This window comes from Glycine soja, chromosome 11 (assembly GCF_004193775.1).
Source record: "Glycine soja cultivar W05 chromosome 11, ASM419377v2, whole genome shotgun sequence".
NCBI lineage: Eukaryota > Viridiplantae > Streptophyta > Magnoliopsida > Fabales > Fabaceae > Glycine > Glycine soja.
This window is the reverse complement of record NC_041012.1, coordinates 9,939,052-9,998,292: the sequence shown is the minus strand read 5'-3', so window position 1 is coordinate 9,998,292 and position 59,241 is coordinate 9,939,052. Positions and strand designations below refer to the sequence as shown.

At 31.9% G+C, this 59,241-nt stretch overlaps 5 protein-coding genes and 1 long non-coding RNA gene across 8 annotated transcripts; 2 read left to right on the top strand and 4 right to left on the bottom strand.

The window, feature by feature from the left end:
* Positions 1 to 9,885: 9,885 nt before the first annotated feature.
* On the top strand, positions 9,886 to 12,834 carry LOC114374563 (IRK-interacting protein-like). Its single transcript, XM_028332223.1, has 2 exons — positions 9,886 to 10,372; positions 11,176 to 12,834. Exons 1-2 carry the CDS (start codon positions 10,130 to 10,132, stop codon positions 12,697 to 12,699), a joined length of 1,767 nt encoding a protein of 588 aa, XP_028188024.1. The 5' UTR covers positions 9,886 to 10,129; the 3' UTR covers positions 12,700 to 12,834.
* Positions 12,835 to 14,131: 1,297 nt separating this feature from the next.
* On the bottom strand, positions 14,132 to 18,135 carry LOC114374564 (lysine-specific demethylase JMJ30-like). 2 transcript variants are annotated; one of them, XM_028332224.1, is made up of 6 exons: positions 17,490 to 18,135; positions 17,066 to 17,275; positions 15,761 to 15,907; positions 15,512 to 15,655; positions 15,145 to 15,237; positions 14,132 to 14,583 (listed from the first exon to the last, which is right to left on the bottom strand). In XM_028332224.1, exons 1-6 carry the CDS (start codon positions 17,958 to 17,960, stop codon positions 14,395 to 14,397), a joined length of 1,254 nt encoding a protein of 417 aa, XP_028188025.1. In that variant the 5' UTR covers positions 17,961 to 18,135; the 3' UTR covers positions 14,132 to 14,394. The 2 variants fall into 2 exon arrangements, with proteins under 2 accessions (XP_028188025.1, XP_028188026.1); XM_028332225.1 differs by having other exon boundaries at positions 15,761 to 15,895; positions 17,490 to 18,125.
* A 3,441-nt stretch (positions 18,136 to 21,576) lies between these two features.
* On the bottom strand, positions 21,577 to 22,539 carry LOC114373953. The gene is made up of 2 exons (XR_003658496.1): positions 22,072 to 22,539; positions 21,577 to 21,938 (listed from the first exon to the last, which is right to left on the bottom strand). It is a non-coding gene; the product is annotated as an uncharacterized LOC114373953 (long non-coding RNA).
* A 1,146-nt stretch (positions 22,540 to 23,685) lies between these two features.
* Positions 23,686 to 30,597, bottom strand: LOC114375665 (long-chain-fatty-acid--AMP ligase FadD28-like). The gene is made up of 4 exons (XM_028333515.1): positions 30,312 to 30,597; positions 29,491 to 29,693; positions 25,140 to 29,379; positions 23,686 to 24,714 (listed from the first exon to the last, which is right to left on the bottom strand). Exon 3 carries the CDS (start codon positions 27,525 to 27,527, stop codon positions 26,445 to 26,447), a length of 1,083 nt encoding a protein of 360 aa, XP_028189316.1. The 5' UTR covers positions 27,528 to 29,379; positions 29,491 to 29,693; positions 30,312 to 30,597; the 3' UTR covers positions 23,686 to 24,714; positions 25,140 to 26,444.
* A 3,965-nt stretch (positions 30,598 to 34,562) lies between these two features.
* Positions 34,563 to 37,550, bottom strand: LOC114373749 (FT-interacting protein 3). 2 transcript variants are annotated; one of them, XM_028331271.1, is made up of 2 exons: positions 37,405 to 37,550; positions 34,563 to 37,072 (listed from the first exon to the last, which is right to left on the bottom strand). In XM_028331271.1, exon 2 carries the CDS (start codon positions 37,041 to 37,043, stop codon positions 34,710 to 34,712), a length of 2,334 nt encoding a protein of 777 aa, XP_028187072.1. In that variant the 5' UTR covers positions 37,044 to 37,072; positions 37,405 to 37,550; the 3' UTR covers positions 34,563 to 34,709. The 2 variants fall into 2 exon arrangements, with proteins under 2 accessions (XP_028187072.1, XP_028187071.1); XM_028331270.1 differs by having other exon boundaries at positions 37,266 to 37,538.
* A 9,752-nt stretch (positions 37,551 to 47,302) lies between these two features.
* Positions 47,303 to 58,352, top strand: LOC114377380 (linoleate 13S-lipoxygenase 2-1, chloroplastic-like). The gene is made up of 8 exons (XM_028335857.1): positions 47,303 to 47,729; positions 51,765 to 52,033; positions 53,281 to 53,518; positions 54,930 to 55,241; positions 55,359 to 55,444; positions 55,832 to 55,942; positions 56,129 to 56,430; positions 57,175 to 58,352. The coding sequence occupies exons 1-8, from the start codon at positions 47,369 to 47,371 to the stop codon at positions 58,199 to 58,201; spliced, it is 2,706 nt and encodes a 901-aa protein (XP_028191658.1). The 5' UTR covers positions 47,303 to 47,368; the 3' UTR covers positions 58,202 to 58,352.
* Positions 58,353 to 59,241: the final 889 nt, after the last annotated feature.

Below are 59,241 nucleotides of genomic sequence, written 5' to 3'. Positions count from 1 at the left end.
AAGGTTGAATGTTATATTATTGGGACTAAAACTAACCTGGATAACATACTCATACTATAATATTGTCCAATCTACTCATGATATTCATGAAGGTATTATTACTTGGAATCACGTTCTATTCATGAGAAGCAAATCAAGTGACAGATAAGTTGGTTAAACATGCTTTGACAACACCTGAGTTACATGTTTATAATTTTGTGCTAGTTGAATTAGATTTGATTTTTCTTTTCAAGTCTTTTAGTTTCTTTAATAATATTCATTCACAAAAAATATATTTAAATAAGATTTAATTATTCATTTTGATCTTTACAAATATCATTTTTGTTTCTTTTATTCCCTATCATATAAATTTATAAGGCCTGAAAGGGATTAAAACTAGTATGTATAAAGGCTAAAATGGTTGATTTTTAAGTATAAGGACCAAAAGCTAAAGCTTGTATAATTACACAAGGTTCAGATGAGTCATTTAATTTAAATTTTAAATAATTGTGTTGTCTATTATTTTTAAATTATTACTAATATAACGTGATTAAATACGTATTATTTTATTATTAAATATTGATAAAATTAATTAAAAAATTTACGAAAATCAAAATTAATAATTTTTAAAACACATAAAACTAAATTTAATAAGATTTATTAGAAATAAAAAAATTGGATGTTAAATTAACATCAAATACTATATTTTAACAGTAGAGAGAGGTGCCAACCGATCTTGTTTTCCAACATGACATTATTCGGGGCTTTAATTTGATGTCACATAAGTCTTGTCATGACAGACATCTGAAATTCATCTTTTTTTCTATAATGGTTTTCAGCATCGCAGCATCAGAGAGACAAAAATGTCACAAATCTTTTTCAATCAATCATATATGACAGAATCGGCTAGAATACGCGGGCGGTAGGTAATACCACGTATCCATATAAAATACCATGTATCCTTCATATAATTTACGGAATGATGGTGTTGGTACCATTATTTTTAGGTCTGTTTTGACGGAGAGACAAGAGAAGGACTATAGAAAGGTTAAGTAATAAATTGGCTGACCCATCACTTGTGCTGTGCCTGTGCTTCCTGTCTCGTGTGAGTCATTCATACTAACTCAGCCCAATTTTAGATGCAAGTTGACGTAAACTCGTTTCTGTATGGATTTTCGACTTTAGAATAATCTATTAGGTCACATGATATTAACAGAAATTTAATGTAAACCTCATAATTATGGTAATGTACTACACGCATCAATTTACATAAAATTATTTTAATTTAATTAATAATCTTAACTTTGAGTTATGAATATGTAATTAATTACTCATAAAAGTTTTGTTATCCATGGGCAATCATACTTACTTTAAATATGATTGCTTCAAATGAAAAATATTTATGTGAGTTTGAAAATAAATCAAATTTGTGAATATTTTAAATTGTGATAACTAAAATTACAAAAAAATAGGGTGTAAAAATAGTAAATAATTAAAGAGAAATCAAGATTATAATTTAACCTAAAAATTAATATCAATAATGTAAGCATGTTATCCACTTGGGTTGGCCTAATGGTGGAGAGTTGGAATAATAGTTTCAAACAAAAATACAAGTAAAGTTGTCTTATAAATGAGTTAAAAGGTAAAGCTCAAACTTTATCATTTTTTTTTACTTAAATATCTTTGTTGTTCTTGTAATTTAGTGCTTTTTTAAAATTATTTTTGTATTTTTTTCATTTTAGTTCTTGCATGGTTTATTTGTTTTATTTTTTGTTCTTAAAGTGCTTTAATTTTCATCTTTTATTGTTCAAAGTGCTATCTAAAATGCTTTAATGATAAAAAATAAAATAAACACATTTTGCAAGATTAAAATGTTTTTCTAGGGATGAAAATAAAAAAGTATTAAATTATAAGAACAAAAAATATATTTAAACTTCACTTTTTAACAAGATAAATTTAAACTTATAGTTATACTCATAAAATAAATCAGTCCAAACAACCCATTTTTTTCTCAAATCAAACTTTAACTTGAAATGTTTACCTCAACTCAACTTATTAATACTCTTATAGTGTGTAATTAGTTGACAATGAAGAATCACATTTAAAATATAAAAATTATCGATCAATACTTATTTTAAGGTATAATATTATATTTCCAGAAATGACATTCTTAATAACATTATACCTAGAAATATTATTATTTCCATGAATATGTTTGGGTTAGTGTCCAGTAATTTCAGAAAATAATTAAATTTTAATTAATGAAAAATTGAAAAAAAAGAAAAAAATATGAAATAATGAATTGAATTAGGAAGAGATAATTACTTTAAAAAGTAACTTCTATTGCCATTAGAATACTTAAAGATACCCACTTTCATTATAGAAATGAGAAACAATAAATATGGAAGTTTTGAATTTTTGAAAATCAACAATTTTTTAGAATGGTTTTTAAAACTTCTATCAAACGTAGAGATGTGATATTCTCAAACTCACTTTCCTAAGATTTATCTGTGATACCTTGAAATAAACGTCTAACTTGTAAAAATCACATTTAAAACGTAAAAAAATACATCTTAAACATGCAACCGAACTCGTTAATAATAATGTGTTCCAAAAAGTTGATAAGAAGACGAAACATACTGCCTAGAAGTGAAACATGTTTTCACTGTGTGCCAGCAGCAATTGATGTCCCTTTTTATTTTAAACATCAACTGCTGCTGGACATGTGAGTTGCCTTGCAATACATGTTTGGTCTCTTACATAAGTGAAACATGGGTAGCGAATAATATTTTTTTCCTTTAAATTTTAGTGTGTTTTACATTTTTGACCGACTGAAATAAACGTGATAAATAATAAAATAATATTTTTTTATCAGTAAAAATAATAATAAAATAATATTGTGACATGTCATATGACTAATGACTAAAATCACTTCAAACTGATAGTTAATTTTTCTTTCGTTTTTTGATAAATAATTTCAAATTTATCCTAAATTTGTCAAGTCCTTCACCACATTATATATCATCATGCCTCTAATCGTCACCTTTGACTATCCCATACGAAGGTTAATTTCCTCCAAGCATTGCATCAATCAAGCCAAACACTTATTTATTTTGGAGTCATAAGAGCATTTTACATTCTTTTTGTGTGTGAGATTGGTTGTTACTCGTTGCAACGAGGGTGTCAATAACTTTATCAATCTCTCTACAACTGTCAAGTACTTTTCCGCAAAGTCGAACCTTTGATATTATAAATACTTCTTAACGGTTAATTCTTTTTGGATTGGCTTTTCTTAATTAGTCGTGTATTATATTACATTTGGTCATTCATCAACAATTACACCATACATTCTCCACACTCAAGCCACGAAAAATAAAGTATAAATAAACAATCAAATTAAACAACTAAGAAAGACAAGATGGACATATGTAAAAGCATATATACCACGTATAAAAAAAGTAAGGTGAGGTGGTATTGTCATTTTATATTATACTAAACAAACAGGACCACACTTTGTTGCTAGTACTTGGTTTAGTTTATTTCTTTACAATTTCCTCTTTTGTTCCCCGGAAGAGACGCGAAATTCCTATCACTTGTATCTTTCAGGCTAGGCTGTGACTATGAGTGTGAAAATGAAAGAGAAGTAATCCTCATCCTCATGCACACAAATCTAGAAACGAGGTACATGCCCATGTTCTCTATGGTTATGTGAGAAGAATTGTTCTACTGTAGTAGTGCTAAATGGCCTTTTCCTAGTGCAATGCGACATTTGTCTAATGGTTATGTGAGCCCGTGGCACATAAGACCACACCTTAGCGGTCCCACATTTCCTAGTCTGAGATTTTTCCAACTGGTGATTTCCTTTTTCTTTTCTTGTTACCAACTATATATAGATACCTACTTATCTTTTACCGAGAAACAATCTTAAATTGGGTAAAATAATTATAAGCGGTAAAACAAACTTTTAGTTTAAACATTTAATGTAATCACATATTTAGAACATTAACTTAAATCATTGGTTAAATTTGAATAATCTCACACTAGTTAGATTTATGGGATAACTAGTAAGGTTAATTTCTTTTTATAACCAAAGCATGCAAGTGATATGATGCCATGACAAAGTTGTCTGCATGATTTAAGTTATCAAGAGAAGTTAAAGGCTGTTTAAATTGATTAACGTGGATCTTAGGGCTTCCCTTATCTTAAGTCCTTTTTGGAGACCTTTGTTGTCCCCTACCTCCTTGCCAATGAAGTCAATTATTGACAGAACAGACAGAAAGATACCTATCCTAAGCAATATCTTACACCATGATTAATCCCAATTTACTCTGATATATCCTTATTGGGTCCCATTTGATAGAGAAAGAAATGTACAATTTCTTAATATTTGCTATCTATGCTCCTTTGCAGGTATGCCTGTATTAGCAATGCAATTTCTTAATATTGCTGAGGGAGACTTCTGACCTGTGTAAGTACTAAGTAGTGACTAAAAAGCATTTAAGATATGGGTTCACAAATATAATTAGACAAATAATGAAATGAGCACTTTGAGTACTTAAAGAAAGAAAAGGTTATGATATTGAAAGAATAAGTAAGCATTTGGCGTCTAGATAGTGTAAGGCACTATATGCTAAAGGATTACGTAGCTTTGTTCAATTGAATTTCTCTCTCTCTCTCTCTCTCTCTCTTTTGGCTATTTTCTGTTTTATTCTTTTGTTTAAGATGACTCTCTCTTTTCCTCTTTTCTCTTTGTAATTTTCTCTCTTCATCTTATTAAATTTTCTTCTGTTGTCAAAACCAATCACATCTATGTCATAATGAGTTGGCTAAACTACCTAATATGATTTAGTTATATTCTTTTGACACGCTTGAGCTTTATGCTCTCAATATAGATGATAATATCATAATTTAATTCAGGCATCGTGTGCCAACGCAATCAGTTAAATGAGAAGAGACATTTTTTCCTGTGGTGCTTTAGCTAATCTTACTAAATTTTATAGATGCTTCGTTTCCACAAAATTGTGACTTCTATATGAAGAAGATTGTAACCCAAACAAGGAACTTCTCATAAAAAAATAAAATAAAATCGTAGGTTCTGAACTTAATAATAACCTGACATAAATTTTAGATCTTAATCTCATGAAATTGGTATCCACCTTCATTTAGTCTATGCACTTATAAGGGGCATTATCCTGTTACCACGGACACTTAATTTACTCTTGAAGCAACCCTTAAACTGTTGCAATTTACCTAAATATAAAATTGTTGATACCAAAAGTAAAAGTAAAAGTAAAAGTAAAATAAAATAAAAAATAAACACAGCATAATCAACTATATTTACATACTATATTTAAATAGTTTTTTTTCAAACCATATAATATTAGGGTCAATATCCCCCAAAAGATTCCACTGTCCTATATGAAATTATAGTTGCAGTTGTGTAAAGGATTCCAGACTGAACAATAAAGATCCTTCGTTTTGAAAACTACCCTTGGGGACTAATATTCATATATGGCATGAGACGGGCTTTTCTGTCATTTAAAAATTGTTTCCCAATGCTCACTTGATCCCCACTGTGACACTCTGTCTCGAATATATGATTCAATGTCTGTGAAGTGTCAAGCTTTTGGAACGTTTTGGTTATTTTCCTTTCCCCTTTTTGCCAAAAGAAAGTGGACCTTTCACGCCTCATTATAATTGATCTTCAATTTTTTTATTTGAAGAATATGGACCTCAACCAACATAATTGCACGTTAGGGATTTGCAAAAGAAAAAAAAAAGTTACTTTTCCAGTTGGAGTAGGTAATAAGCGTTCAAAATGTCCAATTTGAGCATAAATCAATAAATTTATAGTGGGGATCTAATTCGGTTTGTTTAGTAGAATGCATAAATTTTTTTGATATTATTTTTTATTGTGACTGTAACACCTCATTTTTTTAAAAATAAATAAGAAGATTTTTATTTAAAAATTAATAGAGTTTTTATAAATTAAATTAATGAGAAGAAATGATTTTTGTTTATTAAAATAAGAGTTTCATAAATTAGAAAATAAATAGAATAAAATGATGTTTTAGAAAATAAATGAATGTTTTAATTGGTCATTTATTTAATCAAAGAGTAAAATAAATTTTATTTTTATAAAATGATAAAATAAAGAAAAAAATAGAATAAAAATATGCTTAGAATATCCTAACTATAAATAGATGTTCAATTTTTATCATTGTGATCTACATTTTTTTTTCTCCCAGAATTACGATTTCAGACTCGTTAACGGTTGGATCATCCTGAAATTTGGATACTAACTTTGAAACTCATTTTCACACATTCCCACCGTTGTGATTTGCGAAATAATGTCTTTAGAGAGAGAAATACCTCTCACACGGAGACAATGAAATTGAGGCTTCAATCTCTTTTCTTTCTCTCTAACACTTGAAAATTCTAGCAGAACAACTAGGGAAAAAACTTGAAGAATCTTAGGAAACCGCTAGACGCACCATTATCTCTACTGGACTACACATGTGAGCTTGCTTAAAGGTAATGGATGGATTTATCGTAATTAGGATTAGAGTGAACATGTGTAGAGATTCCTAGAGGATCAAATTGGGGTTAATTTTGGGGTATTTTATGTGCTTTAATTTGCTTGTACAATGACAACTACAAATTGTTCATGTTTGACGGGTCAATTAATGCCCTGATGCGAATTGGATGGTTAATTCAGTGTTTGGCTTTGAATGTTAGAAACCTAGAAATTTAGGAATTCTAATTGGGGTTAGTTTTGGGGTGTTTTATGCGTTTTAATTTTGCCTGTACAATGATAACTACAAATTGCTCATGTTTGATGAGTCAATTGATGCCCTGATGCAAATTGGATGGTTAATTCAGCGTTTGACTTTGAATGTTAGAAACTTAGAAATTTGGGAATTCTTAATTCTTGCATGTTTTCTTGAAATTGATTGAGAGGTTTTGTTCCTCATGATGTGATCACATGTTTTGTGTTATTCGTTTTGAATTTGAGTGTGTTTTGAGGTCTAAATTGTGTCTTTTTTGCTTATGAAATATAGGTTTTTAGTGAAGCATGATCGTGCTTGATGCGAGCACGCCAGTGTTGAGTGAAAATCAATTATTTTAAGTCTGTGTTATTTTCCTTACAATGTGAATTAACTTTTAGCCTAAAAATGACTAAGAAAATGATTGAATTAGGTTTTGTGGTCTTCATGAAAGTTGTATCCTTGGATGTTATCAAACAAATGTGTTTGTTCCACCCAATTCATAGTATGGCCCCCTAGAGAGTCAAATTACTGACCAAAGGTCGAGCTGTCAGGATTAAACAATGATCCAATGTTTACCTTAGGTTTAGACATAGTTAATGGTCAAACCAGATTTTGTGATCAACATAAGAGTTGTAAATAATTGTCTTAGCTTTCAAATAAGATAAGTATGAACTTAATAAGATTAGTACATCCCCTGTACTGGTAATTTTACTATACAAAGGTCGTATTAACTTAGGAGAAAATGTAAGGATATACTTGTTTACTGTACATGTACGTGTGGTTGCTATTAAATGAATGAATAAGTGAATGATTATATACCTTAAATATTGGAAGATTGCTATTGTATGATATATATATATATATATATATATATATATATAAATATATGTTTTGTGTCATGTAAATATTATTACTGTGTGATGAGTATATGAATCATGAGGCATAATGGCATGACATTTTGAGATTATGAAATTGTGATTGAGATTTAGTATAAGTGACAAGTTGAACATGTGTTAATTTGTGAGATATACGTGAACATGTGATGGTGGATGATGTTGAATTTTGGACATGAAATATGGTTGTGAATAAGTGTTTGGTTAATAATTGATGTGATAATACTTGTGTTGTAAATTGTGAATTATACAATAACCCAATTGGTGTTTACCTTGAGAAAGTGTAGGGTTCTAAATTAGGAACTTGAGGTGTTAAAAAGGAAAGTGTAGGGTTTCAAGTTAAGAACCTAAGGTGTTAAAAGAAAAGTGTAAAATTCCAAGTTAGGAACTTGAGGTATTAAATTGCAACACAATGTGTAAAACGTGTTTGAAAACAAGTGTGATGTCGCGTGTATTGTATAATTCATGAGCAGTGTCTGCGTGCAAAAATTATTTTAGGGGTTACACCTAAATCAGGAAGGTGAAACTCTAATAGGTTCTTTGAAGTCTAGGTTTTGGGGGTAAATACACTCGGTTTGAGTGCTCTTTTAAGCCTATGATGATCCTATACGGTTGAAGCATTTTCACAAAACAGAGTGATCCTGACTGATCACCTTATGATTTCACTTAGTGAGAGTGATTTGGCATACCAATTGTGTGGCTTGTCTTGTTATATACTCTTAAGCGCCCTAGTGTTATTTTTCACTGACATGGTTCCACATTGCATATATGATTAAGTCTTATTGTATCTGTTGCATAACACCTACGTGATGATCTTTGTGACTTGTTATGTGATGGTGTGTAATAAATTGTGTAAGTGTGAGATGCGATATTGTATTTGAGATGTGTTGTGTTGAATATGTGATTAATCGTGAAGGTGTGAAATGTGATTTGTGATTAAATTCTAGGACATAGGATGTTACGTGTCGAGTGTTGAAATAATGCAAACTATGCCAAAGTTAAGCCTTGTTATACCTATATTATTGTTATAATTATATTATTGTTATATTCATATCATACTTGTATACTTTTGTTTATCTCTATTTGTTGAGGAATGTGATGACTCGTTCTCTGTGTGATATTTGTGTTTGGATTCTATGATGATCTAGAATCTTGTGTTTGTGAGAGCAGATGACTAGGTGAATTGATTTAAGAAACCTCATGCTGGAGGACGTTGAAACACAATGCTCTGATATGACGTGACATATATTGGAGCATGAGTTTCTGTTTTAATTGCATGATATTCCGAATATGTTATTTTACTTTATGCTACTTAACTTGAGTTCTTTCGTAAATTTGAATGACCTTATTTTGAGTTGAAAATATTTCTGATAAATTTTATTTAGTAACAATGAAGCGAATATGAACCTTTTGCTCACTTAGATTTACTTATGATTTTATTGAATAAAATTGATTTAATTAGATTTCGTATTTTTTATGTTTTTCTCATTTATATGCTTGTTGAGGTACAAGGTGTCACACTTACGGATAAAAAAATCCCAATAAATTTAATAAGTGAGGCTTCCTCATGTGAATTTTCCCAATGACTTTACTCAGCATGACAAATTTAGCTCTTAAACTTCCATCAAGGGTAATGTTACAGTTTATGCATTAGGCATTCATTTGATTCAAGAGAAGGAACCTTCTCTAATAGGTCTTATACTCAAAGCAAAGTATGGCCAACCAAGTAAGGGAGAAATTGATAAGTAAGGACATATACATATGTAATAAAATGGGTAGATGAAAGTAACATAGTGGGATCTAAAATATAAAATGTTACCTTATCACATAAGAACATGTTCTCATCATGAAAATGAAAAAGCCACCAAGGTCAATTGATGCCTTTGTGAACGAAGTTACATAGTCGTGTCATTAACTGTGATGATTATACACGAAGTATGAATTAGCATTAAAGCAACATCTATAGTTCAAACTATCCCTAAGTTGAAAGCAGAAATGGTTGACCACATATATGAAAGTGGAAGAGAGTGGCATGGAACTTCTCATGTTCGTACTAAAAAGCAATTATGTGATATGAAACAGTGGTACCACCACTTAATGCTGAATTCTGGTAATTTTTGGAATATGTGGGCAAATTGGTAAATTAGCAACAAACTGCTGATGTTACAAACATGTAAGAGTTAAAACTCCTTCCCTCTTCCTCTCTTCTTTTTCACATCATCACATGCCCTCACCCCATTAAATTTTTCTTATGATAATAAAAACAGAATTAGTTGGACTTAGGGTGCCCCTCTCTATACCTCTTTCTATTTTCTGGCTCTCCAAGGTTCTACTTTAGATATAGCCTTTCAAATCAAATCCAACCATTAAATACCACTTGGTCACCCTCTTTGTTCTTCTCGCCCATATAAATAAAAGTTTCTTATTTCATCTAGTGCATATAATATTATCTTTTCAAAATTTACATGTTCCACTCTGTTCTGTTTCATGGCTGCAACAACAGCAACCTCGGCACAGGTTTTCAAAGACTACAAGGACAGCAACAATGGCAACCCTGAAATTACGAGGCATGAAATTCAAGCCGCCATAGCCAAAGCTGTGGAGCTAAGAGCTCTTCATGCGGCTTTAATGCGAGGAAATAGCCCTGCCAATGCTAGATTCCCATCCCCTTCCCCTGCTTCGCGCCCTGTTGCTCACTTCTCTGCTCAAGATTACCCTGTTTTCACTCCTGTGAGTATTTTAATTTTTTTTTTCCATTAATTTTGGATTGCAAATTTTGTTTTTTTAGTTCTTTTGATGAATTGGGTATCCTTAAATATGTCCAATTCGTATCAAAACAGCTATTCTGTTCTAAGAAACAGAGTACTTTTGCGGGATTATGTTTGAATTGACTGTTCCTGTTGATCATGATAGGGACCAAATTTAAGATACTGGAATTTGTGGAATATGCAAGCATTTGTTGCAGATAGATTGAACTATAGATGAAAACTCTACTTGAATTATGGTCCTTCAACTTGCATATTCCACAAATTCAAGTATCTTAAATTTGGTCCTTATCATGAAAGGAATAGATACTTGAATAAGGAATTATGAACGCTGTTATTTATTGCAGTTGAAATGAATTATGAAACTGCTGCTTTCTTTATAGGTGGTTTAGGTAGATATCATTATTATTGCGGTTACATCCTTAATCTTTGCTCCTTTTTTTTTATTTAATCTTGAGGAAACGCCGGCCGTGAATGAGAGTTTTGACTTTTTTGAACATTTTAGGATTTTGCTTTAAATTCTGCGTCATGGAACTCTTAAGGTTCATTAAGTCAACTGAACTGAATCCTGAGGAGAAGTCTGCAACTATGACATTTATTATCTGACTGATTCTTTAATTCGAAGAATAATTTAATGTTTTTTCATCACTTTTCATTATTTTCATTTTCTACCAATTTTTGTGGTTCTGTAAACAAAATGAAAACAAATTTTTGTGGCCGCAACTGCAAAATAATTAATAAGTTTCTAAATGTGAGAATTATTGACAGAGCTACGAAGATGATCCACTGGTGGGGTACAATCAAAATTCCATGAAAAGCCTAACAGTATCAGAAAGTTGGGATGGGAGTATGCTAGAAGGAGGAAACAACATAGATAACATCGTAGCAGATTACAAGGAGAGATCAAGTTCAAGGAAGGGACTATATGCTGGTTTTGCCAACCTTGAATCTCACATATGCCCCACGGAAGACACCAAATCTGTGACTGGCTCTAGCGCAAATCAAATTACCGTTCTTCAAACATCGCCACCAAAAGACTACTTCAAGTGTAGGAGGCGAAACAGTATGGAGGATTTCAAGTCTGTATCTTCCTGCAACAAATGTAACCCTGCCACCTTAACTAGTGAATTTGAGAATGCAAGGAACAGCAAGAGCTCCAACATTGTTGTCCAGGTCACAGATTCCCGCTCATCTCTTCAATCACAAACTAAAAACAAGGGGGTGATTTCTTGGTTGTTTCCAAGGTTAAAGAAGAAGCACAAGAATGAGAATTCCCCTAATAGAGCAGAATCTGAGGATGTCTCTCAGGTGCTTAAGGACTTGGGAATAATGTCAATTGAGACACTGAAGAAAGAGCTGGTGGAAGCAAACGAAAACCGAGACATGGCCTTAATGGAAGTTTCTGAGATGAGGAATTCATTGGGGGAACTGAAACAGAAGCTGGAGTACTTGGAGAGTTACTGCAAAGAGCTGAAGAAAGCTTTGAAGCAAGCCGTGCAGCCAAGGGATTTTCAACTTTGTGACCAACTAAGTAGTCTTCCTCAGAGTAGGAAATCATTTGAAGGGAATGGAGAAAATTTGATGCCCGTGAGTGAAGAAGTAATGGTTGAGGGATTCTTGCAGATAGTATCAGAGTCTAGATTATCAGTGAAGCAGTTCTGTAAGACCCTTATAAACCACATTGAAGAAACTGATCATTCTTTGACAGAAAACTTGAATTTTCTTCTCCAACCATATAAGCTGTCACTGAATTCCAAGTACTCAAAGGCAGTTCTATACCATTTTGAAGCTTTTATAAACCAGTCTCTCTACCAAGACTTTGAGAATTGTGTTTTCCAAAAGAACGGTTGCTCAAAATTCCTTAACCCGCAGCAGGATCGTCAAACACAATTCTCCTCATTCGTTGCCCTTAGGAATTTGAGCTGGAACGAGGTACTGAGAAAGGGAACAAAATATTACAGTGAAGAGTTTAGCAAGTTCTGTGACCAGAAAATGTATTGTATCAACACTAGTCTGAAATGGACAAGGCCTTGGCCTGAACAGCTCCTTCAAGCTTTCTTTGTGGCTGCAAAATGCATGTGGCTGCTACATTTGCTTGCGTTTTCTTTCAATCCACCGTTGGGAATTTTAAGGGTCGAAGAGAATAAAACCTTTGATCCTCAATACATGGAAGATATGTGTCCGAGGTCACAAGGTCCAAGAAGAGTTAAGATCATGGTGATGCCAGGGTTTTATGTTCAGGATAGGGTCTTGAGGTGTAAAGTTCTCTGCAGGTACAAATCTGCGGCCTAGGTAAGAGTTGGAATAAGTTTTATATGTACATTTTCTTTTACTTTTAGACTCACTCATCTTAAGTCTGTAACTAGCCAAATGTACGTGATAATTAATAATAGTTCAAAGTGATCTAATCTATTGCATGTTCAATTTTGGGTGCTTGTCATTGGATAGATAAAGATTGAGAAGTGCATAGGATTGTTAAATAAAATTATGCTAGCCACTCGTTCTGTCATTACGAATGCTCTCAATTTCATGTAGTTCAGAGCACAAAAAACGTATTAAGAGTGTACTTGAATAAATTTCTCTATAAACACTCATAGAAAAAATAAATAAGAAAAATAATAATAAAAAATTCGGGTAAGTTAAAATTGACTTATGCAAAGTATAAAAGAAGCTTTCAAAAGAACTGATATGAGAAAATTTCTACAACTTTTTTTTTTATTTTTTAAAAAACTAATTTAATTTTTTCTTTGATTTTCTTCTCTTATGTGTTAATGAAAAAAATTATCCAAACAAACTCTAAGAAACACATGTTTTCATCTTTGGCTAATCACTAGCCTATCCTTAAATTTCTCGTAGGACCCGCAGAAACCTGTACGGATAGTACCTCTTGCTTAATTTACTAACTATACGAATACAGATGAATGCTTAATAACTGCCGTGTTAATGAAGACTAAGACTAAATGAGGAAATATTTTTCCTAATTATTATAACCAGGCATTGTGAAAAGAAACCCGATGATTTAGTAGCAAACAACAATTATTGATGTTGAAGGGAACGTACCACCAATTTTCTTTCTTTATATTTGCAATGTGATGTTTATAAAATTTCTGAGATCAAAACGAGGGAGTACCATAGAGAACTCTAGAGGTAGAACTACATTCTCCTAGTAGAAACAGCCTTGCCAGATGAAACTTTGATACTCCAGCGGAACCTTTTATATATACTACGCAAAGTTCATTATATGATTATAGTATTGTAACTATACGGATACTACGCTCTTGCTTAATTTACTAGGAAAAGGAATGCCCGCAAAATCCTGCCAAAGCATCCTTGTGAAAAATACCTCATGCCCATAACTAGCAAGTCAATCCGCCACTGAGTTCCCCTCCCTATAGGTGTGAAAAATCCAAATGGTCCCAGGTATAACATACTATAAGAATTTTTAGTAATTGCCTTGTTTATGAAGCCAAGGAATGAACAGGACTAAGACTAAATGAGGGGATATGTTTCCTAATTACTACAAACAGGTATAGGGAAAAGAAATCCGTTGATAGTAGTTATTGATATTGAAGGGAACATATAGCATCGATTTTCTACCTATATGATGTTTATCAAATTTATGCGATCAAAACGAGGGAGTACATGGGAGAACCCTAGGGGTAGAGAAAAATTAATATCTATAGCTTGGTAGAAACAACCTTGTCAGATGAAACGTAGCCACTCATGCGGGATCTTGAATATTTTAGTATTATTTAATTCCAAAAAATAGAGTATTAGTAGTTTACTGTTCGGGACTGCGTTTCACAAACCCTTATGATCAGTAACTACAGGAAGTGCGCGTGTAGTGACAACGAGTGCCAAAAATGATGTTTATGCAGGGGAATTATACTGTCACTGGGTAGTAAAATGACCAGTCACATAGATATTAGCAATGCTACTTAGAACACGCTCAGTTCTCCAAAAGAAAGAATGAAAGATGATATAACATTAGGATGCATCCGAACTTTCACCCTCACTCCACCAAAAGCTAACTGAAAAACTGGTAGTCAAAGAGCGCACATAGTGCCACCATTTTGGCGGGATATATAACATTTCGCCTTCCTCTAAAATACAGTCTACAAATTCCAAGTCTTGCACCTTCGGAAACTTGTTTTCATCTATGTCATCTAAATCAACCTTCAGACAAAAGAAATCTCTAATCAACATGGAGATAGATTTCAAAATATCAAATGCAATAATAAATAAAACAAATAAGAGAATGGATGGCACAGTTTGTGTCGTATGAATGATCTTTTTGTAGGAAAGCTAAACCTGAATCAACACCCCCTATAATGTTTCCACTTTGCAAGCTAATCCATAAACCTATCACTTACTGTATGTAAACTGCAAAAAAATTGTATTTTATACTACAATCTTATTCTTCTGAATAGTTTCTGTTGGCAGCTAGTCTAGACAATAATAAGCATTGCACTTGCAGAAGAATCATCTTTGTCGCAACAGATCTAAGATGGAATCTTTTTAGATTAGTTATAAAAGCTTGGATACTTGTTCACTTGGCTGCCTGGGCAATCTGTGGCCGGTGAAAGAATAAAAAAGCCTAGACATACACCAAGTAACAGAGGGTATAACAATAAGACAGAAAAAAATGCTACATTAATGAAATACTTCTAGAGCTCATTGGCCACTTAGATGGGATGCAGTGTCAGTGTTCAATCAAACAATTCAAAAACTAATTACCTGGCTGGAATTGTGGAGCATGGTACCAGAGTGGGGGGAAAGTTCCTCAGACAAAGATGAAGAGTAAAGCCTAATGTATTTCTTTCCAACAACCTGGAAGTATGAAAATGGTTTCAGCCAAATAGATTATGCCATGGTGCACAATAATCCTTTGCATGATACAGCTATGGCTGTTAGTATGACATAATATAGACAGCTATTGGCTTGATAATAGTACTGCAAAATGTTGGAGTCACAGTACTCAAAAGATGAGGGCAATAACTAACAGCTAGTGGTACATAAAATGAATTCTTGGTATGTGTGCGTGGTGGGAGAGGGGGGTTGATTGTGGTTGTAAAAGACAGCCTGTTCAGTGCAGCTGAGTTACCTGAGCTAGTATGTTATGATGTGGATCATGGTGTAACGGTGTCACTGTTCCTGCTGGACCAAACCAAGCATTGAGAGATCGTAGCTCCCCTCCACCAGTAAAACAATAGTCAGGAATAAAGATATCTTTCCGAAGCTCATTTATCTGCCATTTCAATAATATCAGAAACTGAAAGCAGTACAAGTCCGGCACTTGCACGCTAAAAATGAAAAAAGTCGATTTGGAGACAACATTGAAATTTGTAAATACCTGATCAAATAATGGATGCTGAGCAAGATATGTAAGACCACCAGGAGAACAGCTATCGGACTTTATCCGCTGAAGAAACTCTGAAAATGTAATTAGCTCTTGCTTCCACTCAGTACATAAATAGTTTTTCCCAACCTGGAATGAAAGCTGCATTTACCCTTTTTTGCAATATTTTTCTAAAAATAAAAACACACACACACACACACACACACACATATATATATATATATATATAATACATACAAAAATCCACTCTACCTTGTTCTCCCTGTGTGTGTGTGTGTGTGTGTGTGTGAAGGGATTTCCTGTATACTGCTAAACAACTTCCAACAGCCATGCCATGACAGAAAAAGTCTACATAAGGTAAATGCAACATAAATACAAATGGTACTAGATGTAACATACATGTTACAATGTAAAGACATGAGGAACTGCAATGGACATTCACTTCACACAAATCATAAATTTCTACAACTTTGTCCCATTACCTATTATTCAGTTTTAACAACTTAGTGGGAAAAAAAAAATCTGCCATGGAACATCATAGTAAAAGGAGGAAGGGAGGGGAAGTGTTCACTCACAAACTGTTGCAACCAAAATAAAATTTATTCACTTGTTAGATGCATGACAGGTAAAAAGTTCTAGGATTTCTACATAGAGCATTTTTAGGCCTATAAAACCCCACAGATTTGAAAGGATTCATATGCAACGCAAAAATAGATTAACTGCATTAAACTATATTCCAGGAGAATGATTTCCTAGCTGATGAGTTGATGACCAACTTTGGTTGCCTGTAGACATAAATTCAGGAAATATAATTTACAAAGAGAGGACAAGATATAAGTTGCAATTAAAAGACAATTCCATCATCAGTGTAACTTAAGTGCATCAAGCTTGTGTTTGTCAATAACTATCCAAGGTGGACCCTTCTGTTTTGCTTAAATTTTACTCTAAAAAATTCTCAAAATTCTTCTCTCCATTCATACATCTTTCCCACTGACACTGCTCAATAAACTTCCCAAACTCCTGGTAAGAAAGTTGTTACAAAAATAATATTACTAGCAAACAACTTAAATTTCATAATTCAGCTGCTACTACACATATATTCCCCAGGAGTGAGTTAAGTCATAAGTTTTAATTAATGTGATTTAAGTTTATCACAAATAATGATAAAAAGAAGTTGTCAACCAGCCATCAACCTTTTCTCTGTAGAAGGAAGAAAATCAAACAAACATCCAATCTCAAAACCCTTATCTCGTGCCTTCCTTTACAATCACAGAAATATCAATCAATCAGACAAATTACCTCAACCGGAACCGTGCGGTCACCGGCAACTCTCAGTAAGTAATCTTCGTCATTCCATTTCATCTTGGCTGGCCAGTGAGCCATACAATCACTGATAATAACCGGGCAGCCAGACAGGTAATGATCCTTCAGGAATTTCTCCAGCGACAGTGCCGATTTCTTCGCCACAAGCTTATTTGAAAGAGACTTCACAGGTAAAAGTTGGAGCACCTACAATGTAAAAAGCTATAACATAAACGTTAGAGCAGAACAGCCATAAATATAAAAAATTCAAATGCAGCCATAACACAAATCAACAAATCTCCAAATTCCAACAATAATACTAACACTAGCATGAAAATATTTAGTTACTTACTGAACTTCACGATTGAGATTAATGCAGAATTAACGACGATAAAAGAAAACAGAGAGGAACGGACCTCACCTCTGCCATATCAAATTCGCGATCGACGAGTCGGTGCTCGGAGTTCCCCAAATCAGAAACCCTAACGGTCTTCCTCGTTTGTTCGGAAATTTTCTCGATGGCGGAGTCCAAATCCTTGCGGAGGAGCGTGCCTCCCATGATGATTCCCAAATCCAAAACCCTAAGCGCGTCCCTGAACTCGCCGTTGCGGTAGTGGTGGCGCGCCACGAGGAGGCACGCCATGGAGTAAGCGTCGCGCCACACCGGCAGCACCGAGTGCCACGGCCCCGAGTGCAGCTGCTCCCACGCCATCTCGCACGCCGCCTCCGCCGCGCGAATGTCGCCGTTTGCCGCCAGAGCCGCCATGCTCACGTACGCGTACCCGCCATGCTCGGAGATCGCGTGGAGCAGCGCCGCCGATTCAAGGTCCAGCGTCGGCGTATCAAAACCGCGAGAAGGAGCGTCACCGCCGGATGCGGAGTTCGTCAACATTGCTGCGGCGGCGCAAGGGGAGAACTCCGGCGACTCGACTAAAAACTGAAAAAAAAAGTGAAAGTAGTACTTCAAAAAAGTGCTTGATATTTGAAGCACGGTTCGAGTCTTGGAGATATTTCTAAAGTATCTTAGGACCCAAAGTTAAATAATCATTGCTAATCAATCAGATATTTTTCTCTTTCCCTTTGCACACGGGATATTCAGATATTTTTGTCTTTCTATTAAGTATGATATTTTTTTGTCTCCACATTATGGCGTTTTCGTGTTTTTGCTTTTATTTTTCTCTTACAAGTCTATGTTTTTTGAAGTTGCTTAATTGCGACGTGAGACCTGTTTGATCTGATTCCTCGTACACAGGTTCGTATGAAGCCACGTATTTTATTAAAAGTCACAAAAAATGCAAATTTTGCTTTTAAAATGAAGTGAAGCCACGTTTATTAGCAAACGTCACAGAAATTTGAAAAATTATGCTTTTAAAGAAAGTGAACTTCAACCGAAAAAAGAAAAAAAAAACTTTTTCATAACGGTAGGATGGATATATTAAGAATATTATATATCGTGGATTCGTGATACATGTCATAATTTGTTAATTGTATCAATAAAAAATTGAATAATCACAATTGTCAACATTTTCACAGTATTTTTTTTTATGTAAACTAGGGGAAGAGAGACCTCTAAACTATATAAATAAATAATAAATAAAAAACAAAAAAATAGAAGATAAATATAGAAGTAGTGAAAAGTTATTGTAGGTTAGAAAAAAAAATTTAAAAGTCTTAAAAATAATTTGAGTATAAAATTATTCAATAAAATATGTACATCGAGAATATTTTTTTTTATTAGTATAGACGACATATTGTAATGAGTATTGTAGTTTTTATTCTATAAGTTGCTGTAGAATGATAAGTTGATTACTAAGAGTAAAAGATATTTTGGATCTAGAACTACGGATATTTGAATGTTACAGTACACATTCGACTAATCAAATGTTTCAAAGAGATTATTTTGTCTCCTTTCATTTTCTTATTCTGTGGATTGATGGGATTTTTGAGTGCCGCCCTGGGGTAGAGGATAGGAGAGAGGTGTAACAATATCATTTATTTATTACTATTTGCAAATGAATCATTTTTGTTGTTTATTATGGCATCTTTAATAATGGTCAAAATTTAAGACATCCATTTTAAGTATTTTAGAGTATATTAAATTAAATTTTATTTTTTAAAAACTTTGAAGATAAATTGCTTGTATAAGATATCTATGCCAAAAGAAACCCACAATATCAAGTAAACTTGCTCCAACAAAAAAAAAAATTATCCAAAGAAATTCATCAAAATCTTGTGATCTTAGAATAAAAGTTCTTCGTTGATATGATGTTATGCAAACTAGATATCACATGTTCATGAAGTGATATATAGGTGGCCCAAAAAGCTAATTTAAAAATATGTCCAAAAAATAGATCTCTCCATCTCTTGGCTCTCTTCGTATAAGTTTTGAATTTAATTAATATAAATGTATTGGTTTTCATCTATTTTTCATTAAATATTTAATTTTGTGAAACAACAATTGGATAGAGGTTATTTCCCAAAAAAAATACAAATGGATAGAGCTATCTAATCTAAGTTACTAAATACAATCAAGAGCTCACGGAAATAATTACTCTTTTTGAAAGCTTTAACTTAGAATTTAACATGATACTAACCAGTTAAACATTATGGCACTATTGGATATCCTACCAGTTCTGGTTCATATTATTGTCTTTCACAGCAATGCTATAGCCTATGCGCTGACTGTTTACTGTATCCATTTATCCCTTACAGAGAGATGAGTAGTGTTTTAAGGAACGGTTTAAATAAATTGATTATTACTGTCAAACACTTGGAGCATATTAAAATATCAACACCTAAAATGTGCATGGTTTAGTTACAAGGTTCTGTGATTTTGTTTAGTACTTGTCCCCAATCGCACCACACCCTTTGATCAGTAGTTTGTGTTGAAAGCAAGGTCTTGAGATTTTTAGTACTTGCCCCAAATCATCCCTTCATACCCTTTCACTAGTTAGTGCCAAAAGCACACAACAAGAGAATTAATATGTTGATCGAACATTATTGTGTCCCCCTTGGAAGTTATTGGACAGTTTGCTCAATTATAGTTCAAAAGATGTTGACCCACACTTAATTTTCCAGTGGCTTATAGTTTTGGTATATTTTAGTTAGATGTAACTATAATTAAACACCCCTAGTGGTAGTTGGATATAATGGAGTATGATAAAAATATATTTGTGTAGAAGAAAATTGTTGCTTGTGTCCTGGTATTTATAGATGAGGAATTGTTGACCATAAGTTTTGTGGTAATTACCAACTTAATTAGGTTAGTGTTAATTAGTAATTGGCTAAGGTGTAGATTCATAAAACATCTATTGTTATATCTAGGATGAATGATTATTATCAGTCCTAATTAGTAATTGCATCTAAACCTGAGACGTAAAATTATAAGATATCTATTGTTATATCAAGATGAATGAAAAAACTTATCATCCATTTATTTTCTTTTTCATTTCAGTTCCTTCCCATTTTCTTTTCATCTCTATTTTGTTTTTTCATCATGTCCTTATCATATTTATAACTTTTTTTCCTTTATATTTCTCTCTCTCTCTCTCTCTCTCTCTCTCTTCATCTCAATCCACCCCTTAATAGAGTGGAAAAATGGCAGTGCCCTATCTAAATAATTAATTATACCTGCTTAAACCATTTAAAAAGCTTAATTGTAATTATTTATCATATAAAAATTTGTTAAATAAAATAACCTGTTATTAAAATTAGAGGTAATTTTTATATCAAAATTTAATATTTATAATTAAATATATCATAATCAATAATGGTTAATCCAAGTAATATACACCTGTTTTTCCTTTTTGGATTTTTTTATCAATAAATATTAATTATTAATTTGTTAATTTTTTATTAGTGGAAAAAAATCTAACTCACAATCTCCCTTTTCTTCAACCATCCATATAATCTTATAACTTCTTTTTCTTTTTGAATTTGAGTTTTGTATATAAAAGCATTTAATATGAAGTAAACTAGTTTCATCATGTTGTAAAACATTATGCGATGATACATTTACGTAGTCTAAAAAAAGAAAATATCATATGGCATCAACATATTCTTGTGAACATATCGGATGGCTTAATATGGATCGATCCTGATATTAATTAATCGGATGAAAATGACAACTTTTATGTTAGTTGAAAAGAGTCTAGGATTTTTTTGCGGACCAGTTCACTTCAAAAGTAGCAATATCTTTTTCAAGCAGCACTTATTTTGAATCAAATAAAATTGTACCAATTTACTGGACTAATGGCTAAACTTAAAATATAATAGGCGTTAAAAAAACAAGGAACCGCAACTCTGAAAATTGTACAGTTCCAATTTGCAGGGATCCTCTGTATTGTTTGTAAAAGGCAACAAATGGTCATTTTGTCTTCTTCGGATGCTCTTTGAGAAGTGTAAAATGCAACGACCACCAATGAATATTTGAGTCTATCATACAATAGGCAATAGATGTTTGATATTCTTTTCTTTCACAATATAAATGATGAACAGAGTGGAAAACAAAAATGAATTGCAAACAATATTAAAAACAAATATAATGATCCCAAGTATAATCGGTTCTGATTATGTACAAAAGTAAGCACATAGCAGAAGATATGGACCGTGAATTACAAAACCGTAAGCACTAAATACATGATGTAGAAAAATAAACAAAATAGTGGAATTAATGAGGAGGGTCCTTTGTTAAAGCACGAACCTACTACACTAAAATCTACTAAAGTATATATAGCAGAGTTTTTTAAGGAAGGAAATTCAATGGCCTATAGGGTGGTTGATGTGATGAAGGGGGTCAGGTCCCGTAGGGACTTCTCTTGCCGAGTCTTCTACTATGCCAACAGAAGCAGCTTCGTTCGAATCTTGCAACCTAAAAGTAAAACCACATATGTAATTGGATAAACCAACACCATATACATTACCAAAAGATAAAAAAAAAAAAAGAAAGAAAGAAGAGAGAGACCCAAATAACATGTAATTAACGATTTTATGTATATCTATACCTCTTTGTTTGTTGCTATGGACCCGCTTCCTGCCATGTTTGTTTGATATATACGACCTGTAAGTAAGCATGTATTAAGCAATGATTTTTACCACAATTAATACAAGCGAAATTGAAGAGTGATTTTGTTGAGGTCACTTGAACTAGAGGATTGAACAATGAAAATGTAGATGACCAGGATTAGAACTTTCTTGATGGCCATTGTATTAGAGCAGTAGAATAGCAAAGAAGAGAGGAATGACAAAAATAACCCTTTATTATATTGTGTCACTCTCTGACGTTGAAGCTTCCTTCTTTTCTTTTCTTTCTGGTCAGAAATGAGACAGGGTAAGAAATGGCAAAATTACTGTGCTTTTGCACTGAAATTTGAAATGAAGTTGACAATATGAACCTCTTGATATAGTAAGAACTACTACAAGGAAGATATTTAAGATAAGTGTCAAAGAGAAAAAGACTCAAGAGAGAGCAAAGTTGGGATGGAGGGACAGTGGACATGTCACGAAGATGCACACTACTATTCCGAGGTAATAAGGCGTTTGACAGTCTGGCACGTGCCAAGCAGACATCCTCGTAGGGATGTTGGCGGCGTCTTTGATCAGACACGTGGCATTTCATTATTGAAAGGAAGCGGAAGAAAAACCGCGTAAAGATTGTTCACACCGCCCAATGTCATGTCATGCTTGTCTTATAATATTAGGGTGGGCCACTTCGTCACACTGCTGCCATGCCATGCCATGCCATGCTTGTCTTGTAAGTTGTAACTCCGAGCAAGAGAGCATATCCCAACCAAGCTTAAGGAGAGAGGCCTCATTGATAGATCTTAAGGACCTAATGCCAAGACCACCATTGAACTGCATGACCTAGTTTCTATTTTAAAAAGTTTGAAAACTTTTATACCCTATTTTAATAAAATGACTTAATATTCATTTTGGTCACTTAGTTGATTAAAAATATTCAATTAGGTTCTTTTATTTTTTTTATTATGCAATTGGATTCTTTATTTTTTTTAACTTTATCCAATTGAGTCATTTTCTTTAAATTAATTGATGGAAAGTCATACATGACCAATTGAGATTTTTTTTAAGAACAACAATAACATACATCCAATAAAGAAAACATGTAACATATTAGAACAACTTATTATAAAATATTAATATACAAATTTTTTTAACTTAGAAATATAAAAATAATATATAATATATAATTAATATTATTTTAATTTTTTTTAAAAAAGAATTTACCTTAGGCCCTCAAATACATAGGCAAGACCCTGTTGGTTGCCTTTTGGGTTAGTGTGTGTATACTCCAGAGTGTTATGAGGATTTGAAGCAATAAGGACATAAAGAAGAGAATTGGAAAATCTGTAGCTTTTTCTGGAACTGTTGACAGGGGAGTGTATTAATTTTGAAAAAGGAAATTTTAAAAAAACAAATTAAAAAGAGGAGTGTATATACAAAAATGGGAGTGGATATAACAACTTCCCGCAACAATACATAAACAAGACCCAAACATGATAAGAAGACTTTAGTTGATTGGCTTTGTAAGAATGTCCTATTAAGTCACGATTTATCCATCAAAATTTATTTTAGAAAAAAATTCATCAAAATATGTGAACTTTTAAATATTATGAGTTTTTTTTTATAAGTTACATAAAAAATCTTGATTAAATATCAATGAGTTTTATTGAATTCTTTAAAAATCTTGAACTGTTTGTAGCAGTGGCTGAGTGAAGAATGTCTGATACCATGTTCTGGTCAAGGTCACTTTGTGTGACTCATTTTTGTGCAATGCTGCAGCCAAATTACCAACTCTTATCTTGCTTACCATGTCTGTCTCTTCTTTCCCTTCATCATAAGAATTCTTCACGGAGTTCCTTATGACAACTTGGGACTGTGAGCCAATGTAGACACCACCCTCTCGGAATGTAGAATTCATTGGAGCAACAGAAAGTGCACCAAGAATGACATTCTTTTGGACTAGAGAACCAGGGAGGATTAGACTTTGACTCCCGCTAACCAAATTGTCCTGAACCTCAATTTTTCCTCCAACATATCCACTTGAAGAATGAAAACCTGTAATTACACGGCTAAAATCTCCAAGATGGACACCAGCACCAATTGACATTAACTCTGGATTTGAAACTGGGTTGATGGCTCTAATGGAACAATGTTCACCAATTTTCGCACCTAAAAGGCATAGATATATGCAGAAGGCTTCTGTTCCTGAGAGAAGCTTTGCACATCTAAGGTGGCAGGAAGTTGTCATTTGGCATCAAAGCCGGGTTTAAATTGGCTTTGGTTTTGACTAGTTTTGAGGAGACGAGTAAAAGCAGTGGTGAGAATGATGAGTATGAAACCATGAAGCAAGTAGGCGCTGGTAAATGAAATGGCAAAGGTGATGGGATTTGACGAGACTTCAGAAAACAGGGTAGCATATGCAATGATTGTAAACGGTATCCAATGGAAGGCACCATATATGCAAACAAAGGTGAAGTGCTGGGGTGATGGAGGTTGCTTGGAGAACCAAATATATAATAAGTAGGCAATGACTGCAGCAAGGGAGCTGAGAAAGCCAACAAGATAGATTCCCATAAAGTGGTGGATGATATCACATTGAGTTTTGCTGATAATAGGTAGTTTTCATTCTGAAATAAAAATGGAAAGGTATTAGTTAATAGTTCTAGCTTCAATTGTTGTATGTATTTAATTTATATTTATATTGTAGATATAGACATGCATAGCCATGACTTTGGTTCTTCCAAAAATTAGAGAAATATACTATAAATTCCTAAACTTCAAAATCAAATGCTGAGACAATACTTGGGCAGAAAGATAAAGCTACATGGTGCGTGCACGTGTGGGTTTGAAGAGAGTCTTAGAATGTGAGTTTAGGCCTAACTCAAACCCAAAAGCTAGCTCAAGGAATGAGGGTTGTTTCTCACTTATATACTATTACTTGACTTTTTTTTTAGTTGATGTGAGAGTTGAGTTTTTTTCCAATAGAGAGAGAGTGAGAATGTTAGATATAAAAAAATAACCTAAAAATATATGTTCAGAATATATAAAGTACTTTTGTAAGCATTGCAGGTTTGAACACATGTTGGTCTTGTCCAACCTTTTGCAGGGCCTGTACCTCAGCACCTTCTTCAATAACACTTCCTTTTTGGATAACAACATAAGGTCCAATGGAAGAACATTTCCCAATCCTAATAGGATGGAAACTTAAAATTCCATTCTTTACCTCGTGGATTTGAACCAAAACACCTTCAGCAATGACAACTTCATCTCCAATTGACACCAAAGATGGGTCAGTGATGTCAACAGTATCGAGTAAAACTGAGGATCCAATCCTTGCACCCAGAATCTCAAACCAGTAATTCAGAAAAACTGTTCCCCTGAGGTGTACGGCCAGAACCGTAGAAGAAATTCCTTGGGCCTTATATAGTGCCAACCACTTGACAAAAATCCATCGAGTAGATGGAGATTTCAGAGGTAAGGGCATAGTTTGGCCCCTAGAAAGAGCTTCCAAATAATGAAATGCAAATGCAAGTAGGAGCAATGCAAAGAATCCAACAAGAGGTACAAAAGTCATGAAAATTAAGTAATTTAACCAGGGAAATCCATCTATCCATTTACTGGCACTTAGGATGAAATTTAAATAAGTAGTAATGGATAGATATGCAGGAGGTACCAGCATGATAGAAACATAAATGAGTGCTAGGAGTTGAAGTACACAGATACCAAATTGGCGAGACTTGGATACCTCCACAATCAATTCAGTAGAATCAGTCTAAGCTTCTGGAACATTGGATGGATTGCTTGAAAGAGAAGGCTGAGACTTTGATAGAAGATCCTTAGAGAAGTTAGCCAATTCTAGAATACAGGATGCAGTGAAAACATCTATAGCTGCAACTGGAGTGCCTAAGAAATCTGAGAGTTTTTGAGTTGCTTTAACCACACCAATTGAGTCAATTCCATAGGATGTCAGGTTGTCTGTGATTGAGATGTCGTTGACTGGGATTCCAGTCTGCTCAGAAATAAGCCCTTTCAAGAGCTCTACAATTTCATTCTTATTGATCCTTTTTCTAGGAGCAAGTATACTACCTCTTACTTGCTGTGGCCCTGGTGTTTTTTCTTCTCCCCATGTTCTTGTAGTGAATGACCTTAACAAAGACTTCTTTGTCAAAATAGTTTTTGAACCTTGTGGTACCAAGTTCAGTGTTTCATCTGTGAACTGTTTGACACATTCAAATCCCTTGATTTTTCCTGATGTTGTTTTGCTGATGGTTCTAGGCTTGACCAACTTGACAGAAGCAATATTGATTCCATGTTCTTCTACCACACAGAGTCTTAATTTTCTCAATCAAATCATTGCTCACTGTCTTTCCATCCCTTCTGCAATCACAACTAAGCTAACCTGATCAGAGCCATCTGGAATGGAAATTCCCTTTGCTGATAAAATTTCCTCAGGGACTCCAATGATAGCACAGCAACCAGGACGAAGAAATTCAGATGAAGTCTCAACTATCTTTTCAACATCTGCTGAGTAAATATTTCTTCCAGCAACGATGATTAGATCCTTGATCTTTCCAGTGATGAATAGCTTCTGATCTATTATTCGCCCCAAGTCTCTAGTTCTCGCGTAGCTACGTCTAGGATGATTATGAAGTTCATTCCTGAAAGTTTTTTGACTCAATTCTTCCCTTCCCCAGTATCCTATGCCTGCACTTGGATTACTAATCCATATTTCTCCCTCCTTTCCATCTTCCTGAAGCTCTTCACAAGTCTCTGGATCAACTATTCTAATTTCAACATCCGCATCCTCGTGATTAACATATCCACAACAAATTCTTCTCTGCCAATCAACAATGATTGGCTTGCGTTCTCCAAATGCACAGCTGACAAACACACAATCTTCTGCTAAGCCATATCCAGGAGCCATCACTTTTTCAGATAAGCCAAAAGGACTTGTTAGCTCAATAAATCTTTTCAGGGTCTTTTGTCTCACTGGTTCAGCAGCAACCATAAGAAAAGTCAAGGATGAAAGGTCTAAATTCCGAAGCTTATCCTTGTCAGACTCCAATCTTCGAATCAGTAACTCAAAGGCAAAGTTGGGTCTAGCGCTATGAGTTGCTTGATATTTGCTAATAGTTTCAAGCCATAAGAGTGGTTTCTTGATAAATGTCATTGGTGAAAATAAAACTGCAGATCCACCACTAACAAGAGATGTAAAAAGTCCCCCAATAAGCCCCATGTCATGATACTGAGGGAGCCAGCTTACTAGGATTGTCCTTGAGGTGCTCTTGTATCTTGTTCGCATGAACTTTACATTGTGAATTAGCCCACCATGAGCGATCATCACTCCTTTAGCATCACTAGTTGAACCTGAGGTAAATTGCAAGAAACATATATCACCTGGCTGAGGTTCACATTGTTTTTCAAGATGTTCCACAATCATACTTTTGGAGTTCTTGACCCATGTACCAGTGTGCAACCATGGAAGATTCGGCCACCGAGCTGAGGATTTCCCATTTTTTCCAGTTAATGAGATTAAATTTTTCTACAAACCTGCACGGACTGCTGAGTGATAAGCTACAGTTGATAAAATTGCCACAATGTTACATGACTTGGCAATATTTTCAATTTGAATTAGAGCCTGTCCATTTCTTTGCATGGGATCTGGAGGAAGAATGGGGACTGGTATGACTTTAGCTCTTAGGCATCCAATGAACGCATCAATAAAATCCAAACCAGGGGCATAGACCATGAGAACCTTGTCAGCTGGCTTGATAACTGGCTTTTGGCTTGTTAGGAGATTATGAGCAATGCAAGAAGAGTTAAAATATAGTTCTCCATAGGTCCTTTGGCATACTGGAGTCCCTTCTTCATTAATCCAAGTATAAAGATTCCTGTTTTGAGTGATTAGATGAGTTCCCCAGTGCTTAAAGTAGCTATTCAAAGTAGGCAAATCAGGAAATTGCACTTCTGGCAATTCACCTAATTCTCTAGGATTCTTTTTCTGGCACTCAGCTTGCAAGGGAAACAAATTCTGCATAAAACATGCTTCTATTCGGTGTAGGTCTATTTGGAAGACTCGACTATCTAAAATCGATAAAATCTTGGCTTTTCAAATCAATGAGATGTCAAAATATACACAGATGGCAAATTAGCTTGGTGTAAGGAAACATTGGAAAATCATTCCTATTTGCTAAGTTCTTGCAGATCAAAGCCATGGCATAAGATGAATTTCTCTCTGTGAGCTCAAACGCTATAAGTCCACCTACATAATAAGTATTCCTTGAACCTTGAAGCTCTAATTCCAACTTTTCATAAAAATCATCTTTCATATCTGCATTAAAACTTCAAATGTGGAGTCATTACTTGGCAAAGAGTAATGGATTTTTTTTAAATACGAAATAACTTGGCTGCCAACATGAGGAAAATACATAAAACGGTGCTGAAGAATGACATGTTGAACCTCTCCTCCAATGGCTTCTATTGTCTTGATTGCTAGCTCCATGACTGTTGGTCCCTTAATATCAACAGAGTTTCCATAGGACCATAATAAGAATATATTAGTGTCAGCATAAAATCTCTGCATTGCAACTGGATGTCCAATTGTGCTAGGATCTTTCATATATTCACTAAAATAATAAAATCCAACAGGCAAATGTTCTAGCCCTTTAATCTTTAAAACAGTGGTGTAGTAGTCATTTGTCTCTACTTTGCTGAACAAATCCTTTTCAAGGTCACTTGCATCCATTACTTCTGTTTCACACTCTGCCACAAGACTTGTTTAATCAGGTTTCAAGCTGGATAAAAGAAATACCTTGCATAAATATGAAGCAGTAAGAATTCTACATGCCTATACAAATTGAAGTCAATTATCTGTAAGTTCTTTCATATTTTAATGGAAATGAACCAGAGATTATGATCTTATCAAATTCCAAAGTTTCAAATTGATTTAAGCTCTTGATATTAACGGTGACACCATCAGAGTTCCGCCTGTTTGCCAATACTTCAGTGCTGCAGTGAAGTTTTAAAGGAAGCAATTCAGCAATCTTCTGCCAAAGACTAGTATATCCATCTATAAATCGTCAAATTTTTCCAGCTATGGATGTTCTAGTAAATTCATGAAGGTAGGCATAAGGCATGTCTTGAATAAATCCATATCCTGAAGTAGTGTAACCGTAAGCTACAGATTTAGGAACAGATTTGAGTCCATGATGCTCAAGATATTCTGGAGTTAAGTCTGAAGCAATGTCACTAACAGCATGGACCCCAATCCGATCGCAATTCTTCACCTTTTCCTGTCAATAGCACAAGGAGAATTAACCGCATACAAATTTCAAGTCAGAGAACAATGTAAAAACATCCTTTAGGTGCCTATAAAAGACTGAAAGTAGAGAGCAAAAACTAACTTGGATTTCCAATGTAAGTGACACAATAGATACATAATCATCAGCAACTTTAGTATCTTGATATTCTCCAGAGGAAGGGTCAATAACAGCAAGCTTGTGGGAGTCCAATTCTTCTAGTGCAGAGCCTGTCTCTCTTGCCAAGCGAAAAATGATTGGTGTACTGGTTGCTGCAAGAACTTGCCCATCTAGATCATAAACTTTTCCTGCATAGACATTTACATGTAGTCAAAACCTATTGTCACTTGAATTAGTTAAGAGCTAAGTTATCAAATCGAGATTTGAATCATGAATTCTAATTTTATTGAATTCTAAGATTCAAAGACAATGAAAAATTACTTCAAATCTATCATATATATTATGTATGTAGTGTTCATTGTAAGAAAATTAAATTAGAAATAGATATAACAACTTACTAGAAGTCTTAAAAAACAAAATTATTAGTTATATTGGGATTTACGAAGCCTTTATTTAGAAAAATGGAAGCAAAGCAATTAATTAGCTAAATAGAGTACATGCATTGAATGAGTGAATGACAAATAAATTAGTGGGATACTCAAATAGGATAAGTACAGAAGTGTTCCTTCAATTCTTTTGCATTTAACAATTTAAGCTTTTATGACTTTCAATTTTTTCATGAGAATTAGTGATAGAAAAGTAAAAATAATCGTTGAATCATGTGATTCATATTGATAGTACGAAATTGCTCAAAAGATATAAAGTCATTTAAGATTCATCTATAGGTAACCAAATTATATGGAATCATAAGATTTGAATCGTGAATTGTAAATAACTATGGTTAAGAGAGTACAATCAAGATATACCTTCAATTTCTACTGATTCACACATGCCACTAACCGTGTGATGTTTCTCCAAAACTGTGATATTCTTATAACCAAGCCTGGCAGTGCATAAGCTGCTGATAAGCCATGTGGACCAGCACCAACTATTCCAATTCTGGTGTTTTCTGGTAAGGAAGGGTGTAACTTGGAGAACTGGTCCTCTATTTATCTTTCTAGATCCATCTTGTATGAATTTGAAATTTGAAATCAGAAATCTGTGAAACCTGTTGAAATCAAGTGACAAACACAATCAAACTACTATCAACTCACTAGTACTTATATACATACATCATCCAACTTTCAACCTTTTGGAGCAAAGTCCAACCCAACGATTACAGAAAGATAAATTTCATACCTCAATCACTCAATGCTTTAAGGCCTTCTCGCTAGAAACAAAAAAAAAAAGAGTAGTTATGAGTCTTCTTAGCACACAGATAGTTATACCAATTTAACATGAAGTGTGTTGTCGAGATATGTCATAAGTAACATAAAAATGTTGTCCAGGTTTATCATCTCCGCAATACATGCCAGCTAAATATATAGAATTTAGAATAGCTAGCCTTTCAGCATTGAGACGTTTGAGCATACTTGTGCAGTAGAATAGTCTGGTAGAACAGTCCGCTAGAATTTAAAATAATCTATACAAGAACAATTCAAATTTCTAATTTCAAATCTTTAGGATGTTTTAGAAAATATCTTTAAATCTAAAATATCCTAAAGTTTTAAAATTGGAAATTTGAATTGTTCTCCCAACATAGTCTTTCAGCATTTAGAATAATCATATAGAAAATTAAACTGAATGGCTAAGAAACACCAACAAATGACAAGAGCAGTTTCCACAAGGAAAGTATGAAATATTACACACCAAAAAACAAAAAAGTTCCAGACCAGTCTGAGCATATATACTTGTCTGGTAGAATTTAGAATAGACTTTCAGCATTTAGAATAGTCTGGTAATGACTGAGAAATTCCACCAAAATGACAAGACAAGTTTCCAAAAGGAAGTTAAGAAATATTACACACCAAAAAATGAAAAAAAGCTCTTTTTCAAACCAAGTGTTTCACTTTCTGATGATGATGATGATGATATTGTTCATCCAGTTTCGATGAGTCCCAGAATACCATCACTTTCTGTCAAGGATAAATTCAACATAGAATCAGGAGATATTCTCATTTTGATTCTTCAGCGTCATGCTAATAACAGTAACACTTTTAAAGAATCCATCTGCATGCTAACAATTTGAATTTGAGCTTACTCATCCATGTAATAACATTTCTAGCTCAACTCTACCTACTAACACTTTTTTTTCTTGGGTTCAGAAGTCAGGAATGTTCCCAACACACTGAGTGAGACACTAATATCATCTACAGTATGTGATTCTCACTAATCTTCAAGAGAATTTTACACATGAAAAAAATTGAACATAAATTTTTAAATAAATGATTCTCATCACATATAAACAGTGGAACCTTGCACCCTTTGATTTTTTTTTTACACATTCTTTGAAACATATTTTATATTATTAATTAAAAATAACAAAAATTACTAAAAAAAATTCATATATATATCAAACTGTCGAACAAAATTTTCAATTAATAAAAAAAATTAACTGAAATATTTTCACCAACATAATCAAACACGACGGCCGGGTTCACAAAACACACAAAAAATGACATTAACTAGTGTTCATATGCGGAAGCGGAATAGTGTTGAACAGGGATTATGCTAATTTAAAAGATACGAATCTCCGCAAATTGCTTCTTGACTGGGGAGTACGATAGATTAACAGCGGAAATTCCGATGATTGTTGTCGTTGGAGCGTTTCTATTTTTAATTTTTTTTCCCCTCCGATCCACACGGTATAGTTAAAAAATGAATCAATTCGTTATCAATGTTGTATTTTTTTTTTACGGTCGTTATCAATGTTTTTTTTTTTTTTATGGTCGGTCTTTATAAATGTTGTGAGTAAGCTTAACGATATGTTTTCTTTGTCAACGTAATGGTATTCACACGGCATCAAAATGAATATATTTTTTCTAGAATAGTGTTATTTATGATGAGTTTAATGATTATGTTCTTTCCCATAAAATCTTACACTATCGACTAATAAAAAATTATTACTCCATATTAGTATAAAGTTATAACAATCCTATAATACATATCTCATGAACTCACATATTTCGTGAAGCTAATCAAATCGCCAAAGCTTTGGCTAAGCAAGTTATTGTGACTTTCATTCCATTTCAGATTTTTGAGGTTCCTCCTCAATATATTATGTTTGCTATTCTAGCTGATGTAGCTCTTTTATGTTTCCCAAAAGGTTTTTAGACCTCGAGTTTATGCAATTCAAAAACAAAATATGTCACTACAAGTGGGTGGCTATTTTCGCATTTCTAGCTTACATTTTCTTAATACTTTTTTTTTCTCAATCATATTATTTATTGTTTAATGATTGTCGTTGGACCAATTCTTTTTTAATTTTTATTTCCTCCTTTTATACCACGGTGTAGTTAAAAAATGGATAGTTATCACTTGATGATACTTTTTTTTCAGGTTAGCCATCAAGATGAATATTTATTTGCAATAACGTTATTTCTAATTTACATTTTCTTATTATTATTTTTCTCAATCATATTCATTGTTCCGATTATTTTTGTTGGACCCTTTCTTTTATTAATTTTCATTTCCTTCTTTTAGGTCAATGTTGTAGTAAAAAATCGTTATCAATGTTGTAGTTAAGCTTAATGATATGTTTTTTTAGGTCAGCGTGATGATTTTTTTTCTTCTAACATGTCTTCTTCATAATTTTGTTTGAGACACGAAAACAGATGTGGGCACATGAATATTGATTTTCTTTTTCACAACAAAATGATATTTATTTAGAACATTCTTATTTCTAATTTATTTTTTAATACTTTTTTCTCAATCATATTATTTATTTTATCCCATATTTCTCTCTCTCTCTCTCTCTCTCTCATTTTCATATCTACTTCCTTATTGTGAAGATTATTGTAAAAATGTAAATAATAACATTTTTCATTTAGTCATATGATTAACACCAAAGGGAGAAATTCTACACCCAGGCATGTTTCTTACATTTTTTTTTAGAAGAGAGAATGAAAAGAGAAAAATGTGGAATAAATAAAAAGAGAAATAAAATGAATGGTAAAAAAAAAGTTTAATAACAATTTTGATCTTTTTAATTGTGAGAATTTAATCTCCCAATTTTTAAAATTGATCAATTTTGATCCATTATTTGGTTAACCATTTGTTGTGGGTTTTTAAAATGAAATATATGATCATGTGCGTTTAGTAAAACTAACTTACAAGTTAGTTTAAAAAAACTAAAAACTTATAAGCTAGCCCACTAAATTGAAAGTATTTGATAAAATTAACTTATAAATTTAAAATGACAGAAAAGGATATAATTAGTTATTTAATTAAAAAAATTTTAAAAAAAATTCAAGTAAATTAATGAAGATAAAAATGAAAAAAGCTAACTTATTTTTACAAACTATTTGAAGTAATTTATAAAAATACGTTAAAAAGTACTAGAATAAACTTGCGTGCCAAATAAAATTATTTGATCAAACTAACTTAAGCTAATCAAATACTAGGGTCCCAAAATTTTGAGCAGTCAGGGTGAACTTGTGGCTTCCTTTTCGGTGACTCAATTTAAATATCGCGCGTGTAATAAAATAGATCCACATCATTATTACCTTTTCATGAAAATGACATTTCTACAATAAACGAACAATTTCACATTAGTTTACTCACAACAATACAATGGATGTCATGCCATTTTGCATAGATTCAGTGTCGGCACTTGACACAAGTAGGCCCGCTATATTCATTGCATTCACACCATGGTTTCTCATGCTTTATATTTTCATGAAGTAAAAGGAGCATGCATATATGGCCATGTCCATGACTCTCATTACATTATGTTTCTCAATTGTCATCAAACAACACATGTTCCAGTATTGAATGTATAGCCAACAAAAATTGTATGAAAAGAAGAAGAAAAAAAGTATACTTATATTTGCCAAGTGTTTGAGATGGAAAAAGATTTAGATAGTGATCATCACAAATTCAATTTGTCTATGGTTTTGCAACAACAACCGTTAAAAGTAAAAAAAAAAAAGACAAAGCTAATCCTGAAAAACGTTCCTTTTGGTTTGCAATATAGCCACCAGCGCTATTTTAATCTTACACTAGTGACAGTTATATAGTGATACAAAAAATGAAAGTTGGTACTAATGAAGATTCATTGTTAATAACTGAATACAAATGAACATAACGGCAACATCATGAATATTCCCACTTTATGAAGATTTATCTAAACCAAGTTCATGACAAAAGGAGCAATTAAGTTTAGCTTACAACATGCTGTCTGATCTAGCAGGCAACCTCCTAAAGAAATTGAGAGGAACTGATGGAAGTTTGTGGCGGAATCTGGGGTGCCTTAGCATAAAGAAGCCAATGAGAAGTGACACAACCTGAAAAGGAGTAACATAGAGAACTATAGCAGCAACGAAACAGAATGTGACGAAGAGTGTGGTAGCCCTTGGATCTCTCCAACTTAGCAGACTTTGGAACCTTTCTCCTTGTGTACCTAAGTCACCTACAACACTTTGGACTCTCCCTGCAATGCTTCTCAAACGATCGTATCTCATCCTAACGATATCCGATGACCGCGAAGTTGGGAATGTGTCGAACTCTTCATCCAGTTCATCAGGATGAGCAGCATCAGCATGAGACAGTCTAGTGTCCATGTGTGGAGGGTGTCTAGGCCTCCATCTGAAGTTCCAAATTCCAATCAAGAACAGGTACAAGAAGATTGTGGGGAGTATTAGCTCAGGGTAGAGAACCAATATTATGAAAAGGACATGAATTAGTATGGTGGTGATGGGGTTTTTCCAATTGCATATCTGATCAAACCACCTTCCAAATGCTACCAAACCACTTAGAACTTTCATTATCCTGAAGAAATTAGCCTTGCTCCTTCTCATACTCCACATGTGTGAATCCACATCAAGCATGTATTCTACAACCTCTTTGCTTAGGGGTGGCTCAGCTCTACTCAACCTCATTGATACAATCTGCATCGCCTGATGCCTCAGACTGTCTAGCTGAATCACAGATAGAGGATGGATGTAGTGCATCTTTGGCAACAAAGGCTGGGAATACAAATACAACATGTTGATGAAAGATGAGTTAGTGAACCTCACAGCCAATTGCAGTTCTCCTGTTTTCTTCACACCTGAAGTGTGAAGTGCTAAAAGAGGATATGAGTGTGTGTAAACTCTATCAGCTTCAAGTGTGGATAGCCTAATTCTCACTTTCCCTATCCTAGAATCCTTTGATCCACCACCACCTTTCTCTCCTCCTCCTTGTATATGACCGTTGTCAAAGACCCCTATGGTAATAACAGTACATGGATCAAACACTTCCCAAGTGTACTGCTCATTCCACTTTGGAGTAAAGCTATCCACAAGAGTCCTAGTGCGGATCCACTTTTGTCCATATTTTGCCACACAATAAGCATCTGTGGTTCCTCTACCATCTCTTGTTTTCATTGGCATAAGCCCTTGTGCACTTATAATCCCCACTTCTAGAATTCCAATGTTAGGCTTCCATAATTGCTTAGCAGTTGGCCTAAGATCACTACTATAATGAGTTGATTCATCCAACACATGGAAACCACCATCCAAACACATCCTCAAATGTATCCTGCTTGCAAATTTAATCTCCTTTTTTTCCCCTTCAACAACCACATGCTTCTCAAGATTAAACCACCTAGTGTTCACAGGCTTATGGTCCAGCCTCCGTTGCACAATCTGCAAAGGGATCACACACCTTCCCAATACTTCATCTTTGTTTGGTCCAAGCCTGTCTTCCACACTCAGAATCAAAGGCTCCTCAAAAGGCTCAGCAGCAACCAACATCAAGTCCTCATTCCACATGGGATTCATGGTCTTACTTTGAGACACTCTAGTCCTTAAAAACTGGTTTCCTAGATTAATCTTCACATAAACTTCAGGAAACCGGGTTTTATCACCTGGTATCAAGTCCTGTGCTTCAATCACATTGACCCTGACATACCAAAGCTTGGGAGAGAGGTAAACTTTTGACCTTATGTTTGAAACTGCTTCAGAGCCAACCATTGCTGCATCAGAATGCCAAGAATCAGGAAATGCCTCATCTGCTTGAGTCCCCATCCAAACTGCAAGCATTATCTCTCCTTTCACCTTTTCGCCCTTTCGATCTTCCAATCTGTACCATTGTGGAGCCAATGGACTATCTGGGGGAACACGTTTTGGGATCTCATTGAGATCAAACCACATCCTCCCTACAAAATCATCTGAAATAACATCCTTATCCTTGACAATAACCTCCAACACCGAGGCTTGAATCCGGTCTTTGGAGAATGCAAAGACCTGATTCCACTCAGGGTTGGACTTCTTCTCAAAGTGCTTGGTGAGTCCCTTGTAGTTTCCAAGCTTCACTTCAACATAGGGATCGAGACTTCCAGTGACATCTTTTGAAGGTAAATCCTTGGCTTTGACCACACGAACATAGAGATACTGCATCTGTTCAACAAGGTCATAGGTGCATGATAGCTTGTCTCTTGTTACTGCCCCTGCACCAATCTTGGGAGAGGTCTCCTTCAAGGCAAACTCATTGGAATGTGCAAGTGGTGCCTTCTGCATTTTCTTCTCTAAAGAGAGTTATCAGTTAACTGCATCAGTTTGAAACAAAACATAGAAATTATGAACAAAATGTTCAATCTTTATTCAGTGATCAGATCTTGCTCAAGCTGAACATCATCACTAAATATGAAACTATATAGAAATTAATACAAGTAAACACAGCAAGATATATAAAAAGTTCAAGTAAAGGAAAGTCAAAGAAATTAAGAAACGGTCATTCACCTGCTTCAACTACTACGATCACTGAAGAGAGAGAAAGTTTGCACAACTACTCAAACCAAATACTATTTGAAAATGAAAATGAAAGAGCCGCGTGTGTTCTTTGAAGTTCACGCACATACAACAGTGACTTATCACTAACCTCAAGCGTCACTGGTTGTGGTTGTGGGTGGCTTCCTTCCTCAAGGTGAAAGCACTAAGCAGAAGCATTGAAATGTGCACCTATGCATAGAAAAGTAAACGAAAATCTTACATGTATCTCAGACAAGTAGACACACACACATCGAGCATATCTAACAAGAGTACAACTGTTAATCTGAACAGTACTATAATCACGTGGATAGTTAAAATTATTTTAATTAAATCTAATCTTGATGTATTAGTTTTAGTTGTACGATAAAGGATTTAATCTTTCTAAAATTTAATCTCTTTTATATATATAAATAAAAGTAAAATTTCAATTTTAAATTTTAATATAATTAATGATAGTTCCTATCAATATCATATAATAATCCAAAATACTTGTGTGTTATATACAGCCATATTTTATGAGACTCCAAAAGATGAGAGTGTTGTTTTAATTAATTTTAGTTTCATCTTTTTATTTTAATTTTAAGGTTTAGATAGATTTATCTTAGATTTTAAGCTTTCACATAAGACACTGTTTTCCTTATATATAACCATAATTCTAAAATGATTAATTAAAGAATTCAAAAATAAAAATTAATAAATCTTTTTATTTATTTTAATTCTTTAATCATTAGACATGACTAACCTTTGAATTGACATGAAATACAAAAGAGTAGGTGATCTGTGAAAAACTGATTCTATGTAATGCTCCCTCACACACGTAAGGGTTAAATTAAGAATTTTATTTTTATATTTCACACTTTTTTTGTTTAGTCTCTATATAAATATTCTATAGTTTTAATTCTTATTTGAAAATAAGTTTATAAATTAGTCTTCCCATAACATTATAGAGACTTTTTTTATATAAAAAAAAGGTGTGTCGGGCACTGGACCAAAATTTATAATTTTCTTATATGAAAACTAAAATGAATTATAAGTTAATTTTATATAGGAAATTCAATAAAAAAAAAAGTTGCCATAAATTTAACTAACTGTTGTAACGCTAATAGTTATAGTTTTTTTTAAAAATTTTATGGGAAGTTACTCATATCATTTCATTCATGATCATATGTTCAGTAGAAAGCTGTACATGATACAAAATACTGAGACTGGACAAAGATGGAACCGTCTTAGCAAACTCATGGGCAATATCATTGATTTATCTCTTAATAAAAACCAACACAATAAGATGGATTTTGGTTCAACAACCTACTACATCCCTCTAACAAGGATCCTAACACAGAGTGGTCTTGGGTTCTACTTCGTAACTTATCAGCTACACCCTTATTATCATCTTCAAAGAGTAAGATTTCCATTTTCCAGCCCCAACAATAAACAATAATCACCCATTTATAAATTTTCCAATGAAAACTAAAATGAAATATAATATCACTATGAGACTAAATTGTTTAACCAACTTTAAAACATGAACCGAGGGGCTCATGTGCGAAGATTCTGGTCGGTTGTGGCACTCTGGAGAATGTTTTTCTTTTTGCAAGAGGGTTGGTGTAGTTAATTTTTTTTTAAGAGCAGGTCAAATTGGACTAGAGTGGAAAATGTTCTATCATCAAATAACCACAATATAATGCAGGCACAGTTCATTTTTACTTTCCAAAATGCTAAATAAATAATGCCAAGTTTTTTCATTAACATGTTACTTAACGTGAATTATAAGTATTTAATTAATTAATTAATTATTATTATTAAAGAACTTTTAAATAATTTTATATCATCAATTATAAATGTTAATAAATATAATTACCTCTTTTAGTATACACATTTCTTATTCTTAAATTATCCTTCCATTTTTTTCATAAACCTTTAAAATATAATCATAATTGTCACTATATTTGTACTTAAAGAGTTCTGGATTACAAAGTGTTAACTCATTGGCAAGTACATCAAATTGTCTCAAATAATAAAGTACTCGAAAGTTCAAGAGTCGAATTCACATGGACTTTGTTTGTACTTAGATTGATGCAAATCCAATTTACAAACAAGAGAAAAGGAATTTAAATTTAAAATTTAAAGAAAGTAAGAGAAAAGAAGGATAAGAAATTTAAAATAGAAGATTAGGAGATAAGATAAAAATTTAAAAAGATAAGAGATTTAAAGAAAAAAAAGATAGAAGATAAAATAGGTAAGAGATGTAAAGATAAGAAGAGTAAAAGATAAAAGTGATGATAAAAAGATAATTCAGAATACAAATGTGTTGGGACCTGGCATGCTAAAATTATTTGTAATGCAATGTTAATGATTTTCTTTATCTAATCATATCCCTGTTTTCACCCACATCTACTAAGACATTCTATCTTTGGTTTCCCGCATGGAGAGCCTACTTTATCTAATCTTTTCTCCCAAATTTCTTTGCAAAGAAAAAAAATAATAAATCGTATTAAGATTAAAGATGTATGAAATAGACTAAACGAATATCAATCTATTTCTAGCAATGATTTCTTTTAGATATCATTTCCTAGCTCTTTAGAAAATAACCATTTTTCAATGCATTATTCCTTAAACACTATATGGATGGCCAGACCATAATAAACAATTAAGCATAGAAAAGAGCAATACAAACAAGATTGCATTAAATAAATAATAAGAAAGAGTTACATTACAAGAGTTGGCCTGCGAGACTCCCAACAGTGGGAGTTTAGCCTCTCATTGTCATGAGAGGCTTTACACTTTAGGGGCTGATGTGGATAGAAGAAGAGAAGGGGATAATGGACATAGAAAAAGAGTTTTCCCTATTAGAGATGCTCAGGCTTAGGATGTATTCATTAGAGAGCTCTGAGTCTCTGTGTCCCGATGTGTAGGTGTTGGTGTGTATCCCCTTTGTCCTATTCCTTTTATAGGTCTAAGGTAGCTTAATTTTCACGCGATTTCACACTTAGTGTTGATTTTCGTGCTAAGCGCGACTTTGGGCTTCTTCATGGGCCTTTTTCGCGCTAAGTGTGAGCTGGCCGCTAAGCGAGGAGACGCGCTGGACCTGTCTTATGAGCTAAGCGAGTTGTCTCAATCTTCAACTTTTCTTTAAGGCTTTTTCTTTCAATTTTTGCATTAATTTTCCTCTAAAGCACTTAAAATCTTCTTCTTTTAACTTCTGCTGATAAAAAATTGCAAAGATATTAATTTCTACATTATTTCATTAAAATAACAATAAAGTAAAGAAATTGTAAACATTCTTAGGCAAAATTGACTATTAAATTAACTCAAATTTCGCAGTTATCACAAAGCACCCAACACGGTGAAGTTTTAGCCTCTCATTCTCATGAGGGGCGTACATATAGGTGGATAAGAATATAGGGGAGTTAATAGAAGAAGAATGGAGTGAAATGTATTAGCTAGAGCTTCATAAATGGATTTTCCTTGCACTGGTGATGGACTGGAATGCTTTTCTTTATGTTTCTTCATCGTTAAGCCCTCCTCTGCTTCTGAAGTTTCTTTCATATATATGGGTTGTTCCTCTTTGCTAGCCAATCATAGCGCGTATGTGCGCTTAGCGCGATGCTCGTGCTAAGTGCGCATTTCCAACTAGATTGCAAGTGGATCCATGCTAAGCCGCGAGTTTGCGTGCTTAGCGCACTTGCCCATGACAACTGTCTTCCAATGAAGCTTCCTAGCACTAAGCAGCTTCTTTCGCACAGAGTGAGACTGTTAGTTCTTTAAAAGTTCTTCCATTTCTATGTTACTTTCTACAACAAAAATACAACCAAAATTAGTGTTATTTACTTAATTTTACCATCTTCTGGATGAAATTCAGAAGAAGCTAAGTTCCTATTGTTTTACACAAAATACATAGTAAAAATAGAGAAAAAATAGATAATTGCTATGCGATTTTAGTACCCTATTTACATATTCATAACACTTATCATCCATTGTGCCATCTTCGTCGATCTCGAACCCACAATCATCGACGAAGTCCATTGCGGCACCTACCATCAACTCTTCCACCCTGAATAACTCATCTTCGACAAGGAAGATGCTGCCAACAACTTCACCAGAGGCCATTGCACTGGTTCCTCCCTCTCACATTCTCAATCAATTTCATTTTCTTTGGCCTATTTTTTCAATTTCTAACCTAATTTTGATTTTCGCTAATTTCAGTTAGCAAAGAGATCGTAGATTTGTGCTTGGATTGCGTCCGAAAACTCGCAGACAACTGCGCTAGTCTCTAGGGCTTCCTCGTCTTCAACACTGTCGTTAATGGCACCGATTTTGGTCTCAGATCTTTCTTGTTAGAGCGTCTCTCCATCTAGCTTAATTAAACCCTAAACTCAAAGTTGCATTATAGAAGCAGGAGAGAAAGAGAGAGAGATGTTCGGGAGGGGTACGATGTGGTCAGTGTTAAGGTGTGACAAATAAGCATGTGGCAGAATTCACAAGCTGAGAGGAACACCTTTCTCTTCTTCTTCTTCTTCAACACCTTTCAAGTTCTTAACCCCTCCCGTTTCTACCCATTGCTTTCATGCTTTCTGATCCCAACTAATCTCCAAGGTTACCTCACTTTTTGATATAGGTACTCTTCAATTTTCAATTTGTATCCCTTTTAAACGTATGATCTTATGAGGTCATGATCTTTTTATATATTCACAATCACTTTATGTCATTCTCTTATTCTTTTTTAATCCCTCCCTGTCCTTGATGATGTTATTATGTGAGTGTGAATGTTTAGTTAGTTCTAAGGAAATGATGCTTTTATTTAGGGTCATCATGTTCATGTGCCACTAATGAGGAACTTTTCTAAGATGGTCTTTGTTGAACAAAAGGAATGATTGAAGTTATTGGTGAGTGGGGTTCTCATGCTCAGAAATTGGTTGAAATATAGCTCGTTGGGTTAGTGACATAGGTGTTCAACATGGTGGTGCTTAGGGTTTTAACAAGACTCAGTCGATCTGGTCTTTCAACGACTGATTAGAAATTCACTGATACTCTCCCTCCTTTCTCACATGAAGAATGGTTGCAAAAGTTAGACAAATATAGGCAATCACCTAAGTACAAGCGCTAAATTGCAAACACTTGTTATATAGTTTATCACCTTTAAATGCATTTCTTCTACACCTTTTTATTTTCCATTAACCTATGAAATGCATCAAGGGACTTATTTTTTTATGGGAGAAAAAGATACAAATTCCTTAACATAGTGGTGCCATGCCATGTATCTGGCAGGTGTGATTGCATCTCACAAGGTAGGAATAAATCCATTTTCAATTAGGCGAGATACAATTCTCAACATCAAGTGCAGTTCTTTTATGCCTATCAATGGTCACTCCATTCCAAGAGAAAGAGTTGTTAAATTATTAACATTTAGTCTAGACAATAGGTATCCCTAAGGGGAAACAATTTTGTTTGAGTCAGAGGACTTAGCATTCTGAAAAATTATCAAGTGATACATCTAACACTCCCAGTGAAGATATTTAACCATTGGAAGGAATATTGTATTGGGATTGTCTTAGGCTTTTAGTCATATATGTATTTGATTCTAATATATTTTTTGTCACTATAATTTTCCTCTATTATGGTTTTGGTCCCTATACTTTTAAAGTTTGATTTTTAGTGTCATAGCTTTATTTATTTTTTGGCATATATACTATTGAATTGGTTTTCTGCAAGTTTAAAACTCTGTATAATTTGGCTTCAAGCCTTTCTATAAAATAAAATAAACATTTTAAAAAATAAACAACATCGATTTCTAAAAAACTGTCTTAGAAATGATACATTCTAAGACAATTTATAGAAAAATCATCTTTAAATCCTCATGTTTTAAATATATTTTAACCAAAAAATAACACATTCTAAAAATTTATCTTAGAAAATATACATTTTAAGACGATTTTTTGAAAAATTATCTTTAAATCCCCATGTTTTTTAATGTTTTTAAACAAAAAAATATATTTTAAGATAGTTTCTAAAAAATCAATGCATAAATCAAGATTTTAAGATAATTTATAAATCATCATAAAAAGTGTTGACTTTTTACAACGACAAATTTAAAGACGGTTGAAAATTATCTTGAAAAGTGTAAAATAACCATCCTTAAAAGACTTTTTTGTAGTTGCGTGGGTTTAGATCTAGACGAATGTGATGGCATGTGACGATGGTGCAATGGTGATGGGTTGGGTGGGTGAGAAGAAGGTGATGAAAAAAAAGAGGAGTAAAAATATTTTTTCTTACATTTATACGGACCAATAACAAATGGGATTGGGTTAATAGCAACTACTATATTATCCCATTCAATTGGATAAGAGAAATGACAAACCTTGGGCCAAGTGAGTATATGTGCCCAATCCAAAAGAGTTATGCTATGACAAAAAAAAATGTTAATACATATATTACACCCACCCACGATTCATCGCAATTTATACAACGCTACACATGAATTTTCCGCGTTTAATGTTTTTTTATTTAATATTATTTTATTATTGAAAGTAGAATCACGGCACAACAGTTAGAACTTCGAATTGCTAACCATGTCACTAATTGAGGTTATAGATTTATGTAATGAAATATCAATCTCTTGTAAGATAAAATTGCGGATCAATTAACCCATCCATTGTGGTTGTGTTACGCTCCCATCAGCACGTTAGCCTTTGCTCTTCCTCCATCTGCAACATTCTCATCATCCAAAGAGAAAAAAAGAAAAAAAAGAAAATGTATCACCAACAATGCCCTCGACAAAAAACAAGTAATAGCGTTCCCCGGCACCTCCCGTCACAGTAATGTGACATTTAAAAAAATCTCAAAATAAATGTTATCTTAACTTTTTAATATAACAATTTTTTTTTACTAATTCTCTAATAAGTATTATTTTAATTTTTTAATGTAATATTAATATTAAATTTAATTATATAAAATTATTAATCAATTTCATTTATTTATTAATTTTTTAATCTATATGAAACTTATTTTAAAACAGAAAAAAGTGTTAACTATTGATTAATAACTAGCTTTTTCTTTATATGTGGGAAAGGACCGTGCATGAACCCTACACGAGTTCATAATTATGGGTCATTCACTTTTCGTCCTACTTTCAGTCTTTCACGTTTCTGTTTCTCACCTTTGAAAACATCTCAGTCGGCAATTTTGTTACTGTGTAGGGTGTTGCCCACAGGTCGTACACATCAACAGATTCCGCGTGCTTAACTAGTACTATAATTAAGTTTTATGAAAAAAAATCTTTAAACATTTAAAATCAATTGATATCCAAGAGAGATAAAGAGAAAAAAAAAATATTAATATGATATAGATATGAATGATGAGGTATGATAAGAAAAGAGAGATAAAAAGAAATTAAGATTATTTATGTAGTGTTTGATATTTAGGAATATTGAAATATAAGAATTAATTTTTCTTTTCTTTGACATTGTTCTATAATGTTTGGTAGCACATCAATGTGATGAAAAGATAAAAGAGATATATTATATAAATTACTGAAGAATTTAATTATAATATACTGAGTATAATTGTATATTTTATAATGCATCTAATAGTGAAATGTTATATATAATAAAATATTTATATATAATTATTATTTTGTTAAATTCATCCGCAAGTTGTTATATTTTTACCAAATTTTTAATTAATTCTTGAACTTCATTTTTCTTAATTGGATCTTAGTGTCTAATTGTCATTTTGAAAAATTAAGAGGTATAAACAATGAGGTGGTAGTTTTAAAGTGTGTTATAAACACAACTAGATAAATTTTAAGAATTTTATGTAGAATTTCAACTTTCTACAAAACCAAAGAACTAAAAAAAAAAAGCTTGTGAATGAATATATGGGATGAATTCATCTTTAGAAGTTGAAACAATTAATTAGTCATATAAAATTTTCTTACGGATAAAATGTCTTATTTTTATTTATAGTTTGAATTTCAATTAAACATTATTAAATTAATTCAATTCATTTCAATTTGGATAAAAATTATTGAAAAATATTTTTTTTGAAAGATATTTTTTGGGAACAATAATTTCTCGAACAATATTAATTTGAATTTAACTTTACATTTTAATATCATATTAAATTAATAAATAACTATTGCATTTTTTCAAATAAGTTTTTTTAATATAACTTCTTATTTAATTTAATTTTTTTATCTCTTTAACTTATTCTTACATAAGGAAATAGAATATTTACTAGTAATTTTTTCCTATGCAACACAAGGGAAATTTTTTATTTTATATAACTAAATTTATTATAAATAATTTTTTAATGTATAAATTATATTATACTGATTTTAAATAAATAAATATTTTAATACATATAATTATATAAATTATATTTTAGATTTATGATAAATAATTTATTTGGTCATACAAATTTAATTGTAACCACAGATAATTTCTTTTTAAAATATTAAAATTTAATTTAAAAATAAAGATAAACATGATAAATTAGAATAGATAAGAGGATATAAATATTTCTAAAAATTCACTCATTAAATAAAAAATTTAAAATAAAAATTATTTTTATTAAACACATATTTACATTAAAAATAATTTTATAACATATGCTTGTACTAAAAATAAATAATTTTTTAAATATATATTATTCTTAAAATATGTACAAAAACGAATCTAGCTAGGAGTGTATTAAAGGAACATAACTTTTTATACAATTATTTAAATATTCAATTTATAATAAATAATAAATTTAACAAAAATATTTATTATTAACTTTACGTGTAAAATTATATATATCTACTACTAAAAAAATTTAAGCATATATCAACTCAAAAATTATTTTTCTTAATCCCGGGACACGTTTCTTCAGATCTGAAGTCCATTCATTCATTTCATTATCAAGAAACTCCAGAATGAATAAGGACAGATATATTAATTTATCGTTAGGATGACAAACAAGCAAATTAACAAAGAGTGGCAGCCCAGCTGAGTCACGCATTTCTGTGGTGAATGGACAAGCCAATAATAATGGAAGCTAGATAAAAATCGTGCCAACTAAGATCATTTTCCTCGTGAGGAATAAAAATGTACTAGTGTACCTTTAGAATTATTACACAATCTTATAAATTTTAATTAAATAATATTTTTTTTTAAATTTATTGTTGGATTAAAAAAAATTTCACATAATTCACATATATAAAATTTTATATTAATTCAAAATCATTTGTTATTTTATTTATATAAATTAAAATCAATATAATATAAATATTTTAAAATATATTAAAAATATAAGTTATTTGATTAAATTCTTTTTATTGTTCAATTTTGACAAAATTTGACATAAATGATCTTAGTAATATGAAAATATAATTCAACGGTTGGATCAATAAAAATCACATTTTATATTAAGATATAAAAATGATATAATAATTGTTAAATTTATACCGATATAATTTTATATATATTTGAAGAGTAAAAAAAGTATATAAATTTTAAAGTAAAGTGCAATAGTCAATGAAGTGTAACTCAATTGATTGATAAAAGTTGCATATGCTATTATAAAATCCTTAATACTATCTTTTATTTCCACAAATAAAAAAATAAATTGAAAAAGAATTTTAATTTAGATGAGTAATTATACATGAATACTCAATCATTTTATATTTTTATACACCTTATTGACACTTGTTAGTTTTACTCCAAAATAAAATATGAAATGAATTTCTCTCATGTATTAAAATGTGGAATATGAATTGAATCTAAATTAATTTTACAAAATAAATTTATGAAGATGTTTCATTTATACATTCTTGACACGAAAAACTTGATTTTTTTTTATAATTTTATGCACTTAATTAAGATTTAAGAAACAAACTTTTGTCAGAAAATGAAAAAAAGAAAAAACAAGTTTACCCGTCTAATCCGTACGTGTTGGAAACCATAACCAGTAGGTAAATTCCTAGTCTTCGCTCGTCATCTTATTTATTTATATCATAATCTATCTCATCACTCAGCTCACACTAAACAAGAAGAAACATAAGAGGGAGTTATAAGATATTCACAGAAGCAGCAAAAATGCTTATGCAACAAGTTCATGTATCAAATCCAAGTTCATCTTGTCTCATCCTTCAAAAGCCATGCCTCCGTGACATTACTCACCCTTCTTTTCAGCTTTGGTCAAGGCCATCATCGTTCCCAAACCAAAGGAAGCAAAAAAGGGTTTCTTATGGATGCAGGAGTAATGGCAACAAAATCAAAGCTGTGGCTGTGACTGAAGCTGAAAACAAATCAGTGAAAGTTAAAGCCACAATCACTGTTCAGCCAACCGTTGGTGGGATTTTCTCAGAAATGGCTATAGAGAGAGGGTTGGATGATATAAAGGATTTGCTAGGTCAGTCAATTCTCTTGGAGCTTGCTAGCACTGAGCTTGATCCCAGTAAGTATAAAACAAACTACATAGTTCTTGAGAGAAAATAGATTGTGTATTATGTAAAAAGTTTTTCATAAAAATTAAGAAAAACAGAGTATTTTAATATAGTAGTATTTATTAATTATTAGGAAAGATAATTTTACCAAAATATCATTATTCTTTTTTCTCAATCTTAATAAATGTATTATCTTTACAATATTTCATCAAGATTAGCCGCATAGAGAAAATAGCTTGTATACTGATACTATATAGTATCTTTACACTGTTATTTACTTTCTTCATTTTAAAATAATTGGTATTTAAGATTTTTTTGGTACAGATTAAAAAAAAGTGTTTCAAAATAATTGGAAAAAATAATCAATAGTATTTATTAGGGAATGACTTTATGCTAAAACATCTTTACTCTCTTTTTTTTAGAGAAAAAATGTTTTAATATCTTATTAAAAACTAAAAATATCAATCAATATGATTTCTTTTTCAAAGCTAAAACATCATTTAATTTGGAATGGAGGAATTAATTACAAATTATTAAGTGTAATAAATTTTTTAATTTTATAATATAATTTATTATAAAATAATTTTACATTATTATCAAATCATTAAGTTTGTTGATATTCATGTTTACAATAATTATTTTAAAAGTCATATAAAAATATTTTATGATTGAATAATAGTATAAAATTATTTTAGAATTATTAAACTTTTAAATAATTATCTTAAAATTTATATTAATGTTGATTTTTATTGATTAATTTACATTGATAATGTTAAAATTTTTTATTCACATTACACACTCATTAAACTCTTATCCATATCAATTTCTTAAATTTTGTCGAATATAAACACCAAAAAATATAAAAGCTTAAATATATTTTGAATTTCTCATATATTAATAAATTTTAATTTAGATCCCTAATAATTATGTTTTTTGTGTTGAGTCCTTTTTTATCTTTGATATTTGGTTTTATCCTTTTAATATTTTTTTTATTTTGAGTCTCTATTAAATATTTTTCAAAGGAAATAATACAAAATGAACAAAATTTTATAAAGATAAAAATAAAAAATAGATATATTAAAAGGACTAAACAAAATATTAAAGAATAAAAACATTTTTTTAAAAAAACTCAACAAAAAAATATTAAAAACTCTAAACAATTTTTTAATTTATCATAGACGCAAAATATATTTAAGTATTTCATAAAAAAAGTCATTCATATTCAAGGGAAAATTTAAATGAATCAAATTGAAAATTGTTTTTACTAGTCGTACTTCAATCAGACTTTAAACCGAGGGTGGACTTGAATTATGTCCACTCAAATTTTAAAAAATAGCTACTTTAAACTTTTTAGGCAAAAAAAATCATATCTACTTTTCTCTTATAATATTCTCAGTCTTTTATTTGTTAATAATTTATAATATCCACTTAACTATAAAAAAAAATCCAATTGATAATAAAGTCATCCCTTCTAACAAGTTTTAATCATTAATTAAAATTAAGGATCGCATCCGTCAATCACCCAATAATGCACATTTACTTGGGTCAGTGATTGTTGGTGGTCCAACCAAACTAAAGGATAATGAAATTTTAAGGTCGATAAAAATCTAGGAGTCAATTAAGATTATTATACACATTTGATTTTTTTTCGGTTAACACAAATTCCTATTGGTGAAGTAATAAGGAGAAGGATGGACCACTTTAATTGGATTTTTTTTTGTTATCAATACATATTCTCTTTCTGATATTCTCTTTCAAATATTTTTCATGAATGATTAAAATTTATTGAAAATTATTAATTTTAATAAATTTTGTTTTTCCATTAATATTTTTTCTTTTGATTTATATTAAATGAAAAGCGTAACTTATGATTTTAATAAATTATAATCATTCACAAAAAAAAGTACACGAGAGAGTGTCAAAGAATGTCTTTAGCATTTCTCTTATCAAAATTTACATAGATATAAAATTTAAGTGCTTGTATAGGAAATTATTAAAATAATAAAATGTGTTAAAGTGCAAATATTTGAAAAAATGAAATCAAATGAAAATAAAATAACATTATTTTTTGTAATTATGATTAAAAACTAAAAATCAAAATACAAATATTTTCTTAAGAGCCTGTTTAGTTTAACAACGTGTTTTCGGTTTTTAAGTTTACACAAATAATTATAAAATTGTGTTTCTTTCTTGATTTTTTTAAGATTTGTATACGAAATAATAAAAATAACAGATTCAAATCAAATTTTATTCTTGTAAAAAAAACATTCTTGATTTTTTCTTGTATTCACATTACACACTCATTAAACTCTTATCCATATCAATTTCTTAAATTTTGTCGAATATAAACACCTAAAAATTTAAAAGCTTAAACATATTTTTAGTTTCTCATAAATTAATAAATTTTAATTTAGATCCCTAATAATTATGTTTTTTGTGTTGAGTCCTTTTTTTATCTTTGATATTTGGTTTTATCCTTTTAATATATATTTTTTGTTTTGATTATCTTAAATTGGCTAATTTGAAATGAACAAAATAATGATAGTTTTGTTTTGAGTCTCTATTAAATATTTTTCAAAGAAAATAATATAAAATGAACAAAATTTTATAAAGATCAAAATAAAAAATAGATATATTAAAAGGACTAAACAAAATATTAAAGAATAAAAACATTTTTTTAGAAAACTCAAAAAAAATATTAAAAACTATAAACAATTTTTTAATTTATCATAGACGCAAAATATATTTAAGTATTTCATAAACAAAGTCATTCATATTCAAGGGAAAATTTAAATGAATCAAATTGAAAATTGTTTTTACTAGTCGTACTTCAATCAGACTTTAAACCGAGGGTGGACTTGAATTATGTCCACTCAAATTTTAAAAAATAACCACTTTAAACTTTTTAGGAAAAAAAATCATATCTACTTTTCTCTTATAATATTCTCAGTCTTTTATTTGTTAATAATTTATAATATCCACTCAACTATAAAAAAAAAATCAATTGATAATAAAGTCATCCCTTCTAACAAGTTTTAATCATTAATTAAAATTAAGGATCACATCCGTCAATCGCCCAATAATGCATATTTACTTGGTGGTCCAACCAAACTAAAGGGCAATGAAATTTTAAGGTCGATAAAAATTTTGGAGTCAATTAAGATTATTATACACATTTGATTTTTTTTTTTCGGTTAACACAAATTCCTATTGGTCAAGTAATAAGGAGAAGGATGGACCACTTTAATTGGATTTTTTTTTGTTTTCAATACTAGCACCATTCTCTCTCATATTCTCGTTCAAATATTTTTCATGCATGATTAAAATTTATTGAAAATTATTAATTTTGATAAAATTTTGTTTTTCAGTTAATATTTTTTTCTTCTAATTTATATTAAATGAAAAGCATAACCTATGATTTTTAATAAATTATAATCCATCACAAAAAATGTACATGAGAGTGTCAAAGAATGTCTTTAGCATTTCTCTTATCAAAATTTACATAGATATAAAATTTAAGTGCTTGTATAGGAAATTATTAAAATAATAAAAGGTTTTAAAGTGCAAATATTTGAAAAAATGAAATCAAATGAAAATAAAATAACATTATTTTTTGTAATTATGATTAAAAACTAAAAATCAAAATACAAATATTTTCTTAAGAGCCTGTTTAGTTTAACAACGTGTTTTCGGTTTTTAAGTTTTCACAAATAATTATAAAATTGTGTTTTTTTCTTGATTTTTTTTAATATTTCTATACGAAATAATAAAAATAACAGATTCAACTCAAATTTTATTCTTGTAAAAAAAACATGGGTTTTGTCATTTATCAAATAAGGTGACTTTAGACAAAATACTTCAAAATTCGACTTCATTTGATAACTTTCTGAGTTGAAAAAAAGGTTTTATATTTTTTAAATATTTATTCTCGTACTAAAGTTATCAAACCTTTTTTAGTGTTGAAAAAAATGTTTGATATTTCACACAACTTTAATATATTTAAATTCATTTGTAATCTTTCTTCTTCTTCTTTGTTTGACAAAAAGAGACGAAATTAGAGAAGGAAACTATCAAAGATTATGCCCACAGTAAGCATCGATCAGCACAAGAGGTTAAATACGAGGGTGAATTTGAAGTGCCAGACAACTTTGGAGAAGTTGGGGCCATTTTTGTGACGAATGAGCATCACAGGGAAATGTTCATCAAAGACATTGTCTTGGATGGTTTCCTCTTGGGTCCTGTTAAATTTACCTGCGAATCTTGGGTTCACTCCAAGTATGATAACCCTGCTAAGAGAGTGTTTTTCTCCAACAAGGTTTCATCACCACCCCCTATTTATATTTCAATTATTTTTGGGTATTTGAAGTTATAAATAATTAAATATAGCAACAAAGATAAAATTTACTTTATTCTTCCCTCGTCTTATTTTTTAGGTGTAGTTTGATTTCTTGAAAACAATCTCATTTTAATAACTTAAACTATTTATGTTAGATAAAATGATAATATCTCTACTAAATTGATCAAATTAGTATGATAAATTGATATCAACTTGGTCTAAAACCATTAAGTTACCAAATTTAAAAGATAAACTGAAATTAAAAAATATCAGGGTTATCTAACATATACAAAATGATAACATCTCTTACACTTTTGTCAGGCGTAAATTAGTATAATAAACTAATGTTAACTTGATCTAAACACTTTAAGAGACCAAATTAATTTTTTAAATTTAAAAGATAAACTGAAATGAAATAATAAAAAAAACAGAGATCTAAACTCCAAAGTATCTTTTAACAAAAAGTTTAAGCTTAAAAACTCAATAATTACAAATAATCAGTAACTGAATTAATTTAACTAATTAAAAGTATCTATGCATAATTGTATAAGTTTTTTTTATAGGTCCGACACTTCACCCATACTTCAGAATTTTTTTCTTCTTCTAAACAATGTCATATCATTGATAAATTTTATTAAACAAAGTTTTTTTTAAAAAATAAGACTTAATTATAAATTTTACCACTTAATTTTTATTTTTGCAAATTTTATTATCGTGGACGAAAGATGGATGATATTAACATTGTCTATAATTATAACTAATGTAGAAAAGTTAATTTTTCTACGTTGATTATAACTACAACCAATATATAAAATATAGAAAAATAAATTTTAACATAGATTTATTATAACGTGATGGTAAAATGCAAAAAATAAAAAAAAATTATGATAAAATTTATGAAATATTGAAAGTTGAATAATAAAATTATGAATAAAACTTGATTAGTAAAATCCGTGAAATTATGAAAGGTGAATGATAAAATTCAAAAAATAAAACTTAAGTAATAAAATTTATAAAATAATAAAAGTTTGATAATAAAATTTACAGTTAAAAAAAGAAAATAATTCTTAAAAGCAATACTTCTAGAGATAAGCTAACAGTCTAATCCTTGAGAGCAAGGTAAGTGGCAAGTGTCGTTAATATTTGTGTACATCCATTTAAGGTATTGGATTTGTGAACCAATATACTTATTTATTTACTTTTTCTATGATTAAATTTGAAAACAGTCATATTTGCCATCTGAAACACCAGAAGGAGTGAAGAGGTTAAGAGAAGAGGAGCTAGAACAGTTACGTGGCAATGGGCAAGGTGAACGCAAGAGCTTTGAGAGAATATACGATTACGATGTGTACAATGATCTTGGAGATCCTGATAGCAGCGACGACCTCAAGAGACCCGTTCTTGGTGGCAATCAACATCCATACCCAAGGCGTTGCAGAACAGGAAGGCCTCGTTGCGACAAAGGTACGTACATCGTACAATATTAATTATGCGCATCACATGCAATATTCTTTCTCATTTAATTTCATTGCAGGGATAATACTTAACTTTTTAAACTTGTTTGTTGATAACTCAAAATATTTTTAATCAAATAAAAGAAAAATTATATTAACATTATTGACTCTCCACAAGTTTATCTAGTTGCATAAATAATACAAGACGATAAGACTGATGATAGAATTTCAAACGAACTATGCTTGCATATCATAAATTTTATTGTATTTATATATTTTATATTTTCTTTTTAGATATTAAATACTATATTGGATGTACAAAACTTCATCATTACTTTTATTTTATTTTTGTTAAAAAGTTGTCCTTGCGGTAGGAACACAAAGATTTTCTTTGTGGTAGGAAGGAACACAACGCAGATGAAATCTGAAACACACGCAGAATGGCAGAGTCTGGTGGCCAACCTTATCTGCGTATTCGTACAATTGTACGGTCATGGATCATGACTGGTCCTGTGTGTGCGTTCAGATTCCCTGAATGCGATTGCGCTCGACTTAGATTGTGACCACAGTCTGCAACACTGCAACCTCCACTTATTTTTCATCTGCACCTAATTCTAGTCTCTATCATCTAATTTAAATCAAATAAAATAAAAATATATAATTTTACTTGTTTATATAAGTAAAATAAATAAATTAATTAACTATATTTGATAAACTTGTATAACAATAAAAAAATTAATCTAATATTTTTAACAAAAACCATTTTAAGTTTTTATATTGTATAAAAGTTATTAAATTAAAAAAATAAAAATAAAAACTCCACTTTTCAACCTCCCATAACTTGCTTCTGGTCTGTTAGGTTTTATAAAGAAATAAAAAATATTTAAATAAATGACATAAATACCTATATGAAAAAAATACGACCTTACTATTTTCCCCTCCTTTCACCTAGCCAGCTCATTTTCCCCTCACTAATCAATATAGATACTTTCTTTTAGCTATATTATTTTAACTAGAATTATAATTTTATTTCGGTAATTTATATTGATATTTAATGTAAATATTTATAATTAGTGAAAACTTAATTTTAATTAACTAAAAAAGACTTAAGAAATTAACTACATTTTAAAAAAATCTTTCTCTTAATTCTCTTCCTCTTTTACTCTTCTTCTTTTAACCATATATTAGTAGTCTCTGCTGATTAAAAAAAAATATTAATAGTCTCGTGTACAAATTGCAATGGGAATTTATCATATTTATGAGTTGATTATTTTAAAAAGTAATTTTATTTCATTAAATTATAATTATAATGAAAGTTTGTAAACTTTTCTCTGTTAAAAAATTCAATATTGATGGGAAAGATTCTTGTCAGAGATCAAAACACTTTGTTAATTTTGATTGATTGATTGAATTTTTCACAGATCCATTATCGGAGAAAAGAAGTAGTACGGTTTACGTGCCTAGAGACGAAAGCTTCTCGGAAGTGAAGCAACTAACGTTTTCGACAAAGACGTTATCGTCGGGGTTGAAAGCGCTCGTGCCGGCGCTGAAGACATTGATAGTTGACAAGAATCTAGGGTTTCCTGTGTTCTCGGCCATAGATGACCTTTTCGATGAAGGCCTTTACTTGCCTCCTCTAAAAGGTATCAGGAGTATCTTGCCCAGGCTCGTTAGGCATATTAAGGATATTCAGGAAGACATTCTCCTTTTTGATCCTCCCGCAACAATGAACAGTAAGAGATACTCCCTCTGGTTTTCAATATAAGTAAAAGTTGAATAATTTGTTGCCTATGAGTCTGCTAGTGAGGTCACTATTAATCAATGCTTCTGGCTGCGCATGTCTTTGCCAGAGGACAGATTTTTCTGGTTAAGGGACGAAGAATTTGGAAGACAGACTCTCGCGGGTCTTAACCCTTGCTGCATCCAATTGGTCACGGTACACTTAATTATATCAATTGACAGAAAATTACAAAGAAAAAATATTTGTTTTACACCCAAAACTTGGTACCTTAAGAGAGCAGAGATAAAAAATATATATATGATAAATAATATGATTTAATAGAAAGAGAAATAGGAAGTAAAAATAAAAATGTCAACGGGATGTTTTATATTTAAAGGTGTCAAAAAATCAGGAGTCTAGTTTTAATATACTGAAATTAAAAGCAGAATTAGAAAGTGTTCCTAAACCAAATAGGATAAAGAAAAATCATATTATAATATATTTATATATCCAAGCTTATAGCTTAGGTGATCAATACTGTACTAATTTTTTAATGAATCAATATTTATATTTGTAATAAAAACTTATTGTCATGTCATGTAGGAATGGCCATTGAAAAGCAAACTTGATCCCGAAATTTATGGCCCTGCGGAATCAGCCATCACTACCGAAATAGTTGAGCGGGAAATAAGAGGGTTCAATACGGTGGAAGAGGTATGCTGTAATGCAAGGATGGTTATTATTAACTATTTCGTGGTATTGACTAATGACTGTAAATTCAACAAGTTTTCACTCAAAAAAAAAAAAAAATTTAAGTGTCTTCATAAATTCAACATGTACATATCACTTGATCACTTTAAATAGACTTTTTATGGTGCTATTTTGAGTTGTGAAATACAGGCCATAAAACAGAAGAAACTGTTCATCCTGGACTACCACGATTTGTTGTTGCCATTAGTAAAGGATGTGAGAGAACTTGAAGGCACAACGCTATATGGATCAAGGGCATTGTTCTTCCTAACCCGCGAAGGCACATTGAGACCTCTGGCTATTGAGCTGACTCGGCCACCAATGGACGGAAAACCGCAATGGAAGGAAGTCTTCACGCCTTGCTGGCACTCAACTGGTGTCTGGCTTTGGAGGCTAGCCAAACTTCATATCCTCGCCCATGACTCTGGTTACCATCAACTTGTTAGTCACTGGTATCAATTCATCAATTCCCTACCTCCTATATTTACATCAATTTCTCAATAAATAGTGTTTTTTAGGGAAGAAAATATAAGTTTAACCGTTGAATTGGGAAGTGCTGGTCCAAAGTTAAAGTGTGTTTGGATTTCAGCTCAAAATATAGAATTTGATTAAACTTATCTTTGTAAATTTTAGTTCAGTTAAAAGTAGGTCTAGGATTATTTGATTTATATGTTTAAATTAAGCTTCTTACATTCAACACAGAGAAGTGAGAGAAGAATTCGAATAACTTTGAAATAAATCTAATTTAAATGAAAGTCACGCTCAATTCAAATGAAAAATCAATTTGCCAAATAAGTAGGTATAATTTTTTTTTATGAAGGGTGAATCTCAATTTGAATGTCGAAACACACCCTCGCCTATCTTAGGTTGTTAGATAGGCTGTTGGGCACTTGGGCTCTCTACTATCATGTTGAACTGTAGTCAAATATCAAATCTCAACATATATATATATATTAATCTATCTATTTTGAGTGATGATACTAATGAATTTAATAGATGATGTGATAAAAAAAAATATAATGAAAATGATATGGAATGAAAAAGAAAATAAATAAGTAATAAGATTAACTTGAGAGTAAAAAAAGGAAAGTGGATGAAAGAGGAGTACTCTTTCCATCTAATTAAATGAATGTGGTAGTGATAGATTCTCCAAATTAAATAGTGATCCATATAGATTTTTGGTTTTATTTCTGCAGGCTACGAACTCACTGTGCAACAGAGCCTTACATCCTTGCAACAAACAGGCAACTGAGTGCAATGCACCCAATCTACAGACTACTGCATCCCCATTTCCGTTACACCATGGAAATCAACGCGCTTGCTCGCGAGGCCCTGATAAACGGCGACGGAATAATCGAAAGCAGTTTCTCTCCGGGGAAGCACTCCATCCTCTTAAGCTCAATCGCCTACGACCAACAATGGCAATTCGACCTGCAATCCCTCCCAAAGGACCTCATCAGCAGAGGCATGGCCGTGGAGGACCCCACCGCACCCCACGGCCTCAAGCTAATCATCGAAGACTACCCTTACGCCAACGACGGCCTCGTCCTCTGGGACGCCCTCAAAACCTGGTTCACCGAATACGTGAACCTCTACTACGCCGACGATGGTTCTATAGTGTCGGACACTGAGCTCCAAGCCTGGTGGGAAGAGATCAGAACCGTTGGACACGGGGATAAAAAAGACGAACCTTGGTGGCCTGTCTTAAAAACAAAGTTAGATTTGATTGACATTGTGACAACAATTGCGTGGACGACTTCCGGCCACCACGCGGCTGTGAACTTCGGACAATTCTCCTTTGCGGGGTATTTCCCAAACAGACCCACCATTGCAAGAAACAACATGCCCTCGGAGGACCCTTCGGACGCCGAATGGGAGCTGTTCTTGGAGAAGCCGGAGGTGATTATGCTGAAGTGCTTCCCGTCGCAGATTCAGGCCACCACCGTGATGACGGTGCTGGACATTCTGTCAAACCACTCGCCGGACGAGGAGTATCTCGGGGAGACAGTGGAGCCGGCGTGGGAGGAGGAGCCGCTTGTGAAGGCCGCGTTTGAGAAGTTTAGAGGGAAGTTGATTGAGCTTGAAGGGATTATCGACGCCAGGAATGCGGATAGGACCAGGAGGAACCGGAACGGTGCCGGGATTGTGCCCTATGAACTTCTCAAGCCTTCTTCGGAGCCTGGTGTCACAGGAAAGGGAGTTCCTTATAGCATCTCTATTTGATTCTGAGTTATGCATGACTGTGTATCGTCACTAGCCTCTCTGCTAGTATTAAGGTGTATTATTTGAGACACATGTGACTTACTAATAAATAAAAGATAACTCATGAGAATAGTGATTATAAAAAAAATAATACTTATTAATATGAAATAAAGTTTTTTCTTCTTAATTGATAGGGATATATTTGATGAAATTTTGATTTTTTATCTTTCAAAAAATCAAAGTAGAATAAAGAGAAATTTCACAAGATACCTATTATTTATCTTTGAAAATTATAAGTTTTAAAATTATGTTGGTTTTTTATTATTGTTAATTTAGAAAATTTTTAAAGTTTTACATTTGATGTCATGTCATAAAATTTATGATTATCCAATAATAATTTTTTATTTCCTTCTAATTATGCATAAATCTTAATTATAAAATTTTATTTTTTTTCCACTGCAAATATGATATTTTGTAAATAAAAAAAGAGATTTTTTTCCACTAAAGTATAATTAATATTGGAGAAAGAAATAATTTTGTATTGCTTGCTTTCGTGATTACTGCACAAATACATGAAAAGCCAAAGTTCTCCCTGTGCCGCCATGTACGTTTTTATCTTAATAGAAGGGAAGCAAGAGAATAAGCATTTCATTTGAACGAAAAAAGCGAGGCAAAGAATTATTTTGGAATTGCTATTCTCAATGTCACTTGCTCATTTTTTTCAAAAGATTATTGTTGAATGTCATTTAAAGTTTATGTGCTGCAATTAAATTAACTTAACGTGAATGCTTTAAAATTGTCGTTATCAATAAATATGTATATACTATATATTTTCTTGAATGTGATTGAATTTTTATTAATTTATTGGTTATAACGTGAATGTATGATATTTATTTGGCCTGGAATGAAATTAATAAAATAACTATGAATTATTAATAACAATAAGTATGTGTATGTCATATATTTGATTGGAATTAAATGTATGATGAATTTGTTAGTCACTAAAGTGGTCAAATCTATAAGGTTATTTAATTTCAAATTAATGATTATTTCAATTATTC

What these genes read in the sequence shown, in the direction of transcription:
- LOC114374564 (XM_028332224.1), bottom strand. Translation starts at nt 17,960, where the DNA reads ATGTTGACGAACTCCGCATCCGGCGGTGACGCTCCTTCTCGCGGTTTT. An exon ending in GCGAATTTGATATGGCAGAG is followed by an intron (nt 17,276 to 17,489) that starts GTGAGGTCCGTT and finishes TTTACATTGTAG; the next exon opens with GTGCTCCAACTTTTACCTGT. An exon ending in ACCGCACGGTTCCGGTTGAG is followed by an intron (nt 15,908 to 17,065) that starts GTAATTTGTCTG and finishes GGGTAAATGCAG; the next exon opens with CTTTCATTCCAGGTTGGGAA.
- LOC114374563 (XM_028332223.1), top strand. Translation starts at nt 10,130, where the DNA reads ATGGCTGCAACAACAGCAACCTCGGCACAGGTTTTCAAAGACTACAAG. An exon ending in ATTACCCTGTTTTCACTCCT is followed by an intron (nt 10,373 to 11,175) that starts GTGAGTATTTTA and finishes AATTATTGACAG; the next exon opens with AGCTACGAAGATGATCCACT.
- LOC114377380 (XM_028335857.1), top strand. Translation starts at nt 47,369, where the DNA reads ATGCTTATGCAACAAGTTCATGTATCAAATCCAAGTTCATCTTGTCTC. An exon ending in GCTGCATCCAATTGGTCACG is followed by an intron (nt 55,445 to 55,831) that starts GTACACTTAATT and finishes CATGTCATGTAG; the next exon opens with GAATGGCCATTGAAAAGCAA. An exon ending in GGTTCAATACGGTGGAAGAG is followed by an intron (nt 55,943 to 56,128) that starts GTATGCTGTAAT and finishes TGTGAAATACAG; the next exon opens with GCCATAAAACAGAAGAAACT.
- LOC114373749 (XM_028331271.1), bottom strand. Translation starts at nt 37,043, where the DNA reads ATGCAGAAGGCACCACTTGCACATTCCAATGAGTTTGCCTTGAAGGAG.
- LOC114375665 (XM_028333515.1), bottom strand. Translation starts at nt 27,527, where the DNA reads ATGATTGTGGAACATCTTGAAAAACAATGTGAACCTCAGCCAGGTGAT.